The sequence below is a fragment of the Microtus oregoni genome, unplaced genomic scaffold, assembly GCF_018167655.1.
Source record: "Microtus oregoni isolate MIOR12 unplaced genomic scaffold, Mior012 000013F_ref0000133, whole genome shotgun sequence".
Classification (NCBI taxonomy): domain Eukaryota; kingdom Metazoa; phylum Chordata; class Mammalia; order Rodentia; family Cricetidae; genus Microtus; species Microtus oregoni.
In genome coordinates, this window is record NW_024543072.1 from 11,202,588 (window position 1) to 11,274,676 (window position 72,089).

The following is a 72,089-nucleotide window of genomic DNA, read 5'->3' on the forward strand; positions in this document are numbered from 1 at the left end:
ATCTGGATTAAAGATATTTCTTTTCCCAACTAGAGATCCAGATGGAAAGCGGATCTTCCTCCTTCAAATTAAGCGAGATTACCTCACAGGTGAGCCCTCCATTTTTGGGTTTCATTTAATTGTATAGGTAATCATGTTGACAATCAAGAATAGTTATCACATGTTCCTGTCATGTGAGAAAGTAAGGAAGAGCTCGAGGAAGAACACAAAGATGACAAAATGAGTCAGGACCCACCTTTCACAGGTGGTCTCACTGCTGTTTTCTCAGCAACTCAATTGCATCAGCTATTTTCTTACCTTTGTTATTGCTTTGAGGAAATGGTGTGGGAGGTCCTTCTGTCTATGTGTTGCTTTGATTGGTTAATGAATAAAGAATTGCCTTACCTATAGCATAGGAGGAGGAAGGTAGAGTTAGAGAGATGCCATGGAGCCGCCAGAGTCAGACATGCCAAAACTTTGCCAGTAAGCCACTGCCACATAGCGATACACAGATTAATAGAAATGGGTTAAATTAATGTAAGAGTTAGCCAATAAGAAGCTAGAGCTAGTGGGCCAAACAGTGATTTAATTAATATGGTTTCTGTGTGATTATTTCAGGTCTAAGCTAGCTGGACGGCCAGGAATCAATGAGCAGGCCCCCTTCCCCAACAATGAACACCCCAAGAAAGGCAACTTAAGAAAGCTTTCATTTCGGATCACAATTTGAGAGTGCTGTTCATCATGGTGAGGATTTCATGGTGACTGGAGCGTGAGGTAGCTAATGACATTATAGCCATGGTAAAAAGCAGGGAACTGTTTCTTGTAACTACTCCTGTGTTCCCCCGTATTCTCCTTTTTACTCTGCCCAGGACCCCAGTCCACAAAATGGTACCACCTAGACATAGGGTGGGTCTCCCATTCCAATTAGCATAATGTAGATGATTGCTATGGCTATGCGCAGAGGCTTATCTCTTTAGCGAGTCTGGAGTCTGTCAAGTCGACAATCAATATCAGCCATCACAATAACTACCAAGAAGTACAACACACTGGAAAATGAAATCTGTGACGTTATACTAGTATGAAAGGTGCTACTTCTACCTACAAAAATGGTCAGAATGTTAACTTTATGCACTTGTCCAAACTGGAAATAATCCTAACGCCATTAGCAATGTAAGAGGTGTTCATACAGTGTACATACATGACTCCACCCTCCTGCCACAGGTGCTCATATAGTACCTGCTTCATACTTTCAGTCCTTCACAGTAGTAGCTCGTGACTGTTTCCCTGATAGCCTCTCTCAGCCCCAGAGAGTCTCCAGGTACATGCCTGCCGTTTCATTCAGAACTCATCCAGCCTTATCTGATTCAACTTCCTGGACACCCTGGCCAGAGGATCTCTGTCCCTACTGGCAACAACAGACCACACAGAAGAATTGCATCCTTTGTTCATGTCAGCCAGGGAAGCAGGCCTTCAGTCTTGCCCTAAATTCAGATTATATTAATGCTTGGTTCTCATTCCCAAGATCATGATTCAACCTTTAAAAGTTACATCCAGCCAGAACGAATTAGAAAAATGAGACCAAGTCCGGCAAATGAGTCTGACTTGTCCAGTCGTGATAGACAGTGTAACCCTGAACATGGCACTGTTTAATTCTGGCTCAGCAGAGAGGAAATATCAACCATTCCAAAATACCCTTCATCAGCTTCTGCTAAACTTTGCATAATCGCTGCGATTTGTTAATGTCGCATATTTGGTGACAATATCAATCAACAACCAGTATTTATTGAGTGTTCGCAATGTGTGAGCCACTGTCTAAATACTTCACATGTATTTGCTCCTCATGTCAAATCCGGTTTCCAACGAAACCAGCTTCGGTAATAGCTAACATTTGTGTTAGGCTGAATAAAGTGAAATGATTGCCATTGGACCATTTTTTGGCCTACAAAACAGCAATTTCACATGGTTCAGCCCTGTATCACATTGCATGGCTGTTGCCAGCTCTGCCAGCGCCAGGCGGCCTGGACAGAGGCCTAGTGGTCAGAGGCAAGGGGAGAATTTGGACTCAACCTACGGCTCAAGAGCATTAGCTTCTGAGAGTGAACAAAGTGTTGGGGTCCTTAGCCCTTAAAATCAGGGCCCCAAAGTATACCAAAAAGAAGTGCATAGTTCCTAGGAATGAAAGGAGTCTCTTTGTTTCAGAGGAGACTATGGCGCAGGACATGCCAGACAACAAGGGATCTCCTGCCCTGGAATTTAGTCCCTAGCTAGGCAGGAAATGCTTCTGCCAGCAAGAGGCATTTGGCTATTGCTTTGCCAGGCAGCACTTCAGAGGCTCCTGAGAGTTTTAGCTGGGGCTGTGCTAGTCCTGAACTTGTGGAGGGTGGAGGGCAGGTCCCTGTCTTCAGGCTATAGATCTTCACTAAAAGAACTGTAGTGGTGCCGGAAGGAGGCTGGAGATCATAGGCATCAGTGGAGCTAGGATCAGGTGGGTTTGGGGTAGGGTCCATGTTCCTGCAGGAGGAGAGAGTGTTCTATGGCAGAGAAGAATGAGAGAGCTTGGCAGATGAGAGGAGGGTGGGAACAGAGGTTGCCTGAACTGTTCTCTCTCTTTCTCTCTCCCCCTCCCTCCCCCTCCTCTATCCCCCCCCCCATTATCATAGATTTGGTTTGGGCTCTAACTGTGTAGCCCACACTGGCCTTGGACCTGAGATCTTTCTGCCTGCCTCAGGCTTCTGAAATTACAAGCAAGCCCAGCTTCCCAGTCCAGTGGTCCTTCTTACCTACTAACAACATCCCTACTTCATTCGGCACATCACTGTGTCAGAAAGACCACACTGTCTTATTTGCTTGGCAAGCAGAGGCTGTAGATAGAGGCGCTGGTCATTGTGTGGGGTCCGAGAATACTTCTGCTAAAAGCCATAGCACAGTCCCTGTTTCTTCATTGCATACACGCATGAGGTGCCTGGGATGCTACGCTTAGGCCACCAGGTCGGGCTCTGATGCTATTTCTCAAGCCCACATGTGTTTTCCTCTCCCCCTGAGGTGTACCCTCTCAGGAGCTGACTTTCCTCCTGAAGTCCCTAGGCTCATGGGAGGACCAGCCTCAAGTCTGCCCCTGTGCCGCAGGTCACCTAAATACTGACTGGGTAGTTCATTGGGCTCCAGCTGGGAGCCTCCCAGATGAGGTGGAAAGCACACAGGAGCACTCTGGGCTGTGACAGAATGGCAAACTAGCTATGGAATTCAAGGTCCTCGCTACCAAAGCTCAGAATCAATTTCTCTCACTACACACCCAGTCTGGCCATGGCACTCAGGACTAAGTTCCCTGTCCCTGGGAACTTAGGACACCTCTAAGGACAGAAGCTGAACTCATGGGGTCAGCTCCATGTCCGAGAAGAAGCCAGAGTCAGTAGCTCATTGATGAGATGTTTGTCCAACTCTGGTATCAGGGCCCAGGAATGATCTTTCCTGGGCCATTTGGCGACTCAGAGCCCCTCAAAATCCCAATTTCCTGTAAAGCTACTTTATGGTTGACCCATTCCTTTACTTTAACAGCTCTTCCAGAATGTTCTTTGCTAAGCACTCCTAATCACACTTTAACCTTATTTTTCCAGCAGACTCTTTAGAGAAAGGTTTACTATTTCCCAGCCACCCAGTTGGTGACATTTCACCACAGCAGCCCCATGGAAGACACTGTTAAATTCCCTCGCCTGGCTGACAGCCTTCTGGATGATTCTGGTTGGTACAGACTGATGCTTGATTCTCATCCTTGGGCATCCTTAGGCTCCCTCAGAGACAAAGGAGTCACCCAGGGAGCAGACATTCTCAGTTCGAAATGGTCCTCTTTAATTTCACACTAAAATGTTGTTCTCAAGGTGCAGAAGGAAGTTGACAGAGAACATTGTGGTCCATTTCTTGCTGCCTAAAGCCTGATTCCTGGCACATCAAGGTCCATGGAGTCAGGGAATGATGGAGGAAGGTCATCGGTTAATTAATAAAGAAACTGCTTGCCCCAGATAGGTTAGAACATAGGTGGGTGGAGTAAACAGAACAGAATGCTGGGAGGAAAAGGAAGTGAGGTAAGACGCCATACTCTCCTCTCCAGAGTAGACGTGAGAAAGCTCCGACCCAGGATGGACATTGGCTAGAATCTTCCTGGTAAGCGCACCTAGGGGTGCTACGCTACACACAGTAATAGAAATGGGTAATCAAGATATGAGAAATAGCCAGTAAGAAGCTTGAGCTAATGGGCCAGGCAGTGTTTAAATGAATACAATTTGTGTGTTGTTATTTCAGGGCATAAGCTAGCCAGGCGGCCGGGAGCCGGGTGGCAGGAACGCAGCTCCTTCAACAAGGGGAGGCCAAAGGAAGGAACCACTGAAGACATGGACACTTGGACCCCTCTGTGTCTGAGTTCTCAAGGTCTTTTGGACAGTTCCTCCACATGGCTTACTTCCTGCTCTCTTTGTGGGAGGGAGTTGCCACGCCACAGATGAAAGAGTCCATTTCTGAGCAGGCAACTAGACCATGGGCCAGTTCTTTCTATGACACCTGGGACTCTCTATGACATATCTTTTTCATTAGTACAATCAAGACAGCAAGCACCTCCCCCTGTCATGGAGGTCTTGAGATTGCAATGAGATGGTATTTTGGTTCTTTTGGGCATGAGGCAGGGGCCAAACCACAACGACACATTCCTTTCTTAGGGTGAGAAACAGCCAAGCTCCTGGGACATTAATTTCTTCATTCAGCATTTACTTGTGGTTTTGTTCCTCCAAGAAATTGATGCAGATCTTTGGTCGGTTACCATTTTTCATCTGAGCATGGTAGCAGATACTTGTAATGCCCGCACTTGAGGGTTGAGGTAGGAGAATTGAGAGTTTGAGGCCAGCCTTGGTGCCAAAGCAAAACTTTGCCTCAAAAAACTATTCAAAACATTTACACAAATGAATTTGATTTTTTGGCTATGAGACAATTTTAATATTGTTCTGCGTGGTAATTTATATTCATATCTAGTCATGATTTTTCTGAAATAGATTTTAAAAAAAGAATTTGGGGAACTGGTTCAGTGGTTGAAATGCTTGTTGCTCAAATGGAAGAAACCCACATAAATACTGGATGTGGCGCCCCCTGTAATTCCAATGATATGTCTCCAAACACATGGAAATGTATGTATACCACATATGAGAAGAAAGACATTTAAAAACACCTTCCTGTCTAAAGAGTATGACATTAAGACAATGGTGACATTCATCATTTCTCAACTTCTCATGGGGCCAGAGCCAACAGACCAAAGTTCCAGGAGCCAATCACATGTGTACAGACACACAGGCCTGGGGGCTGCTCATCTCAAACCCAAACATTGCTTAATGTAGCCTGTCAGGTACTGTTACGGCTCCCATCTGCAGAAGAGCAGACCAAGACCAAGGGAGTTTAATGACATGTTCATGGTTATACAGAACATGCTGACTGCAAGTTTTTAATACAATGCCTAGAATATTTCCTAAGCAGTATACTCTGAATTTCCAGGTGGATGTAAATCATTACATTTATGTAGCATGGATCTCATACATTAAAACATAATGTATGACCAACCTAAAAAGAGAGGCCTGCTGATACACACAGAAACATGAATGAGTCTTAAAATAATGTTCCGAGGGGAGCCAGGCATTTCTAGGAAGCTGTAGGGAAGGTAAACTAATGTGCAGCTGCAGGAAGCAGGCGGGTAGTTGCCTGGCATGTGAGAGAGCATGTGGCTACTATCATAAAGGAGCAGAAATGGAGCCGGATGCCCTTGGCCTTGGGCTACTGTTCCCCTCGCTTGTAGAAGGAAGTGAAACTTTTGAAACTCTATTCTCAGGGTGTCACAGCTTGCGTAGCTGATTGCAAGTGAGAAGGCAGTTTGGGAAGGTTCTGGGAAAATATTTTAAAAGGATCTGCTCTTTGGAGTCTCAACAGGAATGCTTTTGGGGGGAAAGACTGCTCAGCCCCCTGGGGAGGACACGGGGGATTGAACCAAACTTCTTTCCCTTCCAGCAAAGTTACATCTGGATGCTCTGAAGATGAGACTCGCCCTTGAGCCAAGAGCATTAAAAAGCAGGCACTAGCCAATACAAGGGGATTTCAGGCCCAGTCCTTACTGGCAAATAGTTTCCTTCAATGTTGAGTAAGCCCCATGGATCATTCTGGCATTCGTGACAGAGTTAGAACCACCTGCCCACTGTTAGGCAAGTTAGAAAAATAACGATAAGAGAATGATGCCTGGTCAGGGCACCAACATTTGCACAAAGCCTTAACGTGTTCATGCTATAATACTGTTTTTATATATACATTCTAATTTTGGGGATTATAATATCATTATATCATTTCCGCATTCCACTTCCTCCCTACAAGCCCTGACATGTTGCCATGTACTCTCCTTATTCTCAATTTCAATGCTTTTTTAATTGTTGTTTTACACACACACACACACACACACACACGTACCACACACACAATCATAATTCTTCCTAGATGCACAAACACAACTTGTTCAGTCCATATAGTATTACATATATATATACATACACATGCATGCATAATATATTTATGATACATATATATATACATACACACACATGGTACATATATATGCACTGGGTAACCACCTGATGTGCTCTACCCTGGAGACGACCACCCTCACACTCTCTGCATTTCTTGGTTGGCTGTCGTCCTTCTTTCCCTAGGGCTGAGTTCTCACAAACTTCCCCATCCACAGTAGCAGATCAACAGCGTCCTCCTTGTTCAAGTCATGCTTAGGCAGCTATGCTGGTGAGACTTAAAGAGATGTTCTGACATTTCCAGAAGACTTTGCTAACATGACCAGGAGTCTGACACATTCCATTTAGGATTTAGTGCTCCAAAGTCTCTCAAGTTCTGCACATTGACCTGTTGTGTGTCTCTGTAATTCCCAAATACTGCAAGAGGAAGCATCTCTATAAGTTCTGAATGAGGCATTGATCTATAGGTATAACAGTATATCATTAGGAGCCAAATTATTGCTATGTTCCTTTAGAAGAATAATAGTAGTAGGTTAGGCCTGTGATCAGCCTGTCTAGTATCAGGTTCTGGGCCACTTTTGCAGTGTCAGGTATGGGGTCAATCTTAGGGAGTAGAACTTAAGTCCAATAAAAAAAAAGTAGTTGGTTACTTCTGTATTTTTCTGCTCCATGATTGCACCTACAGTATGTCTTGTAGGCAGGTCACTGTGGTAGATCATAGAGTTTGTAGCTGGGTGATATTTATGATTACCATTTTCTTCTGGTAGAGTGAAGATCACCTTCCAGTACCATGAACACTGTGCCTGGTGTATTTCAATCAGCATGTCAGCTTTCCTTTTTCCACCACAAGGAGATGTCAACTCCTTGATAGCTACATTTTTTTTTTTGAATGCAGCATCGTCCCTTCTTTTATCCTGAAAATTTCCAACAGTTTGGAATTCTGCAAATTCTGTCACATAGAATGTTGGTTTTTTTTTTTGTTTTGTTTTTTTTTTTTTTTTTTTTTTTTTTAGCTGATAATGAAGTGTGAGGCGTGGCCATGAGCAGTGACAGGGCTGTATAACCTTTATACTCAGCTCTGGAGAACCATGCCTTGGTGTAGCCTCACCATTCAATCCTTGTTATATTGGGAGACTCTCCTTCCCCATGGAATCCAGGTTTTCTTCATCCAGAGCATCATAGCTCCCCATCATGGTCTTGACCATAACAGTCAAGGCTGTGTCTTCATTGCCCTTGAGTTTTAGAAGCCTGCACACAGCAACTCCCTCTCTAACTGCTCTTCAATGGGCTGCTAAGAGAACGCATCGCACGCAAACCCAGGAAGTGCATGAGGCAGCATGCCACCTGGTTGGTTCATCTAAGTTCCCTCATGATCTTGGCAACTGGGGAAAAAAAAGAGTAAAGAATGTGAACAGAATCCTTAATTCGGAACAGAGATTATAAATTATCCTTAGAGATCCACAGCCTGGTGTGCTGTGAGTCTAACTATGTGGCATACACCAGCAAAACAGATGCTTAGCTAAGATTGATGCGCAGTTGGCTGCTCGTCCTGATTTAGTCCCTCAAGACCCCTATTGCATGGACACCATTGCCATCCCCTGAACAAGCCCAGAAACAACTGCACCAAAGTCAGACACATTTTCTGACCCTCATCGGGTCTCCTGGAGCTTAAATCCATGGCCACTCCTGCAAGAAGAGAAGTTCAGCCTGGGAGGCACAGATGGAAAAACTATCCCACGGGACCAAGTGGCATTCCACTTCCTTGTGCCACCTGAGTGGGTGTCTGTGTTGATGTTCATGGTTCCTGTTATCACTGGAAGCAGTGACAGGGCTGCACAGAGTTGGTCGCCCCTCCCCTCACCAGCTGTAGCACTAGAGACAACTGGCCCTGCCTCCCACCAACTGCAGTATTCTGGAGAGTGGGCCCTGCACCTCGCCTGGGCAGCACAATAGAGTTGGCCCCACCCTCTTTCATCAGCCATGTGGTGGTATGGGTGAGGTGAGGGTGCCCTCCCCTGTACCCCCTTGCCACCTATGGCAGGTCAGAGATCTGACCTTGTTGGCTGAGCTAGTTCTGTGGAGTGGTGGCGTGGGTGGGGAAAACAGGCCCTCCACTCTCTGGACCCCTTGCCAAGTGCAGCAGGTGGGAAAGTCAGCTTCAGGGGCAAGAGAACCCAAGATCTGGCCCTGTCCCTCACCAGCTGCCGCAATTGGGAGAGCAGGTCATGTCCCTGGCCTGGGCAAAACAGTAGAACTGGCCCTGGAGGTGTGAGAGTGTGAATCCAGAGAACTGGCCCTGCTCCTTGCTGCCTACTGCACTGGTGAGCTAGCTGGGGGCGGTGACAGAGCACTGGCCCTGGTGGTGACAAGGAGAGCTGGAGGGCTGACCAACCCAGCTACGTCCTAGGCTCAGAACCCCAACATCCACCTCATACGTGAACTGCGGGAGAGCATGAGGGGGATAGTCCTGCAGACCTAAAAGCTTCAGGATCTCCATGACACAGGATGACAACAGGCTATGCAGGAGGAGTCCCAGTGAGGGCCCAGCATCAGTAAAGTAGCAGAAGCCAGAGGACCTCCAGCCAGACCAACAATCCAAAGCTGTATAGACTAAGGGGTGTACTGTGTCATTCACTGGGACACACTACAGCTTCCACACTGAAACATTCTTCTTTCCTTCCTCCCTCCCTCCCTTTCTCCCTCCCTTCCTCTCTCCCTTCCTTCCTCTGTCCCCTTCTCCCCTCCTTTCTTCCCTCCCCTCCCTCCCTGTCTCTGTCTTTCTCTCCTTCCTCTCTTCTTTTCTTTCATTTTTTTTAGGCTCTACTTTTAAATTTTGTCTTGTTTTGGGGGAGTCAAAAGGGCAGAGGAGGGGAGGTGAGGGGAGAGCGAGATGAGTGGAATTGGGATACATGATGTAAAATCCACAAAGAATCAATAAAAAGTTTTAAAAAAACAGCATAGTAGTTAGATCTTAAACATAAGGAAGCATACTTTGCTGATAATCAAGTAATTTTCTGTGAAAAAGAAAGAGTGAAAGGTCTCTGCCTAGACTTGAATGTGTCTCCCCAAAAGTCCAAGTGTTGAAAACTCAGTTCCCAGATTCATATGTCAATGGTGTTTGAAGTATGGTCTTTGCGTAGAAGGTATAGGATTAGATGCGGTCTGGAATGCAGGTCACTATAATGGCATTGATGGCTTTATAAACAGAGGACGAGAGATACAAGCTTGCACTGTCTCATGGTGTGATGTCCTGTAATGTGTTCAGAGGCAGCAGGAAATATTTTTAAAATAAATTATTTTGTCTCATGCACCTGGTTATCGCAACACAAAACCGTCCACTGGTGATGCAGCTTGCTGTTTGACTTATGAGCTGAGAGACACAGACTGAACCCACAGCTCCCCTCACTTAGCATGAAATGTGGTGTGACTTCCCACTCATAAGCATGGTGGAGCCAGAAGCCAGAGTTCCCCTCCATTCTTTATGGATTCCTCTAGCTCTTGAAATTGGTATTTTAAAGAGGATTTTTCCCACCTAAATGTGTCCTTCTGCAGCCATGATTCCCTGGTACCTCAACAGCACATCTGTACAGCCTAGGATCATATGTTATGTTCACCGACACTTCCTGCAGGATCTTTGCCTCCCTTGTGAGTGTCCCAGGCCTAGCATTTCAGCTCCCTCCTTCTGTGAGCCTTCTCTCCTAGACTCCTGTCTGCCAATGACTCTTTGTCCTAATGGAGCACCTAAGACTCTGCCTCCTTGGGAGAATGGTCCCCAGTCCCCAGTGGCCTCAAACTTTCACCTGCTCAGCCCATCCCCATTTTCCGAGCAGAGCTGAGTCTTCGGCTTTGTTTTTTATGAAGTGTGGTTATTCTTAGCAAGCTTTCCAATCATGCCTCTGTCATTCAAAAGCATTTTTCTCAGAATCTATGAGGTGGTTTACAGGGCCTATTTGTGGTCAAAATTGTGTGGTTTTATATATACTTAATCAGAGGCTAATACCACAAGGAAACTATAAACTCACCAGGGATTTCATTTCTCTTCTACATTAAAATAAATAAATAAATAAACTCACAACAATGTAACTGTTGCTTGTACCAGGTAGGAAAACCCGAGTGTACAGCGCCCTCAGAGGGCATGCAGCTGAGCAGGTGCCCATAGTAGGGCTGATGACCACTTCTAGGGTACACCTGCTTTTTGTCTTTTGTGACTTTTAATCTTCATATAGACTACATGTTTCTTCTTCTTCCCACTGAAAAGGAAGAGGATCAAAGATTCTAATTTAGTGATCAAGACCAAGGGGTTTGAACTGCTTGGGGGTGGGGTCTGCCTGTGATCTGAGTGACTCTTCTCCCTGCACTCCCAGGGGCAGCTGAAGCTCTGGTGTAGACGCATGCTCCTTGCTTCTGGTCTAGTGTCAGAGCTTCCCTCTGGACATGGCACATGTAAGTGTGGCTTCAAGACTAGAGGTGTCTCAGGGGAGAAGCCCTCACTCCCCAGGACCTCGGTTTCCTTGCTGTGTAATGGCATGGTCCTCCTTCCTGCAAGGAGCTTGTGGTGGTTTGCATGTGCTCCCCAGAGACCATGTGTCAAAAACTGATTTTCCAGTGTGCCAGTGTTGAGAGACGGGACCTTTAAAGAGGTGATTAGGTCATGATGGTTCTGCCCTCAAGGATGGGATGGATTGATGTGGTTCCCCTGGGAGTGGACTGCTTATCACAAGAATGACTTTGTTCCAAAAGTCGGGTCAGCCTCTGCTGGCTTTTCACGTGCCCTTCCTCCAGCCCGTGTCATAGGATGATGCAACCAGAAAGCCCTTCCCAGATGCCAGGACCTTGTTTTTAGACGTCCCGGATTTTGGAAAGGAGTGAGGTAGCTGATCTTGGTAAATTATTATGCAGACTGTTCTGTAGTAGCGATGCTGTAGGACTGAGTTCTAGAAGCTTCCAAGGAGATGGTACAGATACAGCTCTGGAAGTCTGCCAGGCTCCATCTAGCAGCTTCAGTCCAGAAAGAGTCAGAGCTAGTTGGCCATGGATTCTGTAGCATACCTAGGCCCAATTCTACCCACCACCCTCCAGTCCCTTTCTGACCCTGAGCTGATTCTAGAAGCCAAATGACTCCAAAGTAACTCACATAAAGGGCAGGTGCAAAGTGAACCTTTGCCTCTTTCCTTCCTGTAGATTCTAAGGGATTTTTGGCTCAGCAATAGCCTTGATCTACTAAAATTGAAATTAAAAAGGTCGAGGTCTGATGGCCGTGGGCCATGGCTTCTCCAAGACTGTTTTGAAATAAAAAAGCATTAGATTCAGCAAAAACCTTGTCTGTGGACTTACTTCTAAGGTTTCAGCCCTATTGCGCATCAAGCGAAATACAAGGCTTGCACATCCAATCCCATTCATCCTTCAGCTGTTGAAGTTCTGCAAGGATGGCTGAAAGTTTCAAAGCTCCTTTCTTAAGACAGAAAATTGCACTGAACTTCCATTGCGCAAACTCAGATCCCCTAAGATTGAGAAAGGCCTAAAGCCCCAATTTAGAGGGATTTCAACTACAGGCTTGGCCTTCGGCTGTACCTATACTAGGCTATTTTAGATTCCAGATTCCTTTGATGAAACACTTCAGGAGGAGCCATAACTTCTTGAAAAAGCCATCTTCCGAGACTAGTTACAGACACAGTTCCATATAGACAGACTGCCTTTTATTCCCCCAGTGAATCTAGAATCCAGGCACATCTCTCTGGTTATGTGTTTTTAGATGGGCTCAGAACTGGATTAGAGTCAGGGCTGGGCTGAGAAGTGCCTTTGACTTTGTAGCTCCAAAAACTGCAGTTGTCTTGGTGCTGCTTAGGAGACTTTCAGACATGGTGGAAGTTCGCAGATGAACAAGATACACTTTCCCATGAAGGAGATTAGAGAGTGGAGCTGGAGAAGGTTGCAGTGGGCACAGGAGGGAATTTGCCCAGGGTTGGTGCCTTGGGTTTTCTGAATGACTACCTTGGGCTTGGTTCTGGTGTCATTCCTCCATCTGAGCTGTCTCTTCCTTCTAGTCTTCATGTGAGACAAAGGTGTCTAGTTTCTAAGGCCTGGGACTCTGAGGGCTTGTCTGTGTTGTTCCCTGTTGATCCATCATAGATTCTCCAGGAGAGTTTGAACTCAGTTAAACGTTTGTTAAAAGACAGATGGAATGAGCTCCACTCCCTTTCTTTCATTTACTTTTGGACACAGTTCTTATCACAAATGGGTTAATGTGTTACCTTGGGAGGGAGGGTGTAGTAATAAGGGCAGCAGGGCTGCGTCCCCAGCACCCCGGCTGCCTGCTCGGCTAGCTTATGCCCCGAAATAATTACACAGACACTGTATTCTTTTAAACACTGCTTGGCCCTTTAGCCCTAGCCCTTACTGGCTAATTCTGTTATCCCGATCAACCCATCTCTAATAATCGGTGAGCACCGGTCTTACCGGGAAAGGTTCAGCATGTCTAACCTGGCGGCTTCATGGCGTGTGTCTGCCCGGGAGCGGGGCATGGCGTCTCTCTCAGGCGTCTGCTCCCGAGAGGAGAGCTGTGGAGTCTGACCTCACTTCCTCTTCCTCCCAGCGTCCTGTTCTGCCTACTCCTCCCACCTATCTTTCAACCAATAAAATGGGCCAGGGCAGTTCCTTTATTAGCCAATGACCTTCCTCCATCAGGAGGGAGTCAAAAGTGAGATGAGTGGAGGCTTGCTGCTAAGCCTGCCAACCTGAGTTCAAGACCCAGGACCCACATGGTGAAAGCAAAGAACCAAGTCCCACAAGCTGTCCTCTGAGTTCTGTGCACAGGCTACAGCACAAGTGTGCATGCAGTTTTACATACACATGCACACACACACGCGTGGGGGGGGGAGAAGAGAAAATAGATAGATAGATAGATAGATAGATAGATAGATAGATAGATATGGAAAGTAAGAATAGAATTCTGATGTAGAGTGCATCCAGCCTGTCCTTGTCACTTTCCCTTTCTACTGTGGTCCAGAAGCTCCCTAGTGTAAGTCTTCAGACTTAAATAGTTTCTCCATTTGTAAATCACCTGAGGAAATTTCAGTAAAAGACTTCATTTGTATTTGGAATTCTTAAGGTCTCCTCTGATGGCCTTGAAATAAGAGAAGAAATTCCTTTATTAGCTGGTCCTGGGAGAGGGGAGAAGCAGCTAAGAAAGAATCATTCTGGATTGATGTTTATAGAACATCAATGGGAAGACATGGAGCAGACAGGAGGAGTCTTGTCAAATATGCAAATTAATTAAGCAAAATAAGCATCACTAGACAGACAATAGGGAATTCCCATCATGCAAACATTAGGAAAGTTGAACTTACAAATGACAGCTAAGCGCAGAGTAGCAGCTGTGGGCAATATTGGGCTTTTTGGAAGTTTAACAGGTATTTAATTTGTCCATAGACCCTTGGGCAGATTCATAGTTTGGCCTCTATAGTTGTACAAGACAGGGCTCCTCTCTTAAATGAACATTGGTATATCTTAAGAGGTGCCGGAATTCAGTTAGTAGAAGTGGAACACAGGAGTGGTCTCTGATATGACCCAAACTAACTTTTCTAGATGCCCCTACTTTGACCCAGGTTAGGGTGCTGAGTGGAGATGAGCAGAGGAAAGCTGAACAGGAAAGCCCCATCCCCAGCTCCACCCATTCTCTCTGGAAGTGGTCCTTTCTCACCAGGCATAATAGCTGAACAGAAAGCCAACCTTCTTCTTTAAACGTTAAGTTGTTTCAGGCAAGGGAACACATTCATGTAGTTGCATGGATTTGCTTGTCAGTATTTCTGCTGACTCTAGTATCTGTCATACATGGTCAGTTTTTTGTTTGTTTGTTTTTGTTTTGTTTTGTTTGAGACAGGGTTTCTCTGTAGCTTTGGAGCCTGTCCTGGAACTAACTCTTGTAGACCAGGCTGGCCACGAACTCACAGAAATCCACCTGCCTCTGCCTCCCAAGTGCTGGGATTAAAGGCATGCACCATCTTGGCGAGTCTTAGTGATTAACAATTTCTCTCACTGTCTTGTGGATCCCTCACAGTCTTCCATTCTTTGGCTGTCTCCATCTGGGGCTTATTAGGATCCTGAGAGGCCGAATTCTTTACTTGCTGCTGAGTGTAACCTTAAGAAGGTAGGAGATTTATACAGGGTAAGAGAGCAAATAAAGGCACACTTTATTTGTATCTTCTTCCCAGCATGCCACCAAAGTCTTTCTAAACTTGAGTGTTGGAAACAGAAATGGAGCAATATTTCCTCATTAGAGGAGTTTATAACTCCAGAAAGACCGAGAACCCCGTGCTCTACTCCCTACTGGGTCCAGAGCAGTGTTTAAACACATGGCAGAAAGGCACAGAAGGCTGGTAGCCCTATATACAACTAGGTGGATATTCAGACACATAAATAGGAAAGGAAATGTGAGCTGTTATTAAGCTGGCTAGTTTTATGTCAACTTGACACAAGCTACAGACATTTCAGAAGCAAGAACCTTAGTTGAGGAAATGTTCCTGCCAGATTGGTCTGTAAGCAAACAGTGGTACATTTTCTTAATTAATGACTCTTATGGAAGGGCCCAGACCATTGTGCGTGGTGCTACCCCTGGGCAGGTGGTCCTGCCGTGTAGAAAAAAAAGAAGGCTGAAGTGGCACCCCTCCATGGCCTCTGCATCAATCCCTACCTCCAGGTTCCTGCCTTGAATTCCTGCCCCGACTTCCCTTAGCATAGAGTGTGACCTGAGAGTTCTAACCTGAAACAAACCCTTCTCTTCCCAAGACGTTTAGGTCATGGTGTTTTAGCAGCATAATAGAAGCCCCTAAGCAAAGCACATGTGTCAAACCCTAGATGCTGTGGCCCTGTCTATCTCCAATGAGTCAATCCTATGCAAGCTGTGTCCTTTACAGTTTGAACTTAGCTATTGTCTCAGCATTCATTGTGTGGTTAGAGTGGGCTTCCCAAAGACCTTGTGCTAGGAGTGTAATCTCCAATGTAGCAGCACTGGGAGGTGGAGCCTAACCATCAAACATTAAGATATAAGGGTGTTTTCCTCATGAATGAATTAATGTCCTTACCTCTAGAATAAGTTAGTTGCCTCTGAAATGGATTTGGTATTAAAAAAAAAATAAGAGTGCAGACTTGCCACCCCATTTTGCCCATTTACTTTCCATCAGGCACTGCTAGAGCAGGAAACCCTCACCAAATGCCTCCAGAACCACAAACGAAATCAGCTTCTATTTTTAAATATTTATTTTGTGTATATGTATGTGTCTGTGTATATACATGTGGTGTGTCTCTATGTGTGTGTACATGTGTGTGTGTCTGTGTATATATGTGTGGTCTCTCTGTGTGTGTGCATGTGTGCGTGTATGTGTGTTGTCTCTGTGTGTGTGTGTCTGTGTATATATGTGTGGTGTTTGTATGTGTGTGTGTGCATATGTGTGTGTATGTGTGTTGTCTGTGTGTGTGTCTGTGTATATATGTGTGGTGTTTGTATGTGTGTGTGTGTGCATGTGTGTGGTCATTGCTTACTGTGGAAGACAGAGGACAGCTTGTGGGAGTCAGTTCTTTTCCTCCACTATGTGGGTCCTGGGCTCTCTTTAACTTGGGAGGTTAGGCTTGGTGGCCCGTTTACTTGCTGAGCTCCCTCATTGACCCAAACTTCTATTCCTTATACATTCCCCAGTCTGAGGTAGTCTGTTACAGTGGAAGAAAACAGTGCTGACTTCAGTACTGACCCAGGGATCCAGGCTATGGGGCTGAGCCCCTCCACATCGCCATCTTCAGCAACAGGAGTCTTGGCTCCTCTGTGTCCAGCGTTGCACCCTTCGCTGCTGTCGCTTCTTTGTTATCTGAGGTTGCCCCGTCTCCTTCATCAAGAAGTTTGATTCAGCAGGACAAACCCACAGAGAGTACATTCTTTGCCAGTCACACAGAGTAAAGGCTGTGGATATCGAAGCCAGCGAAGCTACAGGGATTAAGTGTGCTCAGTGGAACCTTCTAAAGCATGCCAAAGGAAAAAAGCAAGCAAGAAAACAAACAAAACCCCCCTTTATACACCATGATCCATACTCCAAACAATCAAATTGGAAATAACCAGAAAAAGTGGGACCTAGAATGATCTAACCACAAGATATCTAAAAATAGCCATCCAAGTATCAGCCAGCCAGGGAGACTTTTCAAAGAAGCTTTACCAAGCAATTGAAGTGTAGATACTCTTAAGAGTTTATGGACTTGGATCAAACCATTCTCAGAGGGAAAGTAATTTCTTTAAATGGCAATTCTAACAAAATAGAAGAGAGCTCATGTGACCTCCAAAGTTTACTAAGGCCTAGCAATGTGGGTCCTTAGAGGAAGAGTGGAAGAAAGAAATAATCACAGCCTGGAAAAACCAGCTGGGGAGAGGGTTACAAGAGCAGTGCTATGGGCTTATGGGTTTTCCTCTTGCATCTCAAATCAATGCTGGCAGAGATAGAAACTTAAAAGGCAGACAAAACATGGACGACAATGTAAGGGTTCGAGATCATGGCACATTTTGCGGATGTTTGCCAATGCTACCTGACCTTGGGAGCCAGACTCCTGGATTTGCCAAGCTACTCCATTTTCTTTCTTCTCTGTTTTTCCTTTCCCTCCCCTCCCCTCCTCTCCTCTTCCCTCACCATTCATCCCCTCTCTTCCCTCCCCTCCCCTCCCCTCTCCTCCCCTTCCCTTCCCTTCTCATCCCTACAGGAGACAAAGTAACAGGGGCGAGAAAACTTAGTAGAGATCTCTGATGACCCAAGATCATGGACCAGATGACCCCTACTTGTATCTTGACAACTGCATGGATAAAGGGCTCTAGGTTGGCTGCGGCCTCAAGCTGAGCCCCATCTAGAATGTAATCACACCTCTGGGTGGGGAGAGAGGAGGGGATACCAATGATCTAAATCTAATTTTTGCCTAACTTTAATAATATGGGACACGTACATACAAATTCCATAGAACTGGGTTCATAGACCAAAAGTCTGCCTTTCTGAAGAGGAACTTTGATGTCTGTTAGCTAGAGAAATCAGATGAAGCTGTTCTAGCAGGACTGGGTATGTTTTTAATGGGGACTCTTGAAGAAACACACACGGTGACCACAGATTGGGTCTTTTGGAAATGCTCTTTGCACGAGATCAGACAGGCAGCCAGATGGAAGTTTGCAAAGTGCCTCAGAGGAAACCAAATATCCTTTTACTACCTAGACTTCATGGCCATTGATTACCTCCAAAAGGTGTGGAACACATTTTTTTCTTAGAAAGAGATAGTGGATTTAGGGGTAAAGAGAAGATGGTGACATAGAAGGAGGACCCATGCATATGTGTAGGATAGAGTGACTCTCAGGGGACAATCCCACAGTTAGTGTGATTAAGTGGAGCTTCACATCACCTGTCGATGTCTGCTCCCATCACTGCTGATGATCTCTGGTACTGAACTCACAATTTTCTTCCTGTCTCAGGAACTGATGTGTATATGACTTGGGTGGGAAGATAGCTAGCTCAGTTGGTGAATGAAATGTTTGCCTTGCAAGCATACGGACCTGAATTTGGCCCCTGCTTTTAAGAGCTTTGCAATGCTGAGTTTGTAGAAAGGGTGGCTGCTTAGTACTTACTGGTATCCAGCCTAGCCTACTTGGCAAATTCCAAGCCAGAGAGAGATCTTAGCTCAAACACGAAAAGTAGTGGCTGTGCCTGCGGGACAATGCTTGAGTTAGTGCTCTGGCCTCTACAATCAAGTGTGCACACATGTGCACCCCATTCATACACACACTCACAAAATAAATAAGATAAACTGACCTATTTTAAGCCAGACATGGTAGCGTATGCCTTTAACTACAGCACTGAGGAAACAGAGACGGGCATCTCTCTGTGAGTTCAAGGACATTCAACTGGTGCATACAGTGAGTTCCAGGACAGCCAGTGCTCTCTATGAGGCCCTGTGGAGACCTGAAAGTCTATTTACAGCCTACGTTATTATTTCCATTTTCTTTGGAGGTGAAGCCCTGTTTGCGGGATTTGTGGATCATCTCTCATCGTGTTTCACTTGTGTTTGTCTCATACTTTTGGCATTTTAGCTTCTTGCTTTGAGTTCCATCCTTGTGATTACTATTTTAAACATTTTCTTTGTAAGCTGTCTGGTTATTGTAAAGTGATTTCCAGAATCCAGCAGGCTCTCTGTGGCTTGAATGTCAGAAGAAAAAACTTATGCAAGGGCCCAGAATCCTGCTGTCTTGGACCTTTCAGTCCCTGAACTCGTGAGTGACAGCTAAAGGCACCATGTCGTGTAATTCCAAAGCCACCACCAATCACCTGGAACTTGATGTTGAAGAACTGTTTGCTAAGCGGCTGTGCTGGTGGCCCACTTGCAATCTTAAGCCTCTCTTTCAGTTGCCTTCCACTCCTTGCATGCCCAGTAATCTGAGCAGCAGAGAAACTACTTGCCTAAGGAAATCCACTGGAGAAAGGTTGAAGCCAGCACATTTTCCTGCACCACTGTGTCGCAACTCAGAACTAGTCAAGGGTATGATAGAAATCAAATGAGCCCTTAAAAGTTTGGCATCAAAGGCATGTATGTCTAGGATCAACTGAAAATGGATTCCTCAGATTTTTTCCATGTCCGTGAGAATGTTTGTGGGGAGAGGGGGTGATAAGAATAGAGGTATTGGGACTTTATTGCCTCCAGATTGCACTATGCCTTCTACAACTGCCCGATCAGATGAGTCCTGAGAGGGCAGCGGGTGCCAGGCTGAGCCTAGATGGGAACCATAGCTGATTCTTGCAGTTCCTTCCACCACTACAAAGTCTGAAAGGGGCCACTCTCCTCCCCCGAGAACTCCCGCTGGCTTTCAAACAGCCATGGGTCATGTTACAGGGTTATTGGATGTGATTTTTCAAAACCACACTTCACTTTGAGTTTGCGTCACTGTCAGCTTTCCCCACGGCTGTAGAAGGAGAGGATGGAGCCTGGCTGAAGACTCAGCAAACACGCACACAGGCTTTGCGTATTACCTCCCTTAGAAATGACCTTACAGGGTGGAGAGGGGGTTCAGTCACCCTGAAGTGTTTATTCTCGGCAGCTGAGATTTCCCAGGGCCACTGGTCTACTAGAGGTCAGTGTTATGAATTATCTCCTGCCCACATTCAAAGAAAACATATCAAGGCTGCCAGGAGACCCATCTCCAGTAGAGTCCATCAATTTTGGGAAGAATTCATTTCTATTCCTTTGGTTATACCTGTCCTGATAGTACCTACCTCCCATGCTTAATATGCTGCGTTGCATATGGATGGCTCTCAATAACCAAAACAAAACCCCTCAGCAATGAACCAATCTATTCAATCTGTTCAAGAACAACAGAGAGATGAAAAGCAAAGTCATTTGTTTCCAGCTGATCCATTTCTAAGAGATGGCAGCTACCTTGGGCTTCGAAAACAGGCGGAAACTCTGCTGAAGTTTTAGACCTGGAAAACCTCAAAAGAGCATGGCCAAATCTTTCTTAACTCTGAAACTTTAGCATATTTTATGAGAAACACAAGCTGCCCGCTTCAGAGTCACAGTACCCGATTTGTCAGACACCTTTTATGAGTGGGTACTTGCTGTGTGAAACTCTGTGAGACCTGTTAGAAGTGTAGCATCCTGAGGCAGGGGGTTGGTGCTAGTGGACAATCCCTGACCCCCCCCCCCCAACCTGATTCTGGACCGTTTTCATTTTCCCGAGGGCCTCTGAGGTCCAGGGCTGCATCTCTTTCTCACTTTGGGGGACCTTGATGGGAATTTGAAGTGAAGGGGTTGTGGTTAGTTGTTCTTAGATCTGCGACCAAGTCTTAGAGGTTTGGCCAGACATACTGAACATCCGTCCCAGAGGAGAATAAATACAACCTTATGAAAATACACTGTTTGTGTTGCTTTGACTTGGTGAAGTCTGTGTACCTGGAGGGCAGCATGATAAATGAACGGGTTTTCCTGTGGTTATCTCTATTGAGTCTGCTGCAGAAGCGTCAGCATTCATGGTCATGGTGTCTGAAAAGACTGGTTCTTCTTTAAAAATCTGTTTCAAAATTGAGAGAGAACAGTTGCAGCAAAGTGTATGATTCTTGCACATATAAAGCAAAGAATCCTGATAAATATATACCCACACAGAAGCAACAACTAAAAGTTTAGGATTGTTACCCTGATTTTACAACTGTAGGTCAGTTTCTAAGTACACCCTATCGATCTTTCCCACGGTGTTTAAGACTTCATGTGACACCCTCTGCTGGACCCTGGGCTGTGCCAAGAAACTTCCTGTCTCTTTTGAAAATGGTTACCAAGGCGTTGGGAATTCTGTCTTCTGGGTCATCTTTTGCACCAATTCCTCCAGTTCTAGTCGTAGAGAGGCCAGGATGAAGAGGCTAGTGTAGAGAAGAACTAATGTCTCCAGCCCGACAGCCATCAAACCTTGAGACTTGCCACAGCCACATGAATGAACATGGAAACAGATGCCCCCGCCCCGACTATGTTTTGAGATGATTGACCTGGTCAAAACCATGAAGAAGCCTTGTGGGAAATGCCGAACCAAAGGCATCCAGTCAGGCTGCTGTCTCTGGACTTCTGACTCACAGAAACTATGATCTAATATTCAATTGTTAGTTGATGCTCATAGCTTTGGAGTTACTTGGTTACACAGCAAGGAAATAAAAACTGAACTCAATCACCATGGATCAGTTTTGTCCTTGACTGTCAGGCAAATGAAATCATAGAGTATATGTTTTCTTCATCCCTGACATCATTTTTTTTTCACAGAATCTTTTCACAGTTCATTCCTATTGTTCATGCTGGTATTATTTCCTGACTGAATGTAGGACACTTTATCCATTCTGTCACAAATCCTTTGGGTTGTTTCCCCATTTTGCAATTTTTAAAATAAAATTTAAAAGGTCTCTTTTAAAAATGTATCATTTTGTTTTGTGTGTCTTTAAGTTCCTGAATGCATGCATGTGCACCACGTGTGTGCCTGTTGCCCCACATAGGTCCAAAGAGGACATCAGAACCTTGGAGCTCAAGTGACAAATGGCTTTGAGCCACCCTGTGCGTGTTAGGAACCCAATCCAGATCCTCAGTCTTAGCTGCTGGCCCATCTCTCCAGTCCACTGTCAGCATTTTTAAAGTCTCTATTCAGTGAGGACTTTCGCTTAATTTTGCTTTGGTGAGACAGGGTCTCAGATATCACAGACTGGCCTCAGACTCACTATGTAGCCAAGAATCATGAGCTTCTGATTCTCCTTAGTGCCGCTGTCGCAGCGTACACCATGACGGCTTCTGTGGTGCTGGGGGATGATCCCAGGACTTCAGACACGGCAGACAGGCACTGTGTGAACTGAGCTATGCCAAAGTTTCCCTTAATGCTTTCTTTTCAGGAATTTTTAATATAAAAATTTATATCATGAATATATGAATCATTCTTTAGAAATGTTTAAACCAATTTTTACATATGTGGGTTATTTGTTTCCATATACTTCTGTGCACACATGCAAGCCTGCTGTCTGTGGTAGTCAGATGAGGGCTTTGGATCCATCTTCCAGGACTGGGATTACAGGTGGTGTGAGCCACCACGTGGTACTAGGAATCGAATGCAGGTCCTCTGGAAGAGCAGCCAGTGCTCTTTACCACTGAGCCATCTCTAAGGCCCTCATTTTTCATTTTTAAATATACACACAAAATGATAAAGTATTGTTAAGGCACCCTCTCCACCCATCTCTGATAATCAGGATGGTGACTACCCTAATTGTCAACAGAGAGCATTCATCTAGTAACTGATGGAAGTAGATGTAGAGACCCACAGCCAAGCACCAGGCAAGCTGTGGGAGTCCTGTTGAAGAGAGGGAGGAGGGATTGCAGGAGTCAGGGAGGGTCAAGGTCATGATGGGGGAATCCACAGAGTCAGCTGACCTGAGCTCGTGGGATCTCAGGGACCCTGGACTGACAGCTAGGGAGCCTGCATGGGACCAACCTAGGCCCACTGCATGTGTGTAACAGTTGTGTAGCTGGGTCTGTTTGTGAGGCTCCTAGCTGTGGGACCAGAACTTGTCCCTTGTACTTGATCTGGCTTTTGGGAAACTATTCCCCATGCTGGGTTGCCTTGCTCAGCCTCAATGCAGGGGGAGGATCTTGGTCCTGCCTCAACTTGATGTGCCATGCGTTGTTGACTCCCTTGGGATGCCTGCCTCTTCCTGGGAGGAGACAGAGGAGGAGTGGATGGGGAGGGGTAGATGAAACGTGTGGGGGGAACATGAGGAGAGAAAGGAGGGAAAACTGTGGTTGGTATGTAAAATAAACGAAAAAATTTAATTTAATAAAAGACAAAAATTATAAAGTGTATAAAAATTATACTACCTAATTTTTCAATTTTTGTGATATTTAATTTATCATTATTAATTACTAAGGTCATTATAGTCAGGAAGTATTTTTACTGCACTGAATTTTTTAAAAAAGTTATTATTGAAGGGGTACCTGAGATGACTCAGTGGGTGAAGATACTTGTGACCAAGCCTGACAACCCGAGTTCAGTTCTCAGACCCACAGGATAGAACAAAAGAACCAACTCCCTCAAGTTGTTCTCTGTTCTCCACATGTGAGTCATGATGCACAGACACACACACCACACAAACACACACACACAACACAAATACCATACACATACAAGACACACAACACACACAACACAAACACAGACAACACAAATACCACACACACGCAAACACACACAAGACACAACATAAATACCACCCCCCACAACACACACATACCACACACCACACACACACCACACACACACATACACACACATACCATATCACGCACACATGCACAACATTTACACACACACACACACACACACCACACACATATACACAGAGAGGGGTTGTTTTAAAACGAAGAAAAGTAGTTTTGAAATGTATTGAAGCATTTATGGCTCAACATACTGTCTAACTTATGAATGTTCAATCTGACTTCAGCAGTGCACATTCTGTTTTTATTTGGCGTGGTGTTCTATAAACATCAGTTAAACCAAGACAAAGCCTTGCTTATGTTCCTCTGTGTATGTGTTTATACTCTGTTGGTTACTGAAGGGGGAAGTTAAACCCACCTTTATAATGGCATACCTTTATTTTTGTTTTTTATTTATATATTGTGGATTGTTATGAGACTTAAAATTTTTTAATTTTTAAGAAACTTTAATTTTTTTTTTTTTTTGATTTTTCGAGACAGGGTTTCTCCATAGCTTTTGGTTCCTGTCCTGGAACTAGCTCTTGTAGACCAGGCTGGCCTCGAACTCACAGAGATCCGCCTGCCTCTGCCTCCCGAGTGCTGGGATTAAAGGCGTGCGCCACCACCGCCCGGCTAAGAAACTTTAATTTTTAACTGTACTCAATAAGTTGATTCTCTTATTAGTTTAACATTACATCTCTACTTCAGGAAATATTTCTTGTTTGTAGTCCACATTCATTTCTGATTTCAATATATACATACCTGCATTCTTCCATTTCCTGTTTCCATGAACCTTTTTTACTGTTTTGCTTTCAAATTTCCATGCATTTGTAATTCAAGTGTGCCTCTCACAAACAATCTACAGCGAAATCTGCTTTATTTTCCATTCTGACAAGATCTGCTTACATATTAAAGAAAATGTTTTTAATTATCCACCCTTAATTTCCCAGATAGGTGTCTTTTTGGTGGTATGTCCGGTCAGCCTAAAGAATTTCCTTCAGTAATTCTTATAGTATAACTCTGTTGGTCACACACCGTTTTAGCTTAAAACTTTCATTTATGTGAAAAGAATGTGTTTTATCCATGCACTAAAAAGATATCCTGAGACACTCTGAATTGTGAACTGTTCTTGTCTTGAAATCCAGATTTTGAAAGAGGTTTCACTATTTCAGGTTTTCATAAACTACTCTAAGTTGGCTGTTGTCTTATTTTTGCTTTGCTATAGTGAAACATTTTTGACAGAAGAAACTCAAGGGAGAAAAAGTTTCTTCTGGTTCACAGTTCAAGGGTACTTTCCATCACGATGGAGGAGTCAGGGTGGAAGAGCTTAACGTGGGTGGTCACACCACGGACATAATCAGAAAGCAGAGGATGTGTACATGCGATGTCTCACTTCCCTTTCTCTATACAGTCCAGAATCCATCCCATCTATGTAACTGTGGTACCCAAACTGGGCGAATCTTCCAGCCTCAATTAATGCAATCCCAATAATCTTCTGAGAAACACATCTGCCAGATAATCCTAGATCATTTCTGTTGTTTGTTTGTTTGTTTTACTCCTTAGCTCCTTACTCCATCACCCAGCTCCCAAACAAATACACTCAGAGACTTATTCTTACTTATGAATGCCTGATCTTAGCTTGGCTTGTTTCTAGTCGGCTTTTCTTAACTTAAATTATCCAATCTATCTTTTGTCTCTTGATTTTTTTTTCTTTCTCTATTTCTGTATATCTTTACTTCTTACTTCCTTGGCTGACTGTGTAGCTGGGTGGCTGATTCCTGGAGTCTTCCTCCTTATCCTGATCCTTCATCTTTTCTTCTCTTTTTCTCCTATTTATTCTCTCTGCCTGCCAGCCCCACCTATCCTTTCTCCTACCTTGCTAATTGGCTATTCAGCTCTTTATTAGGCCATCAGGTGTTTTAGACAGGCAAAGAATCACAACTTCAGAGTTAAACAAATGCAACATAAAAGAAAGCAACACATCTTTGCATCATTAAAACAAATGTTCCCCAGAATAGACAAATAAACACATCTTTAACTAATATTCTACATTTCTCCCTTTTGTCTAAATAAAAATGAAAGGTTTTAACTGCAACATAGTAAAACTATACACAACAAAACAGTTACAAGTAAGAATTTCACTTACAATATTCAATCCATTTTATTTAGTTCCAGTTTTCTCCGCTGAAAATAGAGGCAGCATCACCAACCAACACTGTTGCTGAGATGGTCACTATGTAATGCTCACCTTAGGCCAAGAGTGCTCATCAACATTCTCAACCACAGGGTCCTGTGAGAATGTGAACAGCACTGTGGATGACCAGTGGTTCTGGAGATTGGGAGGGATAGAGAAAGGTGTGTGGCCTGACAGGCCCAATGGTCAATCATTGTATTTTCACCCAGGCTAATTCTTCTTTCTAATGGTTACATTTTGTCCCTGTCAGCAAAGTCATATAACTCCTCCAGATCCTAGATGGGGAAGGAGAAGTGATGGCTGAAATTACCTGGAGCGAGTGAGAAGGAAGAATGAAGCATGCAACAAAGCAGCTTAGGAGTTTATTAGAGGAGACATGCGCAGGCCTGGTGAAGTCGGTGTGCGGAAAGAGAAGGCTGAAGATGGTGCGTCCAGCTTTTAGAGGCTGCCTAGTGCATGTGTACAGGGGGTTAATATAGCTATAGCATACGCAGATGATGGAGCTCACACATGTGCACAAGGGCTTACATAGCTGCGTTATACATAGGTGATGCAACCACACCGCATGTAGGTCATGCAGGGCCTTTTAAGGTCCCTGGGGCGGCTAAGTATTTTGCCTGAGAGCTTGTCCACACATGCAGGGCCCTGGAACCCGGACGTGCCAGCCATGCTGTGTGGCTGCAATCATAACAATCGCTATAGAGTTACTTGCCAGCTTTCTATAGGAATATAATCATTAGATCATTGCATGTTCTCAGCTGTATCTGTAGACTAAGTGCGTTAATGATATTAAAAAATGGAAAAGGCAAATGATTTGAGGTAGGATTTAGTAAATGAATGATTTCTTGGGACATTTAAATTTCTTGGTGCTTAGGAAAAGTAATACCTTTCTTCATCAGGGCTGTTGAATAATCCTTAAACCTGTTCATCTCCTAATGTCCTGTAGACAGCAAATGCATGAGCAAAACTGTGTGTTTGGTTGAGAATTTTTCTGTGTTGAAGAAATCACTTTATTTGTCTTGAATGCAGGTTGCAAAATGCCCAGAAAGAGACTTGATTTCAAGGCAGGCTGCAAGGGATACTGATACCTAGTGGCTCTAGGGAACTGCTCTCGATCCTCAAGGGTAAAGGGAATTAATTGTCCATAGCAGGTTTTGTGCAGGAGCCTGATCAGTCCTTTCTTCTTATTAGCAGGAGAATATCCATCCCATGCTTCTCTCCTATTTCATTTTGGAAGCGCGTATTTGGCTATAGGTTGTGAGCATAAGAAAATTTTGTCCAAGAATGGAAAATTTACACTGAATCTTACCTAGATTGGATTTAAATGATATTTAGGTGAGATGTTGGACTTTAAGCCTTTGAGTTGATGGAACAAGTCAAGATTTTAGAGACAGACTATTGGAATGAAGTAAATGTAACTCATACAGAGAGAATGGATTTCGTATACTAGGTAAAGAATGCTTGTGTCCTCTCCAAATACATATGTTTAAATTCTTTTTTAAAGATTTGTTTTTAATTATATGTGTGCATGTATGTCTATTTCTGGGCACGTACACATAAGTGCAGATTCCTGCAGATGCCAGAAGGTGCTAGCAGATCTTCAGAAGCTGGGGTGACGGGAGGCTGTGAACTGTCCTATGTGGGTACTGGGATTGGAACTTGGGTCCTCTGCTATGATTGCTGAGGTGTCTCTCCAAGCCAATCCTATGCTGAAATTCTAGTCCCTGATCTGATGGTGTTAGAAGGTAGGGTCTTTAGAAAGTGATGGATCAAGACCACAGCCCTTATAAAAGAAGCCCCAGACAATTGTCTTATCATTTTCTACCATGTGAAGTTCTAGTAAAAGGACTGCCCATGAGCTGAGATATGCTCCCTCCCCAGGTACCAAATCCATCAGTTCTCTCCTCTTAGACTTCCTGCCTCTCACACTCCAGAATGATGAGCCCCAAGTGTCTGCTACCCATTTTCCACCAAGCCCACAGCAACCTGTTCTGGCAGCCTGGATGCACAAAGATGAAACCACAGTTTGCTTCTCATTCCTTCGGCTCTGTTTCATCAGATCCAGGGACTGGAGGATCGAGGTAGAGAGCCCTGCTCCTTGCAATTTGTTGGGATTTAAGGCTATCAAAGCTGCTTTCCTCCATCACCACAATCCCTGAGACAGTGGGAAGGAACAGAGGTCTGTCTGTGGGCTCTCTCGGGAGCTATGCATGTGTCATAGGCCAGTAGAGTCACTGAGCTACACATAACTTTCAAGGGCTAGCAAAGGATATTCTCAGGTAAAGAACGCGAAGCTGGACAATTCACGAACAGCTCCAACACTGTCTTTTATGAGTGTCACCAATCCAGTCACATTTTCTCTTGGCGACACTCACAGGTGCTTTTGCCAAAAGCCAGCGTGATTTTAAGCTGATCGTTTGTCTCTTAGACACATGTTCCTTCCTGTCTCTTTAAAACTCTCTTGATGGGTAAGAGTACATCAAAGTCAAGGTGTGGACTGGAGGCCATCTTTTCTAAAAAAAAGATTTTATTTTTAAGGCCATGAAGTTACATTTTAGCTAACATTAGAAAGATGCACCAAAGAGAAAATATTTAAACGTTTGTTAGAAAATAGATTCTCTGAGTTTTCATTGGCTTCTCCTTCTCTTAAAGCTTTCTTAACTGACTGAGAATTCCATGTTAATTTGGTTGTGTGTTACTTCAAGGAACTTTTTGTACCACAAGTAATTATCTTCAATTTCCTTGCATTGCTTATAGAGCGAAGGCTTACAGAAGGGATAGCCCTCTGAAATGTGAGCTGTACCGTATGCTCACACTCCACTGAGAAATTTTTTCCATCAAAAAAGAGCCAGAGGACATTACAAAGAGCCCAGCGAGAAATGAGCGGATATGAGTGTGTTTGGAAAAATGAGCTTTAATTATTTTAGTAGTGCATATTATTTTAGTAGTACCTGATTATGAAGATTCTACATTCTAGTTCTGACAGCATGGATTACGTGAACATGTCTTTCTCTGGCGCTCCTGGACTATGTAACTGTTAATAACAGGTCATGGAAAGCGATTCATTTATTCAGAAAAGCAATTCGGTCTTAGACAAAAGGAAGACAAGGCTGTGAAATCTGTAAATAACATATCAACGCTGAATCCTACTCCAGTCCTGGTCAGAAGAGGTCAGCGCATAGTTTAACAGACTTCGGGCAGCATAATGGAGAAGGTCCCAAAACCAAGGCTGCTCTGCCTCCGGTTGTCCACACCTGTTAGGCAATGTAATTTCAAACCCCGCAACATTAACTGTGTTTCTCCCTCACTGTAGAGGTTTCTTCAGCAGAAGTCCTATTCCGACCCAGGACACATGCCTGCTTTCCTGTCCTCAGGACAGCTGTTTCCTTCCTGCCTTCCTCCTCTGCCTCCACTAGTCTGCATGTGATGGAAATGCTTCTATCAGCAAGGGAGGCTGCTCGTGGACTTGATACCATCATCTTGACTCTATTCAAGTTCTCTTAATTCAAGGAAATGAAGTTAAACCTTAGTAAGGGGAAGAAAACAAGAGGCTCTGGCTCAGGTACCCGCTCTCCTGGATTCCTCTCTTGTGATGATGTAGTATTCATATTGTCTCCAGCTGTTTTCTTTATTCTGAAAGTAACTGACCCATTATTGATATAGGCTAACCTGTTTCCTTATTAATATTTCCAGAACAAATTGTCCTCTCCTTTTCTTTTTCTTTCAGCCTAAGTCATTGCATGTGAAGCCCGTTTCTGAAAAACAGCCCAGGGTTACAGTATGTTTTTAAATCCATTCCATCAATCTCTGTTTTCTAGTTGGCAAATTTTGTTTTCTCGGTTTCTCTTTTCTCATGTCCTGATAGGATAATAGAACATTATGACTGTAGTCTGACTTATCCCTGTCGAGCCCATCCTGTCTGGGGTTTTTCTGTGTTTTTTCAGGACGTTGGAGTCATGTATGGCATGTGTAGACCAGGTTCTCGTGTTCTTCCCCACCAGGAGGAGTGACAGAAGTGAAATGGAGCGAGCCGAGTTCCAGAAACCTGCAGGACAATGTCTAGAGATCAATGTTCCTGTCCTAGATGTCCCGGGAGAGAAGAACAAGACGCTGATTGAAAGAGTGTTTGAAGAAACAATGGCTGCAAGCTTCCAAACTTTGCACAAATTTCAGAGGTTTAGCCAATGCAAGATATGACTAATTCAAAGAAATCCCAGCCAAGGCATGTCATGAAGAGTTCAGAAAGCAAAAGAGAGAAATTCTTGGAAACAGCCAGAGAGAATCATGGCCTCTAGGGAGCTGTTCTTTTGCATAACAGAGAGGTTCTCTGGAACCTGGTACCCACGGGGAAACAGCACCATGCATCTGTCAACCGTGATTCTGTCTCCAGAGAAAGCATCAAGAATGGAGGGGCGATAAAGATATTCACAGGCAGAGAAGGGTTGAAAAGTTTGTCACAGGCAGTCCTGAGATTAATGGATGGTTGAAGTCTTTAAAATAGAAACCACACAGAAAAGAATTTGAAGCAGCGGGAAGATAAAGCAACATTATAGATCATATCTAATTATTGAAATAAAAGCAATAACATCACCTGACGGTCAAGACAATATAGCCAGAAGTTTAGAAAATAAGCCATCTCAGAAATGAATTCAGTGCTTCACTCAAAGTGGCAAAAGAGTGAAGACGGCCAGTGGCACAAATGTATGTTCCTTGAGAGAAATCAATGGGGTTGAGAAATCCATGGAATTGAGACCAAATCAGGAAGGAAACGGGCTGTCACTACAGATTTTGCAGTCATTTAAAGAATAACAAGGATGTATTACGAGCAACCTTACTGTAAAAAATTTCACAACTCAGAATAAACTAGTTGCTCAAAACCCACAAATCGGAAAGGGTATGTTGTAACCCAATGGGTAAAGTGGTTACTGGAATTGCAAACATGGGAGCAAGGGCTTCCCCAGCACGATGTAAGAAGCTGGGCATGGTGGACACATGCCCATAACCCCAGGGCTGGCCCAGTACACAGGTGGATTGCTGAGGCATGCTGGCCATCCAACCTAACCTAATCAGAAAGCCTTCAGGAACAGGAAAACCCTCAAAAACCAAGGGAGATGGCTTCTAAGGAACAGCAGCAAAAATACAGTAATTTCCTGATACCGTCTTACAATAAGTAAACCGCAATGTATTAAAGCATGATTTGTAGTGCCATTTTCCATGTAATAAGATTTTCCTTTAAATATTAAGAGATTTATCAATAAAGATGAACCATATCAAGCTTCTGGTCACTACCACTTCAACACCAGTAAACATTTCTTTCCAGCGTTTAGTGACAACATGTTCAAATCCCTCCTCTGAGTGGGTGGTCAGTCCCAAAGATCCTAGCAAGGCTGTGCAGCATGGAATTCACCTCCCTGTGTGCGTGTTAGCATCACCTGGGGCCTTTAACAGAATACATCAGTTTGACTGAGTGTGTCTAGGGTCGGACCCAGGCATCTGTATTTATAAAACATTCCTGAAGGGTTTCTAAACAGTATGGGGGATGTTAAAATGGAAACCGAGACACATAAAGTTTTAAAGGGTTTATTTGTGCTAGCAGGGATTCATGAGCTATGAAACATCTCACTGAAGCTGGTTTAGGGAATTCACCGAGGGACAAGAAGAGATGGCTTTATTAGGGTGAACCCAGAAGGAAAGAAGCAAAACCACATGATTGGCTTCAGTTATACAGTAGCTCTGCTTGATCTGTCTGCTGAAAAGGTCCCCCGCTATAAGATAATTGGCAGCTTCTGATTACTTAACCTCTGTTCCATTAGGTTTTGCAGGGTGTTGTGAGCTGGCAAGATGGATGAGCAGGTAAACCTGACAAACCAAGTTTGAGCCCCGGAACTCAAAGAGGAGGAAGAGAAGTGAGTCTTGCCAGATGTCTTCTGACCTCCAGACACTTTCTGTGATGCACACACGCTTTTGTCAGCTCTACCAGTGGACCTCTGACTCACTGGTAAAAATGTTAAATGAAACAGAAGAGAGGTAAACTTGCGAGTAGCTCATAGGCATTACCTACTGTGCAGATAAAGCAAGGTGATGGTCACTTGCATGTTTTGTCTTCTTTTTCGGTTTGGTTCCGAATTTAACACAATAGAGCAGTTCAGAGAGGCAGAAAGAATGGGACTGGAGGAAGTTCGAGTTAAGAAGAGGCTATTGGAGGAGGAGCTTTGAAAATGGCCATGAATGGAAGTTCGATTTCACAGACCAAAGAGGCGGTGTGGGAGGGCCACATCTGGGCCACACCTGTAGGAAGCCCCTTAGAGAAAGTGCATGCCCAAGGCTTAGAGAGAGCATCTTCCCTGGTGCAGTCGCTCATTGGGATGAATATCGCCCAATCTCCCTGTACTTCTCAGGCTCTGGAAGCAAGCCGTCTTCCTTCTGTTAAAGCAAACATGCACCGGTGTCCTTGCAGGGAGCTCCAACTGGTTAGCAGGTGGAAGAAGAAAGATATCTGAGGATAGGACTCATCTAAACTGAATCAGTACTCAATAGACATCTTGCGATATTACTGTTGTTGTTAAGTTGTAAGACAGACTAGGAGCACTTCCTAAAGGAGCTGCTTCCTAAAGGAGACATCAGTTTCTGAGCACCATAAGGAAGAGGGTGAACATTCCAGGCAAAGAGAACAGCACATGCACGGGCCCAGAGACAGGAGGCTGTGGGCAGCCTTCAAGGACATACATATGGTTTGGAATTGCTGGTTCATGCATGATGGAAAGAAGAGAGAGACGCAAAAGTGTGGTCAGGTCTTGAAGATCTTCACAAATGGGAGTTTGGAAAGAGAAGAGCAAGATACCTACTCCAGTTCCCTTTCTTTCCCAATCACCTCCTCTATCCCATCCCCAACCTCCTCAACCTGGCCCAACTGCAAAGACAAATGGCCCAGACTGTTTCATTTATCTGGGGGAGGGATTCTTTACTTGTTCTCCTAACTTTCTTCCCAAGGGCACAGCTTGAGAAGCAAATCCAAGGCTGCGTTTGAACTCTCCAGTCTGCTAACTGGGTGCCTTTGGCAAGGGAATAGTGCCTCTGGGCCTCTGTTTAAGGGAGAGCTTCAGCCGTGAGACTGTTTTGTGATGGCAGATGCTGACACACAGTAGGCAGTTTGAACACAAAAGGTCTCCTTCTGCCTGTCTCTGCTCTGCTAATTCAGCTATGGCCACTAGAACTGCCCCTTAGGTTCCTGCCCGAGGACATTGTTCTCCTTCAGGAAGGGGGTGGAAGCTAAGATTCAGCTACCAAGATGCCTGCTCATGGACTCATGGACATTTTGCGGTGTCTTAGTCCCAGTAATGTTTCTTCCTCAGAGGGCATTTAAAGAGAGAACACAGGAGGCTGGAGAGACAGCTCAGTGGTTAAGAGCACTAGCTGCCCTTCCAGAGGACACGGGTTTGATTCCCAGCTCCTACATGGACGCTCACAATCATCTGTTACTCCAGTCCCATGGGATCTGATGCCCTCTCTGGCTTCTGTGAACCCCAGGAATGCACATGATACACAAAAAATGCAGGCAAAACAACCATACATATAAAATAAAGCAATTTTTAAAAAGCTTAAAAAGGAGCCGGGCGGTGGTAGTGCACGCCTTTAATCCCAGCACTCGGGAGGCAGAGGCAGGCAGATCACTGTGAGTTCGAGGCCAGCCTGGTCTACAAGAGCTAGTTCCAGGACAAGAACCAAAAAAAAAAAAAAAAAAAAAAAAAGCTTAAAAAGAAGAGAAAGAACCGAGTTCTGCAGCAATTCTTCTGTGAGTTGCTGTCGCTCCTAAAATAACCTGTGTTCCACAGAAGGGTTGACTTTTCCACTAAAGTTTGAGTATTATGATAACTTAGCCCACATTGCTGTGGCCTGTGATAGTAACTTATATTTCTGTTTCTAGGAGAGAAAGAAGGAGGTAGACATTGAGGGAAAATTCTATCTATGTAACTATAACTATATATCTACTCATAGATGTATCTCTATGTCTAGACAGACAGACAGATCAATCTTTTACCAAGCACACGAGCCCATGTTATTTCTCTCTTTGCCTGGGGGATTGGTGGGACATGGGCAGACGCAGACAAGGCCTCAGCTAGCCATTTGCCCATTTCTACAGCTGGCACACGTAGCCTGGGCACGTAATAGACCTCGAGACCTTCTGTTTTCCCCACTGTAAAAGGGTCCCTGCAATCCCAGCACAATCTGAGAGCTAGACTGTGTGTCCTCTCCTTCCTCTGCCCTTTGGAAACCATTGACCCCAGAAATGGGAGACCAGGAATCCACACACTGACGGCTGTTCTGCCTCTTTTCCTGAGCTCGAACTCCAGTGAGGCCCACGGGTGTTCACACAGGACAGGCAGAAGATGTGAACTACACCAGGCTCCCGCTTGACACCTGAAAGGTGCTTGAGGCATATTTCATGTTTTTGACAATAGCAGCTCATGCATAAATCGACAGGATTAGCACCTGTCAATATTAGTGTCCTGCAGGTGGCAACCCCTCTGTCTTCACTACATTTATGTAGTGCCAAGGCAGGTGCCATAGGTACCTCCACCCCCATCTGAGAGATGAGCAACTGAGACCCACAAAGATTAGAAGCATGAATCCAAATGTCTGCCCCCAGGGTCCATCGTCAGCAATCTTATCCTTTGTGGAACTGAGCATCAGAGCAGACTGAGGAGAGGGGGAAAGCAGCTTGGGGCAGGGTGCCACTGCTTGCAGGAGGGACTGGGTCAGGGGAGGCAGCGGCTTCTCAACTTGATGGATTTCATGTCTGAAATTCCCCCCTGATGCTCTCCAGATGCAGGAAGTACTTGAAGTAAACATTATTCAAAAGTTCTCCCAGGTGAATAATGCCATAATAAAACAGAAGGGAGTGAAGGTGGAGTGTCAGGGGATGTTTAAGGCAGTGCTGGGCTGGCCCACGCTGGGAATGCAGGCATGTCCTTCTGCAGCAGGCTGCTGGCTGTATGTCCAGCCACACGATCTTATCTTCATGGTTTCAAGATGTGTCGGACAGGGCAGGCCAAGGGCGGACTGCTGCAGGGCAGTATATAAACGGACTTCTGATGATGCCTGCTTCTGCGCATGCATCCCATAAATTCTAACTTTGTGTTCAGGGTTCTCAACCAACGAGAATTCCAAATTGGCCTTGTAATCTGGCTTGAGGTTCTCCAGCCTGCCGCTCAGCCTGCTTCCCCAAAGTCAGAGCATACTAAGAGGTCAAAGTGTCACATCTAGCTGTTAGAATCAGGTTGATAAGGGACCAGACCCACACAGTAGGCTCTAGGGTCTGCATTTGGTTTACAAAATCGAAAGATTCTTAACATGGTCCTCCCGCTTTCTGAGAGGGGCAGGTACTTAGAAGTTATACCCCTTAACTTTGACTGACGTCACAAACCTTATAAACTTTAGATATCTTGTATGCTGTTCAAAGGTAGCGACATCACTCTGAGAGAAGGGACTGGTTGTTGTGGTGATGGTGGTGAGAATTAGACAGAGAGAGAGAGAGAGAGAGAGAGAGAAATATGCTGATGTTCACCAGGCTTTCTCCTTTCCCCTTTCTATTCAGTTAGGGCCCTCACTGCACGACATGGCATCTGCATATTTAAGGTGAGTCTTCTTCAGTTAAACTTCTCTGGAAACACCTTCATAGGCACACCCGTAAGTGTGTCCACTACATGATTCTAAATGCATTTAAGGTGATAATGAGGGTACCATCACAGGGGTCCACTACTGACGGGAGATTGACCCAAGTCTAGGAAGCAGCTTGTCAAAGTCAGCAGAGGCACTACAACCCAGGGGTGTCACTCACAAAGTGAGTACATTCTTCCTTGGCACCTGGCTGAGTCATGCCCAGTGCTCAGTTTAGCCCAGCACTCATGGTATTGGCTTAACAACCATCACAACCCGCTGATCTCTGCCCATGACCACCACCTCCACTCTAGCACTGATCCCTCCTCTTGATTTTGTCATTCATGGTTATAAGGAGTCACTTGTTTATTCCTGGCTGCTCAGCACCAAAATAACCACACAGAAACTGTATTAATTAAAGCACTGGTTGGCCTATTAGCTTCTTATTGACTAGCCCTTACATCTTAATTTAACCCGTTTTTATTAATCTGTGTGTCACCATGAGGCTGTGGCTTACTGGCAAGATTTTGGCTCATCTGTTCCTGGTGGTGGCTACATGGCATCTCCTGACTCCACCTTCTTTCTCCCAGCATTCAGTTTAATCTTCCCTGCCTTGCTCTACTCTACCTCATCATAAGCCAAGGCAGATTCTTTATTCATTAACCAATAAAAGCAACACATATACAGAAGGACTTCTCACATCAATTTACCCCCTTTCCACACAGTTGTCTACTTCCATTTAAGTGAACAGTTTCATTGTAAACACACCTAGGTTTATTAATGCTCCAGGGATAGAGATAAGATCCTCTCCCAACCCAAGTCCCTATGTTGCCTGCTCTGTCTTTGTCTATGGTAGGAACTCCTTCAACCAATAGCCTTTAAGATATCAGCCCACTTTGGGTGTGGTCTCATGTATTATAAATGCACACAAAAAGCATGCATGGGTCTCTTGGCTGCTGAATTTGGGTCCAGTTCACAGTGCCTGCAGAGAACTGTGGATCACTACCCTTTCTGTGAATTTACACCCAAATAAATAAACTTTTGTAATACTGTATTCTGGGCTATTGTGGGACTCTTTCATGTGCCAACAACTTGGCACCCACTGTCTGGGGCATGGATCCATATAAAGACCTAAAAAAAAAAAACTGGAAAATAAAAGAGCTTCTAGACCCACAAAAATGAGAGCCAGGAACAGCTTCTTGGTAGCCACATTTTTTTTTCATATAGGTTCTATTTGCTGGCTGCAATCAGAGATGTGGCTTCTTTAAGAGACAGCTTCCTGGTTCATACTGGCATGAATAGCTCTAGTTCTTTTGGGAAGTCTGGCTATGAAGCACGTAAATGGGGGTTGTGAGCAGAGTGCTACTAGTTTCTTAATGGTAACATATACCTGCTGCATCCCTGGAGCTGGGGCAATGAGTGTGCCTCACAGAGGTGGTGAACACACCTCTGCCATGTTTGATGGGGCAGAGCTAACAGGCAGGATCCTAGAGTTGGTCCTAGACATGCCCACTTAGCATTTAGAAAAAAAAAGATGTTCCTGATCACAAAATGATTGTAGATACACAATAAAACAGAATCAGATTTTTTTTTAAAAAAAAAGACCCCTGAATGGGTTACAGTATTGGACAAATGTACATAGGCTTATGGGGGAAAAAAGGTAGAAAAAGCCATAAATTAAATGAGTAAAGGCAATAAAATAAATATTTAAAAGAAATAGAATTAAAAAATAAGCCATGTAAGGATGAAAAATATACAGAGAGTCTGGATTATGATACTATTGTGTTTTCTTTGAATTTTTTGACTGTAGAGAGACTTTGCTTCTCGGGATTGCTAAAATAAACCTGTGGATTTGTTCCAGGCTAAAGTGGTTTGATGGAATAAGACCCCCTGAAAGGTCTCCATAAACCCTACAAATACTTTGCCCAATAAAACAGCAAAAAACAGCTTGTAGAAAACTATGATGAAATTTCCAAAATGATTGTTTGTAAGTGTTTGTTTTCATTTAAAGGGGAGATATAGAGATAAATACTTTGTATTGGTATGGATCTTGGTCTATTGATACAAATTTGAGGTCAATTTTGTTACACTCTGCATATGTATTTCTGCTCTTGTTTAAGGTATTATGTTTGTGCAGCTCATTTAAAAGTGTAATACATAATTAAAATATAGATTATTAGGCAGTCATCTATAATAGTCAACTATAGTTATGCTACTTAGGTTTTCTAGATATACAAAGAAATATTTCAGTTAGATAATCTTCAACACTTCAAAGACCTATGAAATATGGCATTTAAAATGTTTTAAGAACTTAGACTTTTCTCAACAGTGAGACGTGTCTGCTTCTGGCAGCACTAATTACTTCAGAGAGGTTGATGGGCATTGAGGAAACTTCTTATGGAATTTGCTTTCAGTGTGACAAGGCCAGCTGTTTGGGAAAAAAACTGTTCTTGCCTGGACTGCTTGATGGTATGCTGTGTGAACTAGACATGCAGGACCCATAGAAAAATGTTAAACTTTGCAAAAGACAAAATGGTCCTTCAGAGTTCCTACTCCATGACAGTCTGCCAGATATTCTGCAGGACATAAAAGAAAGTGACCAAGAAACTGCCAATGTAGGCAGAAAAGATCTTCAAATTTCCTGCTTCACTGAAAAGTCTGCCAGATATTATGGGCCTATAGGCTGAAGTTGGTTGCCCCAATGTGGCAGATGAGACTTTCAGTGGTTGCCCAGGTAGCCAGTTGTCTCTTCATTTCTTATAACTTTTGGAAGTTTCTTGATTGCACTTCCTGTTTACTCAAGTAATATTATTTACCTTCTCAGGTCTTTGATGGGGTTGAAGACTAGATAGTCATAACTGCTTTCCTGTCATCACTTAGTCAAGCCATTTTAAATATAAGACTTAGACTCCTTAGATAGAACAATTATTGAAACATTTAGAATGTTTCTTGCTTGTTCTTATTCTTGCTGATTGCAATTCTAATTTTTACATTTTTTTGCCTCTCCTTTTCCCTGGATAGTATCTGATACTTGTTCTTATTGTATATAGTTTTGTATTAGGCCTAGAACTATTATTTAGACAAAAGGGGGAGGTGCTGTGGGAATACCTTCAGTCAATAGCCTTTAAGATACCAGCCCATTTTGGACATGGTCTCACGTACTATCAATGCAGACAAAAATAATGTGTAGGCATCTTTGCTGCTAGATTCGGTTCCAGTTTCCAGTATATACAGAGGATTGTGGACTGCTACTATTTTTGTGAGTTTATCCCCAAATAAATAAACCTATGTTAATTCCATTCCAGGATATTGTGGAACTCTTTTTTTCTTTTTTTTTTTTTTTTTTTTGGTTTTTAGAGTTTTTTTTTCTAGCTTTTTTTTAAAATTTATTTATTTATTAAGGATTTCTGCCTCTTCCCTGCCACCGCCTCCCATTTCCCTCCCCCTCCCCAGATAAAGTCCCCCTCCCTCATCTGCTCGAAGAGCAATCAGGGTTCCCTGACCTGTGGGAAGCCCAAAGACCGCCTACCTCTATCCAGGTCTAGTAAGGTGAGCATCCAAACTGCCTAGGCTCCCCCAAAGCCAGTACGTGCAGTAGGATCAAAAACCCACTGCGATTGTTCTTGAGTTCCCAGTATTCCTCATTGTCTGCTATGTTCAGCTAGTCTGGATTTATCCCATGCTTTTTCAGACCCAGGCCAACAGGCCTTGGTGAGTTCCCGATAGAACATCCCCATTGTCTCGGTGTGTGGGTGCACCCCTCACGGTCCTGAGTTCCTTGCTCGTGCTCTCTGTCCTTCTGCTCCTGATTTGGACCTTGAGATTTCTATCCGGTGCTCCAATGTGGGTCTCTGTCTTTGTCTCCTTTCATTGCCTGATGAAGGTTAATAATCAGGAGGATGCCTATGTGTTTGTCTTTGGATTCACCTTCTTATTTAGCTTCTCTAGGAACATGAATTATAAGCTCAATGTCTTTTATTTATGGCTAGAAACCAAATATGAGTGAGTACATCCCATGTTCCTCTTTTTGGGTCTGGCTTACCTCACTCAGGATAGTGTTTTCTATTTTCATCCATTTGTATGCAAAATTCAAGAAGTCCTTGTTTTTTATTGCTGAGCAATACTCTAATATGTATATATTCCATACTTTCTTCATCCATTCTTCCATTGAAGGGCATCTAGGTTGTTTCCAGGTTCTGGCTATTACAAACAATGGTGCTATGAACATAGTTGAGCATATACATTTGTTGTATGATAGGGCCTCTCTTGGGTATATTCCCAAGAGTGGTATTGCTGGATCCAGGTGTAGGTTGATCCCGAATTTCCTGAGAAACCGCCACACTGCTTTTCAGAGTGGTTGCACAAGTTTACATTCCCACCAGCAATGGGTGAGTGTACCCCTTTCTCCACAACCTCTCCAGCAAAGGCTATCATTGGTGTTTTTTATTTTAGCCATTCTGACAGGTGTAAGATGGTATCTTAAAGTTGTCTTGATTTGCATTTCCCTGATCGCTAAGGAAGTTGAGCATGACCTTAAGTGTCTTTTGGCCATTTGAACTTCTTCTGTTGAGAATTCTCTGTTCAGCTCAGTGCCCCATTTAATAATTGGGTTGATTAGCCTTTTACAGTCTATTTTCTTGAGTTCTTTATATATTTTGGAGGTCAGACCTTTGTCAGTTGCGGGGTTGGTGAAGATCTTCTCCCAGTCAGTGGGTTGCCTTTTTGTCTTAGTGACAGTGTCCTTTGCTTTACAGAAGCTTCTCAGTCTCAGGAGGTCCCATTTATTCAATGATGCCCTTAGTGTCTGTGCTGCTGGGGTTATATGTAGGAAGTGGTTTCCTGTGCCCATGTGCTGTAGAGTACTTCCCACTTTCTCTTCTATCAGGTTCAGTGTGTTTGGACTGATATTGAGGTCTTTAATCCATTTGGACTTGAGTTTTGTGCATGGTGATAGATATGGATCTATTTTCATTCTTCTACAGATTGACATCCAGTTATGCCAGCACAATTTGTTGAAGATGCTCTCTTTTTTTCCATTGTATACTTTTAGCTCCTTTATCGAAAATCAGGTGTTCATATCTTTGTGGGTTAATGTCAGGGTCTTCTATATGATTCCGTTGGTCGACTTCTCTGTTTTTATGCCAATACCAAGCTGTTTTTAATACTGTAGCTCTGTAATAGAGTTTGAAGTCAGGGATGGTAATGCCTCCAGATGATCCTTTATTGTATAAGATTGTTTTGGCTATCCTGGGTTTTTTGTTTTTCCATATAAAGTTGATTATTGTCTTCTCCAGATCTGTGAAGAATTTTGATGGGATTTTGATGGGGATTGCATTGAATCTATAGATTGCTTTTGGTAGAATTGCCATTTTTACTATGTTGATCCTCCCAATCCAAGAGCAAGGGAGGTCCTTCCATTTTCTGGTGTCCTCTTCAATTTCTTTCTTCAAAGACTTATAGTTCTTGTCAAATAGATCTTTCACTTCCTTGGCCAGAGTTACCCCAAGATATTTTATGCTATTTGTGGCTATCGTGAAAGGTGATGCTTCTCTGATTTCCCTCTCTGTTTCCTTATCCTTAGTGTATAGGAAGGCCACTGATTTTTTGGAGTTGATCTTGTATCCTGCCATATTACTAAAGGTGTTTATCAGCTGTAGGAGTTCTTTGGTAGAATTTTTGGGGTCACTTATGTATACTATCTTATCATCTGCAAATAACAAAAGCTTAATTTCTTCCTTTCCTATACGAATCCCCTTGATCTCCTTATGTTGTCTTATTGCTATTGCTAGAACTTCAAGCACTATATTGAAGAGGTATGGAGAGAGTGGACATCCTTGTCGTGTTCCTGATTTTAGTGGGATGGCTTTGAGTTTTTCTCCAATTAATTTAATGTTTGCTGTTGGCTTGCTGTAAATAGCTTTTATTATATTTAGGTAGGACCCTTGTTTCCCTATTCTCTCCAAGACCTTTATCATAAAGGAGTGTTGAATTTTGTCAAATGCTTTTTCAGCATCTAATGGAATGATCATATGTTTTTTTTTCTTTCAGTTTATTTATATGGTGGATTACATTGATAGATTTGCATATGTTGAACCAGCCCTGCATCTCTGGGATGAAGCCAACTTGATCATATTGGATAATTTTTCTAATGTGTTCTTGGATTCGGTGTGCCGGTATTTTATTGAGAATTTTTGCATGGATATTCATGAGTGAGATAGGCCTGTAATTCTCTTTCTTGGTTGGGTCTTTGTGTGGTTTTGGTATCAGGGTAACTGTAGCTTCATAAAAGGAATTTGGCAATGACTCTTCTGTTTCTATATTCTGAAATACATTAAGGAGTATAGGTATTAGTTCTTCTTGGAAGTTCTGGTAGAATTCTGCATTGAAACCATCTGGTCCTGGGCTTTTTTTTGAAGGGGGATTTTTGATAACCATTTCTAATTCTTCGTGATTAACAGGTCTATTTAGTTCATTCACCTGGTCTTGGTTTAGCTTTGGTATATGGTACTTCTTTAAAAAAATGTCCATTTCTTTTGTATTTTCCAGTTTTGTGGCATACAGGCTTTTGTAGTAAGATCTAATGATTCTCTGAATTTCCTCTGTGTCTGTGGTTATGTCCCCCTTTTCATTTCTGATCTTATTTATTTGCATGTTCTCTCTCTGTCGTTTAATTAGTTTGGATAGGGGATTGTCGATCTTGTTGATTTTCTCCAAGAACCAGCTTTTTGTTTCATTGATTCTTTGGACTGTTTTCTGTGTTTCTATTTTGTTGATTTCCGCCCTCAGTTTTATTATTTCCAGTCTTCTACTTCTCCTGGGCACATCTGCTTCTTTTTTTTTCTAGAGCGTTCAGGTGTGTGTTAAGTCCCCTATGTATGCATTCTCCGTTTTCTTTAAGTGGGCACTTAGTGCTGTGAACTTTCCTCTTAGCACTGCTTTCATTGTGTCCCATAGGTTTGAGTATGTTGTCTTCATTAAATTCAAGGAAGACTTTAATTTCTTTATTAATTTCTTCCTTGACCCAGGTGTGATTCAGTAGTTGACTGTTCAGTTTCCATGAGTTTGTCGGCTTTCTGTGGGTAGCATTGTTGTTGCCTTCTACTTTTAATCCGTGGTGATAAGATAGGACACAGGTGGACACTGATATTTTTTTGTATCTGTGGAGGTTTCCTTTGTTTCCAAGTATGTGGTCAATTTTTGAGAAGGTTCCATGAGCTGCATAGAGGAAGGTATATTCTTTCCTATTTGGGTGGAATGTTCTATAGATGTCTGTTAAGTCCATTTGCTTCATTACCTCCAATAATTCTCTTAATTCTCTATTAGGTTTCTGTCTGATTGACCTGTCCCTTGGAGAGAGAGGTGTGTTGAAGTCTCCTACTACTAGTGTGTGTGGTTTGATGTCTGCCTTGAGTTCTATTAATATTTCTTTTACATAAGTAGGTGCTTTTATATTGGGGGCATAGATATTCAGGATTGAGACGTCATCCTGATGAATTGTTCCTGTTATGAGTATAAAGTGTCCATCTCGGTCTCTTCTGCTTGATTTTAGTTTGAAGTCAGTTTTGTTAGAAATTAGTATGGCCACACCTGCTTTTTTCTTAGGACCATTTGCTTGAAACACCTTTTCCCAACCCTTTATTCTGAGTAGGTGCCTGTCTTTGTGGTTGAGATGTGTTTCTTGCAAACAGCAGAATGTTGAATCCTGTTTTTGTATCCAATCTTTTAGCCTGTGCCTTCTTATAGGTGAATTGAGCCCATTAATATTAAGTGATATTAATGACCAGTGGTTGTTTACTCTGGTTATTCTTATTGTTTTTGGTAGTAGAGATTGTGTGTCTCCCTTCCTTGAGATGTGCTGGTGAAGGGTCGCTAGATGCCTGAGTTATTGTAGGCAGTGTTGGCAGTGTTTGATTCCTTGGGTTGCGATTTTCCTTCTGTTACTTTCTGTAGGGCTGGATTTGTGGCTACGTGTTGTTTAAATTTGTTCTTATCCTGGAATGTCTTGTTTTCTCCATTGATAGTGAATGATTGCTTGGCTGGGTATAGTAGTTTGGGTTTGCATCCATGGTCTCTTTGCTTCTGCAGTACATCTATCCAGGACCTTCTGGCTTTCATGGTTTCCATCTAGAAGTCAGGTTAAGTCTGATTGGTTTACCTTTATAAGTTACTTGCCCTTTTTCCTTTGCAGCTCTTAATATTCTTTCTTTAACCTGTATATTTTGTATTTTGATTATTATATGGCGAGGAGATGTTTTTCTTTGATCCAGTCTGTTTGGTGTTCTGTACGCTTCTTGAATATTTAAATGAATATCTTTCTTTATGTTGGGAAAGTTTTCTTCCGTAATTTTGTTAAAAATATTTTCTGGGCCTTTGAGCTGTGACTCTTCTCCTTCTTCTATTCCTATTATTCTTAGGTTTGATCTTTTTATTGTATCCCATATTTCCTGAATGTTTTATGTTGAGAATTTGTTGGCTTTGCTGTTTTCTTTGATCTGTTCGTTTATTTTCTCTATGGTGTCCTCAGAATCTGAGATTCTTTCTTCTATCTCCTGTATTCTATTGATTATGCTTGTTTCTGTTGACTCTGCTCGTTGACCTAGATTTTCCATATCCAGCTGGTTCTCAGTTTGTATTTTCTTCCTTGCCTTCATTTCAGTTTTCAATTCTTGAACTGTTTCCATTACCTGTTTGATCATTTTTTCTTGGTTTCCCAAGGTATCATGTCCGTATTTACTCATTTCTTCAAACTTTTTGTTATACTTCTCATCCATTTCTATAAGGGCGTTTTTTACATGTTGTTTAAGGGACTCTATTGCTTTCATAAAGTCGATTTTTTCCACTTCGTCTATATTAGGTTTTCAAATACTTCTTTTGTAAGATCATTGGGTTCTGGTGTTTTCATGTTGTTTTTCAGATTATTGGGTGAATTCTTGCCTTGGCGCCTGCCCATCTCCTCCTATTGACCCTATCTAATGGGTCTTTTAAAAACCGGATCAGGTTTTCCTGCTGGCCAAGGGCTCCGCTTACAAAATGCTCTCGCTCTGTTACTTGGTTCCTGCCGCAGGCCAAGAACCCTCTCACCCCTCCAAAGGGTCTTCAGGAGAGGACCAGGCTCCCCATTTGCCAGTGACCTCGCCAACAAAAGGCCTACCTCTTTGATTTAATTGTGGTAGGGCCATCTGCTCTCGTTATTGCACGCCCGCCCCCCCATCCCCCCCTCGCTTGTGTATGCCTCTGCAACCGTCCCCCCTGCTTGTGTCTGCCTCCGCGCAGGTCCCCGCCACTTGTGTCTGCCACCGCGCCGTTCCCCCAAGCCTCTTCCTGATTGCGGTGCCTCTTTGCCGCATCTCCGCCACATCTGGACCTATGGAACTCTTTTGTATGCCAACTGTTGCCTATAGCCTCTGCCTCTCCTATCCTCTCCACCACCTTAGCATCTCCATCTGGCATAGTCAACACAATTCTCCTGCCTGCCCAGGGTCTTCACAATGATGCTGCTTTTCCTGGGTTCCTTTCTCCTCCTCTTCTAGTTTCCCATTTCCTACTTCAGATTCTCTGATCCCTAACAAGGAAACATCTTTCAGCACACAGGTGCACCCCTGTCTCTTCCCAGCTGTGCAACATAGGTGCACCCCTGTCTTATGCTGGCTCTCAGCACAGGTGCACCCCTGTGTTTCCCCAGGTCTCAGCACAGGCGCACCCCCGTCTCTTCCCAGCTCTCAACACAGGTGACCCCTGTCTCTTCCCAGCTCTCAGCACAAGTGCATCCCTGTCTCTTCCCAGCTCTCAGCACAGGTGCACCCCTTTCTCTTCCCAGCTGTACAGCATAAGTGTACCCCTGTCTTATCCCAGCTGTGCAGCACAGGCGCACCCCTGTGTCTTTCCAGATCTCAGCACAGGTGCACCCCTGTCTCTTCTCAGCTGTGCAGGATAGGTGCACCCCCGTCTCTTCCCAGCTGTGCAGCACAGGTGCACCCCTGTCTCTTTCCAGCTCTCAGCACAGGTGCACATCTATCTCTTCCCAGCTGTGCAGGATAGGTGCACCCCTGTCTCTTCCCTGCTGTGCTTTCCTCACTATTGGAGGGAGCCTCCTGCTGAGTCTAATATGCTTCTCAGTCTTCTAGACAGCAGGGTTCCCAGAGCGCTGGTGAGGTATTAACCATGGATTTATCAGGTCCCATGGAGCTCACTTAAACACTTGAATACCACAAGTTTTGCAATAAGAGAGGAGCTTTTTATGTCCTGTGGCTACTATGAACAGTGTGGAGAGTCAGCACCTCTCTGTTCTTGCTGGAAACATCCAGGAGGTGTATGTGTGTGTGTGTGTGTGTGTGTGTGTGTGTGTATATATATATATATATATATATATATATATATATATATATAGAGAGAGAGAGAGAGAGAGAGAGGTCTATTTAGGGTCCTTAATGTCTCCATATTCCACCATATACACATAAGGGCTACCTGGACCATCTTTTTTATCTGCTGTAACAGGAACTGTCAAGAGCACACTGGTACTGTGAACCTAAAGGAGGATGCGCTTTGCTCCTCATCCCAAAAAAGCCACAGGCCAGAGGAACAGGGAAATAGAGGATGAACCCAGTGGAAGAGACTTGCATTTACACACTGTGATAAACACAGGAAAAGAGAAGAAAGCACCTTGAGAGGAAGAGATGGGATGGAAGGTCTTTCCTAGTTGAGGAATTGGGGAATTATCTGAGGAGGCAAATGTTAAGACAGCCTGGAAAAGCCACTAGAATCTGGGCAGGTAAGTGATAAAATGTTTTTGGGGCCTGAAAAAAATCACAGGACAGGGTTTGGAGGAAGTAAAGTACAGGTGCTTGAGGTGTTGGGGAGCAGTGGAGAGAGGCAGAAACTGGTGTCGAGGGACAGGGAGGGGTGAAGACTAGAAAGCAGCTGAAAGGGATCCTGACAAGTCTCAGTGAACAGTGATGAGGTTTGGGTGGGCTCTGGTAAGGTGTTGGCCATCTTGCACCCTGCTGAGGTCCTGGAGACCCCAATGAGGCCCTGTTCAGTGGGGTAATTCTGAGTACCTAGAACAGGGACCATGTTGGAATCTGGGTCAAGCCAGGCAGCCAGTCCCAAGCAGGCACTCCTGACAAGCAGCCTCATAGGAGAACGGATGTACTGTCTCCTCCTCTGAGGTGGGAATGGTGCATTTGGGGAACTGTGAGCCTCACAGAAACTCCACTACCCATGCCCTTCTGTCCTGGACCCATCTGAAAGAGTTAGCCCTGGCAGCTAACACAGGCCCTTTGTTAATCACTGTCTGGCATTTTAATGTTCACATTTAATTACATTCTCCATCACTCAGTGCAAGAAACCAAAAACACATGAAGCCTTGGAGACCTATGAGCCAAATAAGAGGACTTTTGTAAAGCCCCTTTGAGTTCCCGCTGATCCCAAATGTGTTTTTCTTTTTGAATGTACCACTTGTGTGATGGGGCAAGTGAAATCAAGAATGCCCACAGGATCTGGGGACACATTTATAGTAACCCCAACATACATAACATGGAATAGAGACATGGAAAACCCAACATCCTGCTACTGCCCCCTCCTCTCTCCAGTCCACACATACTTCGTTTCTCTTCTGGAACAGATGCAAGGTAGCAGGAGAGTCTGCCCATGAGTCCTGGGGTCTCATCTAACCTAAGGAACAATGTCTTCACTCCCTCAGCACAGGGCAGTGGTGATGAATGATCCCCTCAAGTGTGAGACACCCTCTCTTCCATACTTGGACTGTCCTTTTAATCAAGGGGCTTGTTACATGAACACCAAATTGTGAGCTAATTTTGTATATTTTCAGTCATTTTCCACGGGAATGAATTCACCTTCCAGAGAAGAATCCTCCCTGGGATTCTGTCTTAGTATATTAGTGCCGCTTTAACAGGATAACCCAGGCTGGTAATTTATTTTGAACAGAAATGTATTACCTTATGGTTCTGGAGGGTGTGATGTTCAAGATCAAGAGATTAAATTCCAATGAGGGATCTTTTTGTTTATTTGCTTGTTTTTGTTTTTTTGAGACAAGTTTCCCTGTGTATCCATGGCTGTCTTGAAACTCACTGTGTTTCATGGCTGCCCTTGAACCCAGAGATCCACTTCTGCCTGCCTCTACCTCCTGAGGGCTGGGACTTTCTTGTTGCAGCATTTTGTAATGGAAGGTCAAAGAGATGACAAATGAAAGCAAGACCTCTTAAGCCCTTTCCAGGGAGCTTTAATTAATTCATGAACATGGATACCTTTTGACCTAAACACCTCTCAAAAAGTCTTGCCTCCCAGTACTGCTGGGTTACATGTATAAGGGATTATGCTTCCAAAACATGTTTTTGGGGAGACATTTAAACATAGCAACCACGGTGTACTTGGATTCTCCGGTGCTACAGAGCAGTTTTGGAGAAGTTGGGATTGACAGATGCTCTGAGCTCTTCGTATACTGCTCTTATGAGCTTGTTCGGTGTTCTTCATACTAATGGTGAGTCCTTCCAAAGCTCACACCTAGCCTTCCTGGCTCTACTTTTATTTCCCTTTCCAGTTTCTCTAGAAGCAGAAACGAGTGGACCATTCTGCCCAAGAGCATTTTACAAATTTGTATCAACAGCCTCTCCCTGCCCAGAACTCTTCTGCAAAGAGATGTTGCCAAGCACCCATCAGGCCAAGGTCTCCTCCACGTTGAGCTTGGGTAGTCTGTAATGACTTCCACGTATGTAACCAACAGTGGAAGGAACCCTGCACAGTTCCAGAGTGGGATCAGAAGAGACTCGCCCTCTTGGTCACAGCACCTCCTGTAGGACGCTGCCTCTTGCACCCCAATTGCTATGCCATGAAAGACCCAAGACCAGCTGAGAGTTAGTCATCAAATGGGAAGCCAGCTTGTCCTGGGCACCAGACTGATGAGTAAAGGTTTCTCCTGATGGTGCCTGCCTACAGCTAATCCCAGATGCCAGGAAGCCGAGATAAGTAAGCTCTATATGTCCTGACCCTCAGCATCTACCAGTGACAAAAATTATTGCATATACCACTCAGTTCAACCATAGCTCATTAAACAACAATAACTTTAACAGCCATGTGGTATCCAGACAGTATATTACTAGAGGTCGAAGAGGGAAATGGCCTGGGGAGATGAGAGAGACTGAGAGAAACACTAAAATCTCCTTGTCAGTGTCAATATTAATAGATCAGAGCTAAAGATCCAAAAAGCAGTTCTGGTTACTGTAGGGATGATCCTACTTGGTTTCTGTAGTGATGGTCCTACTTGGTTACTATAGTGATGATCCTACTTGGTTGCTGTAGTGATGATCCTACTTGGTTGTTGTAGTGATGGTCCTACTTGGTTCCTGTAGTGATGGTCCTACTTGGTTACTGTAGTGATGGTCCTACTTGGTTACTGTAGTGATGGTCCTACTTGGTTACTGTAGTGATGGTCCTACTTGGTTAATGTAGTGATGGTCCTACTTGGTTACTGTAGTGATGGTCCTATTTGGTTCCTGTAGTGATGATCCTACTTGGTTACTGTAGTGATGGTCCTACTTGGTTACTGTAGTGATCGTCCTACTTGGTTATGCAGTCCTACTTCACCATTTCTTTCCTTTCCAACACTGCAGGGGGGACTTCTGGGTTTGGCTTCCAGACACCACAGTTTATTTTCTATTGAATCTTTTTACCAGATGCTTGACACTGATACTATATCAGATAATCTTCCTGAGTCTGAAGAATGAAAGTAATAACTAAAAATTGTAAGTATGTGTACATGTGTGTATGTGTACATATGAGTGAAAGTGTCCTCAGAGGCCAGAAGAAGAGGTCAAAGTCCTTGAAGTTGGAATCATCAGTGGTTGTGAGTCACTGAACATGGTGCTGGGAAGTGAACTTGAGTCCTCTGCAGGAGGAGCCATCTCTTCAGCCCCTCTTCTTTGCCCTTAAGCTATAGTAATGAAGTTCTTTATTCCAGGATGTTTGAGAAATTATGCTAAAGCCCTACTCAGTGACTGGTGTGTACTGATTCTTGAAGATCAGACTGTCTGTGGAATCCAGTCTGCTTGCTGCCCTGTTCCTGCTATGCTCTCCTTGCAAGCTTCCATCTGAAGCCACTCAACTTTCTTGGCTAAGGCTTCTCTGTGTCTTGTACTGTTTTCTTGTCTACCACAGCTTAATTCTTAGCCAAGTGGATAATGTATAAATGTGTCCACACTGCCAATTAGAAGGCAGGTGGGAACAGAATGAATTAAAAAGTTACTCAACCAAACACTTGCTATTACTGCAATACTGTCTGAAGTCCATAGGCTGCAAAGGCCATCAAAAGATGGCATGGGTAGGTTATTAGGATCACTTAAGCTTCAGATATAAGAAAATTGCTGAGAGCCGGGCAGTGGTGGCGCACGCCCTTAATCCCAATACTCGGGAGGCAGAGGCAGGCGGATGTCTGTGAGTTCGAGGCCAGCCTGGTCTAGAAGAGCTAGTTCCAGGACAGGAACCAAAAAAGCTACGGAGAAACCCTGTCTCAAAAATCAAAAAAAAAAAAAACAAAAAGAAAGAAAGAAAATTGCTGAGAACAGGGGGTAATACTGTGCAATAGTAAATTCCTGAGGAGATAAAACAGCCCTACATATTTGTGGAGGGGAGAACAATAATAACAACAAATAAAGATAGAGCTAAATATGAGAGTCCCCAACACCCGACCTGTACTCTTCAAGTCTGAGCTCTGAAAAATTGTTACTAATGAGAGGGGTAGAAAGAGATGAGAAAAATAAATGTAACATGTCCGGGACCTAATCCTGGAGAAGAAGGCTGCATTGAATGAAACATAAGGAAAATTGAATAAACAGTGAACTTGAGTAAAAATTGTATATCAATGTTGGCTCATTAGTTTTAATAAACAAGGAAACTGGGTGTGGCGACGATTCTGTATTTGAATATTTTGTCTTAGCATATGCTAATTACATACAACAATGGTTACAATTTGGCATTTCTGTACATTTTTGGTGTTTTGTACACAGACTCAGAATGTGGTTTTAGCGTTTTGTACACAGACTTAGAATGTGTGTGTTTTTGGCATTTCAAACAGACTCAGAATGTGTTTTTATCATTGTTGGGGTCCAATGAAATATCTTGTATGAAATATGGGCCTACATATCATAGCCCCAGTTCCCCTCCCACTCTCCATGGCATCCTTCCTCTTTATATCTGGTCCCTCTTCTACTTTCATGTCTTCATAGATTTATTTGATGCCCCAGTGGGCAACAAATGCCCCAAAATGGCTATATGTATCGGCGTGGGCTTCTTACCAGTGACTACACCATGGAAGAAAATGTCTTTCCTTTCCCGAGGAACCATGAACTGCTTACAGACCCTTGTGAGCCCCTACATACTAGCTACCATTATCTGCCTACAGGGCGTCAGGTCAAGTGAGGCCTCAAGGGCCTGTCTTCCCCCATGGCAAGAGACCTACAGGCCCATCACACAGATCCTGTGCTGGTAATAACAGCGGCAGTGTCACTAAGACTGAAATAGTGATGCCATGTTGTGAAGACAGGGTTTCTTCTCTCCACACCCCTTCCTATGTCTCATCATCTTTCTGCCCTGTCTTCTGCCATGTTTCCTGAACATGGAGGGGATCCTACAGCAGTCCCATTTCTGGCTGAGGAATCAACTCGCCCTCATTCTCAGGGCTCTGATTGGTTCTGAGTCTCTATAGTTATTACTGCTCCTTCAGATAGGAGCTTCTCTCTGACCAAAGTTGATACTAACACTAATCTGTTTGTATAACCACAGCGAACCAGTGGTGTAGGGAATGTGTACGTACATTTGTGGCCGTGTAGGAAGACAGAGAAATCTTTGGGGATATGGAAACAGGAAAAGAGCCCCAGCCCCAGGAATCTAGTCAAAGTCTCTGGCCAGTGAAGAAAATCTCAGAATAATCAAGTACTATTTAAGGAAGGTCTCCCTTCCTGGATATAAATCTGCAATTCTCTTAAAGTCTCGTTTACAGGAAAAGGATATGCATTAAAGCCTTGTCAAGGCATCTTCAAATCCACCATATTATAATCTGATTTATCAAAGGAGAAAGAAAAGGGGAAAGGGTTCTTAGAAACCTTTTAGGCTGAAACTTGAATGCAGCCACAATGGTATCTGCAGCTACCCTTAAGGTGAGTGGCTGCGAATCTCCCTCGAAGACACTTTTATCTTCACTTGGGCATGGATTCCTCTCTGACATTCTTCTTTGAGACACATCTGCACTCATGATTGTATCTTATTTTCTTCAGAGTGCCTCTCTGTCTCTTAACCCTTGTGCTGAAGCTTATATTGAAATAGCTTCGATAAAACCTCCAGCTTTGCATCCAACTGGATGTGCCCCAAATGCTTTCTGGGTTAAAGCCACAAATCCCAGTTTGGCTTGAGTGGAAATCCCTGGGTGATTAAGCAGACTCCTGGGGCTGCTGAGCATGACCATGCTGAGCTGTCTCTGGTCCCTCCTAGCTGAAAAATTTAGCAAAACAATAGCAGTAGCTTCCCCACTAAGGTCCTATGACCTCTCCAGTCCTAAACTATTGACAAGGTTTGCAGCACCAGACAGGGGTTTTTCTTTGTAGAGTGGACCTTAAATTCAATCCAAAAAGCAGTTTGTTAGCTCATTGCTGGCTTGCCAGTATTTCCCCAGTAGTTGCTTCTTGACTAGCCGGCTGGTAGTGTAGCAGGCAGGGTTCACAGTTGAGTGGACATTTGATGACAATTCTACCCCAGCTTCCTTCACAGCTCCCTCTGATAGCACCATGTGAGTTTGAGGGAGTTACTACAATTCAAATATTTGCTTTTCAAAACTGACAAAATAAAATCACTATCCTTTTATATGTTCACTTCAGAAATAAAGCAAACGGAGCACTAAGATGCTTCCACTGCTTGCTCATTCACTTTATCCCCGGATCAAGGGTCAGAAGTGTTATGGATTCCACCTCTGTCTGGACTGTCTTCTCCAAGACTCCACCCCTCAGTTCCCATTGGTCTGGCTTGGATTGAAGCAGCAGACTCCTCATGGACCATCCTGCTATCAACCTCATCCGTCTCTTTCCTCCATCACCCAGACTCAGGAGTTACATTGTCTTCACGTCATAAATAACATTCTTAAAATGTAAATCGGATCCGCTTCCTTCCCTTAAAAATTCCCCATGTTGAGTGTCCCCTGACTTCAAGGCAAAGATAAGGCTCCTTTACACCTTCCTTATTCATACTAGTCTGGCCACCTCTCCAGCTTTAACCCACTGGCCACAACACTCACTTTGTCTCTGATGATCCAGGCATCTGGAGCTACTCAACTATAACTCCCTGACTTGCAAAACTGTCCAGACATCCACACATTGTCTAGTTCTCCGTCCGCCAGCGAAGTTCGTCTTCTGTTCATTCCATGCCCACTTCTGTTCAAATAGGCTCATCTCTGTTCATTTAGCCCCAAGGGAAGGTGCTGAACTCAAGTATCACCATCTCTGCATCCAAACCAGAACCCAGTGGCCCCCGGCAGAGTTCTTAGGCAAATCATCCATTCCCATAAACTATTTGAAAAAAAAATGCACAGCACAGATGGTATGCCACTTACTTTTGTGTCTCCAGCACCTATGACAATGAATGGCAATAGAATTTAGGACGGCCAAAGAAATGTCAGGCGGAGAGCAGGAAAGAAAATCGGCTCTGAGAGCTGCTGCCAGCGTCAAGGGGAGGTGCATAGGTGCTGGGCTGCACGGGGCTGCAGTGGGCTGCACTGTTGGTTCCCTGTAAGGGCTCAGGAGAAGGCGATTTGAACAGCTCTAGTCACCCAAAGCATTTGACAAAGCATCTGTGTATGACATCTGCCTTGCCCTTTTAGAACGCTTGTCTCTAATCATTAGGACCTAAGGAGTCTTAGCTGAGCTGCCAATTATTCGTGCAGTCCATTTAATGGTGGATATTTCCTAAGTCTTGACTGAGTGTGAGGAGGCAGGGCTAGGCAAGGGGATCGGAGCTAGCTGTGGTTCTGGCTCCCCCTGCTCCCTCAGCCTAGACAACCCTTCTCATGCAAGGACATAGCAGCCAGAGACTCAGATGTGAATTCTTTACGTGTGTTGTACATGGTCCAAGCAGCTGACTCCCATTCTTTGCTCGCAGCTGGGAGCAAGTGTAAAGAATCCGAGGAGAGCAGGAGGTTTGTTAACACGGGGTTTACTTTGGCACTCGGATGCAATTAAATCCAGTGGGTTACAAGCTCCTGGATACCGTACCCTCGTTTAAACAGGCACTTTAAGACCGTGTTTCTACAATGAACGATATTCAGCACCACTGTTATATATGGCTTTCCCTATCCCTCAAACAATGCCTTCTTTCCTTGGAAGACAAAGCTGCTTTTCCTTCACCATAATTGAATCCAAACATCTGTCACCCACAGAGGCATGGTTTAGAGATTGGCTAATGGATATCTGGCTCACAGAGCAGACAAAACCACACTAATTCACCACAAACTCTCACACCCGGGTACATGCCCCAAATGCCTCTCAACAGGAAACAATACTTCTTGGTTATCATTTATTTGAATAAAAATGAGACAGTCATGAAGAGATCTAAGGAGAGTAGCAAACTGAGCTAAGGCTTGGTAGGGGGTGGATACCTGGGGTCTAATCATGACCTCTTAATTAGTTACAGAACCTTTGATCAGCGGCATTGCCTCGCGAGCTGTTTCCATGCCTGGGAAAAAAATGGGAGTGAAGCAAGTTTCACCATTTAATTATTGTAATCCATCGACCACACCACAATGTCCGTGCGTGTGTGCCTTTGTGTACCAGACCCTCCACCAGCTGTGGTCTCCATCAACTGGAGCCAGCTATCCATTGGCTAGCCTCTAAGCTGTGTCCTTGTGGTGACAGATGCTTGGCTCCCAACTCGAATCTTAAAGACTTAGCAAATCGGCTTCCTCGCCAGGGAGGCTCACCCTGGCTGCCACATGCAGTTACCACCTCCTTCTTAATCATCCCAGAAACATCACAGCTAGGCACCAGCATACTTGCATGCCAATGGCCTCATTACAGTCACAACCCGAGCAGAACAGCCAAGATCTGATTTCTCTCTTTCTTAAGAGATCGAGACCAAAGATTAGCTCAAGACAGTGACTGAAAGGTTAGAAGGAAAAACCAAACTGAGTAAGTAATGACTTGAATGACAATATCCACTATGTGTGACAGTTTTGAAATATTTATTCATCTAGCCACGGAGAAAAGCATCCTTAAAGCCCACAGTGTGGCCTTTAAGTTTCCAATGTATTTGTAACTCATTGCAATGTGAGCATACACATACATATGCATGTTTTCCTAAATATACTTTCAATAATAATATTGTGAGGTTTGCACAAGTTTGTGTCTTAACCTGCAATGAGATCAGAATTTGCTTGAGTTTTATTTTTATCCCTCTTACCCTTGCACACACACTTTTACTGGTTTTAGATTTTAAATATAGGTAAGTCTTTTTGTAGATGAATTGTGCTTTAATCTTAATGATCCCATTTGATTTTTATTTCTACTAGAGTTTCCAATATTCACATTAGTTACTATGCCTTCTTTAAAAACTTATCTCATCATTTAATGGCTCCTCCTCTTCCTCTATTCTCTTTGCACTTTCCCCCCTCATTTCTTACATCCTCCTGGATTAATAATCTTGACTCTTCCTTTCCCCCATTTAACTGCCTTGGAAGTTAGTGCTTCCAAGGGAGAGCATGCTTTTTGGCATTTCTGCTTAATACTTCTCCTTTGAGCATGGTCTAATCATATTCAGCATCCCTGACCTCCTTCCAAGCAAGAAACTGATTTTAGCAGGCTCCAAAACTCTCCAAACACCTTTTCTCGTCATCTGTGTTCCTGCCTTCCATAACTTTAGTACATGCTTCTCCTACCATGAGTTGATGGTGTCTATCAGCCAAGCTTTTCTTTTACTCCTCTTTCTGCTCCCCACATTCATTGCTAACAGTCACGTTATTGCCTTTACCAGAACCCTGATGTTTGTGGTCCATAGCTCCTGGCCACAGGTATACCACTGTGTCTCAGGTCAGGTCCCAGTTTGCCTTCCATGCTAGGTGACTTACCACTTCTATTATTCCCTCCACCCCAGGGACAGGTTTGTCTCTATCTACGGCCACAGATAATGTCTCCAATTGGACTTCAGGTCATGTGCCCAAGAGCCCATCCTCCTCATGGCCTTCCTATAGGGAGCCTGATTGGTGACCACTCCTGATGGTGGACGGAATCTGGTCCTATTTTCTGGGGCAATTGGCTTGGTGGGGCCAGCACTCATTTCTACGGCAGCTGTTTGTGTTGTGTGAGTTCATAGTCTCTGGCCCACAGCGATATTCATTTTGTTTAACTGTATTCCTAAAATATCTATTTATAACCACCATATTGTCATAACTATGAGCTTCACAAATCTATTTGACATTCAGGAGTCAGACATCAACACTTTCCTTGCTTTCCAAAATTTAGCTTCATTGCCCCCCTTTTACGCATTCCCTGGGTGTGTGCCTGGCTTAACCTGATCCAATTGCTTGGATAGAATACTTCAGACTGGGAGACTTCAACAACAGAAATGTATTTTTTATTTCTTTTGACAGTCTGGGAAAATTCAAGTCTGAGGTTAAGGTGCCGGCAGAGTGTCTTCTCCTGAGGTCACCATCTTTGGCATCTAGATAGCTGCCTTCTCACATGTACTAATGCTGCCTTTCCTCTGCGCACTTCCTTCCATTGGCTCTTCATTTTCTTATCAAGATGCCACACTTCAATTGGATTGTGGTCTGCTTTGACTTCTGTTAGGGATGGAGCTGGAACTGAACAGAAATAGCATGGCAGATGGAGGTTCGTGCACTTGATATTTCCCAGGGAAAGCTCTCAAGAAGAGAGTGTTGTCTCCTGCAATCTAAGCTTAACTGCTGCTGGAGCACACACCTGCAACCTCCAAACTCCTGACTTGCATTCTGAGTGTAAGAGGTGTGTGACTGAGCTGAAAATCATTTGAGTAAGATGAACCAGAGAAGACATCACATTACCTCAAGGACAACTCAGTTGTAGAAAACAATAACAGCAGCAGCAGCAACAACAACAACAAACAACAACCAAGAAAACAAACAAACTACCTAAAAATCTTCCTGGTAATTAGAGGTTAGTAAACATAGTAGTCTTACAGTATCAATGGAAGGCTTCCAGGATCCCCACTGACACATAGATGCTGCAGTCACTGGTGTGAAATTATGAATGTTCACACACAGACTAAGTCCCTCCTCCCATTATATTTTTAGGTTACTTAGAACTCTCAATACGTGTGTGTATCATGAAAACAGTTGTTGTACAGTGTGGTTTGGGGTGCAGTAAAGAAAAGTAGCCCATGAATGTTCACTCAATACAGATGTGATAATCCTAGACCTAGGTACATTTTCAGTTCCATGGTCTGAGGATGTTTAAATGAATGGCCGTGCACCCTGTGAACATGAGGCTGACTATTGTCTTAGTTACTTTTTTAGTGCTGTGATTAAAACACGGTGTTCAAGACAACAAAAGTTTAGTGGGGATTTTCAGTGTCAGAGAGTAAGTCCATGACCACCATGGGAAGGGGCAGAGCAGCAGGCAGGCGGACATGGTGCAAGAGCAGTAATGGAGATCTATAATCAGGAGGCAAGGAGAAAGAGAGAGAAAGAGAGAGAGAGAGAGAGAGAGAGAGAGAGAGAAGCAAGCTAAGCTAACCAGGAATGGTGTGGGCTTTTTGAAACTTCAAAATCCATCTCAAGTTACACACTTCCTAATCCTTCTCAAACAGTTCCACCAACTGGAGACCAAACACTCAAACATTTACCCCTAAGGGCAAATATTAAAATCTCATCCAAACCATAGCAGTTTGCATTCACTGTTTGCATTAGGGCTGTTCTTTTCATCAGTATTCCTGGAGGAATGAAGATCTCAAGCCCTGACTTGTAGAGGTTTACTGCTAGGGACTGGATTGAGGGTGGCTCTTCCATTAGTCAGCTTCCTGTCGCTTTTACAGATGGCCCGAAATAATTGATGTATGAAGATCAAATGTTTATTTAGCTTCATGGTTTCAGAACTTCTAGTTCTTATCAGCTGTTGTTGCTGCTTTGTACCTGTGGTATGACATAGCCAAGGGAATTGTGGGGCAAAACTGGTTACCTACAGGTAAGGGAACAACAAAGGAAGAGGTTAGAATTTAAGTTTTCTCTAGGTGACCTAAGGACTTCCCACTGGGCTCTGTCTCCCACTATCACTACCTTAAGGACCAAACCTGTAAGACATCCAACAATGACATTATATAGCACCTGTATTGGACAGAGATGGCAAGAAAGGACACCAATGCTCTTGGAATGAATCCATAGTAAAAGAGATGGGAAAGCTAACCTGCTTTTCCAAAACTGTAGTAATAAGAGTGGCGGGGCTGCGTCCCCAGCACCCCGGCTGCCTGGCTAGCTTATGCCCAAAATAACAACACACAAACTGTATTCATTTAATCACTGCTTGGCCCATTTCTATCTAGCCTCTTCTAGGCTAATTCTCACATATTAATTTAGCCCATTTCTAATCATCTGTGTTGCGCCTGTAGGTGCGCTTACCGGGAAGATTCTAGCCTATGTCCATCCTGGGTCAGAGCTTCATCGCGTGCGTCTGCCCAGGAGCCAGGAGCATGGCGTCTCTCTGAGTCGTCTGCTCCTGAGAGGAGAGCTGTGGAGTCTGAGCTCACTTCCTCTTCCTCCCAGTGTTCTGTTCTGTTTACTCCTCCCACCTATCTTCTAACCAATGAGGGCCAAGCAGTTTCTTTTTATTTAACCAATGACCTTCCTCCATCACAAAACAGACTCAAGAAGGCCATGACATGATATGCTGAAACTAAATGTCACTTCACTCAGTCTCTAGGGCCGTGTTTTGGGATCATGCATGTAAATGAGGGCGAACCTCTGTGTGCATATGTGTAGACAGACTGAATTGGCTGTTCACCTGAACCACTTAACCCACTGAATCCAAGTCTATTTTACAGACTCCATCAGCACTGAACATCAGTTGGAGGGTCAAAGAACTGCCTCCCACTGTTGTAATAAGGAGCGGCGGGGCTCCACTCTGTTGAAGGAGCTGCGGTGGGCTGCGTTCCCGCCCAGCTCCGCATGGCTAGCTTTACCCGAAATAATTACACAGAAACTGTATTCATTTAAATACTGCTTGGCCCATTAGCTCTAGCCTCTTATTGGCTAGCTCTCACATCAAGATTAACCCATTTCTAATATTCTGTGTAGCCCATGAGGTGGCTTATCAGGGAAGATCTTAACCTGCATCTGTCTGGAGTGGGAGAATCATGGCGACTCCTGACTCAGCTTCTTTCTCCCAGCATTCTATTCAGTCTACTCCACCTACCTAACTTTCTGTCCTCTTAAAGGGCCAAGGCAGTCTCTTTATTTAACCAATGAAATCAACACAAAACATCAGACTCCCACATCATCCTACCTCAATCCATGATCCAGTGTGGGATCATGTGGGAGGTGATGTGTGCTGTGAATATGTTTTATTGCCATTGGTTAATAAAGAAACTGCTTTCAGCCAATGGTTTAACAGAGTAAAGTCAAGCTGAAAGAGATAGAGAGAGAGTGTGTAGGCAGAGTCAGAGAGAAGCCAAGTTCCTCTGCAGGAGACAGCCATCCCTGCTGGAGCTTGCTGGAACTTTGCTGGTAGGCTATAACCTTGTGGTGATGCACAGATTAGTGGAGATGGATTAGTTTAGGAAATAAGAGCTAGCTAAAAATATGCTTAAGCTATTGGTCAAACAGTATTGCAAATAATATAGTTTCTGTGTGTTTATTTCAGTCCTGGGCTGCCAGGAACGAAGGAATAGCCTCAAACAACACAGTGTAGCCACTAGACTCAAACTTCCTGGTTTGTAAAAAGATTGCAGAAAATGGGTTATATAGCACAGGAGACATCTGAAGAGAGTGGCAACATGGCAGGTGAGGGCTAAAGATAATCTTGCCCTGATGGGTTGAAGCAGTGTCCATGGATTTGGGGGTTGGTGATCAGTCCCAGGAGAAATAATGTTCCGTGGAAAGTATGCTGTAGTAGGGTTCTATTGTAAGACTTAAATATCAGAGGAATATTTAATAAGGCTTTAGCTTATATACCAATTGTGAACTTCCACTGCTAAGTGGTAGACAATACAGTCAAGATGAGATTTCTTTGTGGATCTGTCATGTTAATTTAGTAGTGACTTTATACTAGAAATTGAATTAGTCAGGGGGGCCACTAAGGATCGGCATAACCTCTCTGCAATGAATGCCTAGTTGGGTAGAGAGTACTGTAGCCATCTCCGCCTAGTACACAATGCAAAGAAACCTGGGTTGCTGGAACATTGGACTTCCTGGGAGAAGTGACTCTGGGCAGTGCTTCAAGGTGCCAAATGCATCAGGAGACACTGCTGAGCTCAGATTTCGGACATATGGCTTCCTTTTACTCTTCTGAAGGCATATTGCCTACCTAGGGTTGAGGCTAAGGACAGCTGTTCCAGTAAGAGGCTAATGGTCACGCACTGGCCAGTTTGCTATGTCTACAGTGGGGTGTCTGGGTGTTTGGATGGCCACTTCAGCATCAGAACTCGCTGTCCTGCACTCTGTGTGCTCCTCCACAGGCAAAAACATTTCCCATGAACTCAGCCAATCTGGAGCTCATGGTGTAGAGAGACACAGGGACCACTCCCCCATCCCTAGCCTGGCTGCCTCTCTGCCCAGACTGGAATGCTCCCCAGGAGAAACTCAATCACCAACTCCTGCCTATGTCTGCTTTCCATCACCCAGTCTTCTCAGCACCCCTGACACTGACAAAACCATTTGCAATAGTCAAGTATCAGCTGCCTGTGCCGAACCCCACTGTCCCAAGGGAGGCCTGAGGGGGTCCCTGGGGAAGGTGCTTCAGTTCATTACGATTGGCTTAGGTCTGGGGTGCTGTCTTGGTGCTGGCGAGCCCTGTTCTTTGCTTTCAGGGCAATTTGGTCAAGAACAGTTGAGCACTTCTTGAGGCCTCTGCTGGCCGCAAGATGCTTTCTGGCAGCGGTCTGAGTTATAATGAGATTCTGTTTGTTTCGAGATCTCAGTCTGGTACCCTTGGGGAAAGAACACTAACGGAACCAGAGAGCACTCTCGATTCTTCCTCCCAGTTTCTTAAGTTTGTCAGCACCAGATCTTCATCTCCTTCTAATATGTTGTAGAAACAACAGCTCTCCGCCATCACATGTCAGTAATCAAGAGAACTCCAGGACACCTCACACCCCCGCCGGCACAGTATCACTGGGCGCTGGTCTTGTTTGACGCCAGAAACTAAAACGCATCCACCTTTTCATGGTGGTGTTTGGGCACACTAGGGTCCTTAAGGATGTGCTCCAGCAAAGGATAGTAGGGTTACTGATATCTTGAGTGCTTCAAATGGTGTTGAAATTTCTTACACTGACCCTCTTTGTCCAGGCATTCCTTGTGGTCTGGGCTGGGATTTTCAATAACCAAGGGGTCAGGTAGAAATTGAATCAGTTCATAGAATGTAAGGTATGTGCCTTAACATGGAGCATGGCTACCATGGGTCAGCTGAAGACACCGTCCACAGGCTCAGGGCCAGGACCAACAAGTCCTAACCAAGGAGAAGCAGTGGCTGGAGGCGGCAGTTGTATTACACTTGGGAGTCATACTGTCAGTTTTTTTCTGCAAGCACATCTATTTGAGGTAGGAGCACGGGGGTGGAGCTGTGTGAAAGGGTTGGCCATGTTCTTGAGTCTATATTACATCCATTTCTGTGGTCATCAAAAGGTTTACTGAGGACCAGGGACAGAGTTCCTCGGTGACCAAATAGATATATGAGTGGAGAGCTTTTCTGAGGGCAAACAATTTCACAGAACTTATATTGTATCTGCCAGAGTGGTATTCCAGAGCATCAGACTTCTTCAAAACACCACGACACGCAGAGAGAGAAGAGAAAGCAGATGCAGGAAGTGGCACAGCCCAGAAACATATCCTCATCCTGGACAGAGCACAGAGAGGACGGAAATCTACCCAGAGGGAGGGAGGCTCATATCTACCCAGGCCAGGTATATGACAAGCTGAGAGGCAACTTGGGTTAAGCACAAAATGACAACTACTGAGTCACAGGAAGTACTTGTTAAGAACGAGGGCTATGGGAGTCCAGAACCCCAAGAGGGGTGAAGGTATTCCAACTCACTGCTCATGCAATCTAGCCAATGATTTCCACCATGTTCCTGCATCATCTACTGAAAGGCTTGTTATAGCTTGTGGATCCCTGCAGGCAGTCAAAACTCAAAGGGGCACATTTGCTTGGATCTGTTTCTTGGGTCATCTCTCTAGTGTCTAGTCTATCTCCTGTCCCCAACTGATACCGCATAAACTCGATTGCTGTTGTAGTCATAGCTTTTGAAATCAGAGAGCCCAGTTGTTTCTACACATTATTTTGACATTTTCATTGCCTTTTCGTACGTGTGTATGTGTGTGAGAGTGCAAAAATAATAGTCAGTATTATGAAGAAGAAGAGAAAAAAGAAAAGGGAAGAGAACTCTTGCTGGAGTTTTGATAGAATTACATTAAATTTTCATGTCAACTTGGATTCATTTTCAATGAATCTTCCATCTATGATTTTCTCTCCATTTTTTTTGTAAACTTCTCTTGCCACCTGTTTGCAGTTTACAGTGAGTGCTGTACAGGTGTCACATCCACACCTAACAATCTTAGTTGCTATAGCAACCACACATATTATTACATGTGGTATAATTACTTCAAAATAAAACTGTATGTTACTCCTTAAGCCAAAAGTATGTATCTGCTTGTATTAATTAGCAGTATGCATCAAATTAAACTGAAAAATGCACATGATTTAAAAACTTGTTCCATGTACTTTGGAGACTCAACTGAACATCCCTGGATCATGCTTTGGGACACAATCCTGTCCTCAGCTGTAGGGATTAGCCCAGCCCTTTAGAGGGCATGTTCGCCTTGGGCTAATGTTTACATATAAATCTGGAGGGCGTGAGCCCCGCCGCTCTCTTTTTTTGTATCTCCTGCTCATCACTGTATCCCTGGTGTTGTAAGCCATTCCTTCATTAAAATTTGCTATTTCATATTAAGCTAGCCTGGTTATTACGCCGCCTATGAATGCCCCAATGGTACAGAGGAACTTTGGGTGACTGTCTAGGCAGCGAGATGTCTCTGTCATTTCTAGAGTTTGAAGTTTCTTATTTCTTGTTTACTTAAGTAATACTGTATCCTTCTGGAGTCTTTGATGGAGTTGAAGAGTGGATAGATAATTATAGTTTTCCTTAGTTATGATAAAAGATAAAATAGATATAAATATTGTAACTGTAATTCTTACTTGATAACTGTTTTGTTATATGTAATTTTACTATGTTAAAATTAAAGCCTTTCTTTTTTGTTTAAACAGAAAAGGGGGAAATGATATGGGAGTGATTTCTTTCTAATCTGTTGCTTTCATTGGTTAATTAATAAAGAAACTGCTTAGGCCCATTTGATAGGCCAACCCTTAGGTGGGTGGAGTAAACAGAACAGAATCCTATGAGAAAGAAGCTGAATCAGGAGTCGCCGTGATTCTCCCACTCCAGACAGACACAGGTTAAGATCTTTCCTGGTAAGCCAGCTCGTGGTGCTACACAGAATATTAGAAATGGGTTAGATCAATATGTAAGAATTAGCCAATTAGAGGCTGGAACTAATGGGCCAGGCAGTGTTTAAAAGAATACAGTTCCCATGTAATTATTCCAGGGTATAAAGCTAGCCATGCGGGCGGCAAGGTGCCAGGGACGCAGCCCCGCCACACTTATTACAACACTCAGCGATTTCTGACTCACTGTATGATAAGATATGCCTGGGTTGTGCACCTCAGAGGGCTTCCCACAAACCATCTGTGCTGGGAAATCCATGACCTCTGAGGTGGTCATACTGCAGCCACTTCCAACAGCAGCGGACCCTTCTCTTCAGCCAAGCCCAAAACAACAGCTCAGTGTCTCCCACTCGATGTCCAACTCTGGAACCCAGGATCAGGTGCCATTACTAACTGCACAGTGCCCCCAAGGATGACTGTGCAGTGTGATCTCTATCTAGTAAACACCACAGCCTGGAACTAGGGGAGCCTGAGCAGTCTTTGGAGCCTCATGTGTCACTAGCTGGCTCCCAGCCTCATGTCTACTCTCAGCGTCCCACAGAGCCTTTCGGCTGAGCAGCCTCCATCCTTTATCTGCCCCTCCGTCCCTCCATGCTGGTGAAATACAGCTGACACTGAGCATACCTGTCTTTTGCATCCTATGTGTCCCTCAAGGAGACAGGGGACAGTGTTAGCACCTGGGATCAGATATGGGGATGAAATATAGCCCTCGTCTATGTGAGCTCAGAAACGCCAGCAGCCCACACACTCTGCTCCTGTGCTGCCATGTCTAAGAGGTCCATTGTACAAAAGACAGCAGAGTCTAGGTGAGGTAGCAGTCACACTGCCCTGGACTCCATCTTCATGAGGGGGTCTAAGGGAGACACAGTTGGGCTGGTTCCATAGTTCATAACATTGAGACTGCAAGTCTTTCCCCAGGATCTGGACCCCTGCAAAGTTGGGCATACGAATGGTTTTCCTGGTCTTTTCTGTGTTTCCATTTGCTCCCCACACAACCCTCAACTTCCATGTGCATCTGGGTGCAGTCTCTTGAGTGAGGAGAGAAAGAGAGAGACAGAGACAGAGAGAGACAGAGACAGAGTGTCTATAGAGGCTTGTTGTCCTTGGTGGGGCAGGGGAGTATGAAGCTTCTATTTATCCAAGATGATCACCTGCCAAGGCTAGCCTTGCCTGCCCTGGGAGTCCTGGATGGAAGCCCCTTCAGGCTTCCTCCCCTGCAGAGGCCTCAGCACAGCAACAGCTCAGAGCGGCTCCCAGTGAACCCCAAGTGACCCCTCGGGGGCTTTATTTTCATTTCTTCTTGGCAGGACGTAACTTCCTGCTTCTAAGAAAAACATCTTTAAACAGAGCCATGAACCGGTTCCAGGGTGTCCCTCACGTCCCCCAGCTCCAACGGAACACCATGATGAGCTGAACGGAGCTCATCGGAAGCACATGGTGCCTGTTTCCTTTCAAAGTCCCCAAGAGTCTCAGGCCTGGGGGAGGTGGGGGTAGTGATAAATCATGTTACAAGCGTTATCTAGTCTTGTGTTTGAGAGGAGAGGCCAGGAGGAGGAGGAGGAGGAGGAGGAGCTGAGCGGCTTGAATGCACACAGGGAAGAGTGGGGAGCAACATCGCCCAGGCTAATGGGTGTTTATTAGGCAGCCACCACCATGAACCCCGGGAGAGCAATAAGCCTAGTACCAGTGGTGACCTGTGTAGAAATAGCTGCGGAGCCTGTCATGGAGGGAGTGCACAGTCAAGCTTGGTGTGGGAATGCTACCCATGAGGCAGAGGAAAGCACTTCAGGGAGTAAGTTTGAGGTATCCTGGAGCTTTCTCCACGCTCCCTCTGTGGATAAAGAAGATCTCATTTTGTGTGATCCTCCAGTCTTCTCTGGCTACCCAGGCAGACTCATGTTTCCCTCCCCATTTTCCAGAGACTGGGGCACTTCACAGGTATTCAGTTAACCTACCAAGTTGAAGCACTGGGCACAACAGCTTTATAACAAAGCACCAAGAGCACTGCCCAAAGCGGGGCATCCACGGAGGGAGGTCCATTAACCCTGGCTGTGGAACCCTTCTAGCTACCCAAGCAAGTAGCCATGCTCACTGTCCTGGCCTCAACACAGGTCAGGTGTGGGGGTGGTCACCACAAGAGTGTGACACTTCTTTGTACCTACTGAAGCAGCATGCTGCCTTGGAATTTTCCCCAGGAACTCAGAATAGTGATAAGGGCGCTGACACTTCTGACACGTTTTTACTTATCTGTGCAAGGGGAGCAAGGACACTCATGTGGTAGGGCTTGTTTGTGTTGGCGTCTTCTGCCTTGTTTTAGTTTCATGTTCATCTTCTGTCTCAAGAAGGTTACAGTGGCTTCTGAGTACATAGGACAGAATAAAATATGATATAAAGATGGAGGAAGGGAGAGAAGCAATTTCCCTGTTCAAAAAGGGGCGAGAACTGAGCCTGACTGCATTTTTTTAATATTTGAATTTTTAATTGTAAGTCACAAATATAGTAAAATACATTTATGAGATATAAAATGGAGTTGCGATCTATGAGTTTAGTGTGAAATTATTAAATCAAGTTGTTAATACAATCGCCACCTCAAATCTTGCCTTTTTGAGGCAAATGGTGAAGAGAGTGAAGAAAAATAATGCATATTTCAAAATAATGAAGATGAAATTTCCAATGTTCTCCCCTGGCATCTTCGGGTTATCACATTGCTTTCATTACCATACTCAACAGTGGGTTTCACTGAGAGGATTTCTGATATCTGTGTCTATGTAGACAGACACATCGTTGCACCCTACTGCTATTTCTGCCACTCACCGCCTTCCTCCCCACTTCCACCCCCTCAGAAGACTTCCTTCTGCCTTCTTGTTACAGTGCGCTCTGGAGAGAAACTGAGGTGTCTTTCTTTCCCAATTATCCTTACTATTCCCCTGCCCCATCTTCTCTTGCTGTTCCTTCTCATAGACCCCCTTTCCCAGGCACTAAAGAAAGCCAGGAGGAAGGGCTGACTATGGTGCCAATTAGCATATCAAAGCAAGAGACAGCCTCCAGGCTCTCTCAGCCAGCAAGTACCTGGTACCTGGTGGAGTCCACACTGGCATCCGGGCTCCTCTCAGCTCTTCTCACCTTGTCCCTACCCTAAACTTCTCCTGCTTGTGGTTTTCCCTTCTTCTAGCTTCCGATTCCTATGCAATCCTGCCATGTCAGCTGTTGCAGGAGGTCCTCCCACTCCTCCAGCCTAGCTGAGATACCAGCCCATTGGGGCGTGGTCTCTCTTCCTTTAAAAAAGCGGCCACTTCCCTCTCCTCTCTCTCTTCACTTCCTGCTCCACCTGCGACTAGACTCCCTTCCTGGTTGCGTAGAGGGCTGTTGTCTGGGACTGTGATCTGTAAGTTTTTTCCCCTTTAAATAAATACCACCCTATTAATCATAATTCCAAACTGGTGTGGCATTGTTTGTGACTTATGCCTTCAGTCAGCCGTTCCCTTTCTTGGTCCTCTTCTCTTGGCTCTTGCCTCTCTCGGTCCTCTTGAACCACTCTCTCTGGTCCTCCCTTTTGTTCTCCCCTCTTCTCCTCTCATGGCCCAGTTTGGTCTCCTGGCCATATTTAATCTGTGTTCTTCCTCCTATCTATACTAAAAGCCTTCTTCTCAACCACACCTTAGAGTAGCCAAGCCCTCATTCCATTCACTTTTTATGTCTCATGTGCACATATGTGTGTATATGCTTATGGATAAGTATATATTTTAATCAGAATCCACACATGAGCGAAAACATGAGATTTGTCTTTCTGAGTCTGGCTTACTTCACTTAACATTGTGACTTCTAGCTGCATCAATTTTCCAGCAAACAGCATTGCCCATTCTCTTTATGGCTGATTGAAGCTCCATTGTGTCTAGCCACCACTTGGTAAACTTTAAGAAAGGATAGCATATGAAGTGACGAATAAAAGCCTAGGGCATATCTATCGGTTTCATCCCTAAGGCACCTTCCCAGGCTGAATAAACACGATTATATAACAAGGTAAGATGGTGAGAATGGTTTCGGGTAAGTTCCAGGTATCCAACTCCTTAACTAGGCTGAACTGATATTACAGTGCTGCAAAGAATGGGATCAACGACAGCCTTTTAAGAAATTATGCCTGTCACATGTCAGTCAAGAGAAGACTGTCCTCTACCGTATGGGTCACAGCTTTTGGCTGCTGATTAAAAGCAAGATTTAAGAACTTTGACAAGAAACTGCATGGAGAAAGGATTGGCAACATTCTGAGAAAACTGAGATACCCAACCATGAGCCAGGTCTGGATTCTGGCTTCATGGAGAGAGAGAGAGAGAGAGAGAGAGAAAGCAAGAGAGAGAGAGAGAGATCTACACAGACTATCATAGGCAACCAATTTCCAAATACACAGATTGCTCACTAACTGGACACGTTAGTTTCTGTCCATTTGAAGCAAACAAATTCAGTTAATGACACAATAAAAATCAATCGCCATGAAGCTCTCCAAATTTCACTTGGAACAAGGTGCCTCTCAGGCCAATGTTTAGTGAAATGGTTTATTTGAAGAGCTATCTGGGGACTGGAGAAATTGCTGAGTGGTTAGGAATGCATACTGCTTTAGCAAAGGCTTGAGCTGTTCCAAGCACACAGGTCAGGCAGCTCATGACAGCTCATAACTCCAGCTCTAGGGGCTCCGACACCTTTGGCCTCCATAGGCACTTACAGCCATTTGCACTCACATGCACATACATAGACACACATGCACAAATACATAGACACGCATGCACACATACATAGACACACATGCACACATACATAGACACACACGCACACATACATAGACACACATGCGCACATACATAGACACGCACGCACACATACATAGACATGCATGCACACATACATAGACACGCATGCACACATACATAGACACGCATGCACACATACATAGATATGCATGTACACATACATAGACACGCACGCACACATACATAGACACGCACGCACACATACATAGACACACATGCACACATACATAGATATGCATGCACACATACATAGACACGCATGCACACATACATAGACACGCATGCACACATACATAGATACGCATGTACACATACATAGACACGCACGCACATATACATAGACACGCACGCACACATACATAGACACGCATGCACACATACATAGACACGCATGCACACATACATAGACACACACACATACATAGACACACACGCACACATACATAGACACGCACGCACACATACATAGACACGCGTGCGCACATACATAGACACGCGTGCGCACATACATAGACACGCGTGCGCACATACATAGACACACATGCACACATACATAGACACACATGCACACATACATAGACACGCATGCACACATACATAGACACACACGCACATATACATAGACACGCATGCACAAATACATAGACACGCATGCACAAATACATAGACACGCATGCACACATACATAGACACGCATGCGCACATACATAGACACGCATGCGCACATACATAGACATGCATGCACACATACATAGACATGCACGCACACATACATAGACACGCACGCACAAATACATAGACACACATGCACACATACATAGACACGCATGCGCACATACATAGATATGCATGCACACATATAGGTAACTTTTTTAAAGAGAAGGTTTTTTGGTAGCCCCTTTAGAATGAGTTTTATCTATAAAACTGCAACTTAAATTTGAGGTCAGCTGGGTTGCCGTACAGTCATGCCCAGCTACAGTCTTGGCTCTTTGGACCATGGCTATATTCTCACGATATACTCATGATTCACAGGCACAGAGCATAGCTCTTTGGGTCATGGTTATAACCCCATGATGTACTCATGATGCCCAGCTACAGTCTTGGCTCTTTGGACCATGGCTGCATTCTCATGATATACTCATGATTCACAGGCACAGAGCATAGCTCTGTGGGTCATGGTTATAACCCCATGATGTACTCATGATGCTCAGCTACAGTCTTGGCTCTTTGGACCATGGCTATATTCTCATGATATACTCATGATTCACAGGCACAGAGCATAGCTCTTTGGGTCATGGTTATAACCCCATGATGTACTCATGATGCCCAGCTACAAGGTATAGCTCTTTGGACCATGGCTATATTCTCATGATATACTCATGATTCACAGGCACAGAGCATAGCTCTTTGGGTCATGGTTATAACCCCATGATGTACTCATGATGCCCAGCTACAGTCTTGGCTCTTTGGACCATGGCTGCATTCTCACGATATACTCATGATTCACAGGCACAGAGCATAGCTCTTTGGGTCATGGTTATAACCCCATGATGTACTCATGATGCCCAGCTACAAGGTATAGCTCTTTGGACCATGGCTGCATTCTCATGATACACTCACCATCTGACCCGAAGAAAAGATACTTGCCTACATTCTCCATCCCAGAAGGTTATGTATAAGATAGTTAGTAAATCATCTTGAGGGTGTTCAGAGACAGGATACTTTTCTTTCTCAATCCCATAACATATTGCTAAAACCCAAACAATGCAGAAATTATGGGAAGGCTCCCCTTTCCTTTCCCCCATCCTCTCCAAACAAGACAGCTTTTCAAAATTTCTGCTTTTACCTTGCCTGGCCACAATACCTTCATAGCTACAGATAGAAGGCTCAGAACCAGACAACTTTCAACAGTATCTCTCAGCATCCCTCATTAAAAAATAAAAGCTCAAATCATGTACATCATATTGTACTTGGGCCAAACTTTATAATGATTTTAGGCTTTTGGTCTTAGTTTTATGTCTTTAATACATTCTTGGAGCGGTGTCTTTATCTTCATTTCTGAGACACTATTTTATCACCTACTGTTTGAGACAAAGAGTGCAAATGTCTGCTTCCACACTACCTCCCTCTTCTCTGCACTTCATCCCCTACCAATTTTATTCTTGTAGCAGACTATACACACATACACACATACACATACACACATCTTTCATATCACTTTCATTCTTTTCTGTCTTCTAATTAGTTCTATCCCTATTTTTTGTGATATTATAAAAATTCACTTCTGTATTTCTTTATCTACAGTTCCTTAGAAAGCTAAGGAACAAAGAGAGATTAATAGATACAGATGATATATGATGGGAGATAGATTATCACCAGATGGTAAACAGAGAGACAGACAGACAGAGAGGTGATAGCTAACTAGCAAGCTAGATGCATAGAATGGATATACAAGCAATGATTTTAAACTAAGTACCACTGCTGGGAAAATAGAAGGCTCTGTTGAGAGATTATTCTTGCTGATTAATGGTGTAGGTTCTGTACGTCTGGGCAATGATTCAAAACAAAACTTGTTGACCTTAAGCAGCCTTTTCCATAAACAAGTTATACTGATAACTTAAGGGTCACTGGGAGGTCCATGAAATCTACTAACCAGCCGCCATCATTAGAATGTTCTCCCAAGCGGTAAGCAAATGGATTTGAATCTGTACTGTCCAGTCCTCTGGCTGCACATGGGAAACACAGGCTTGAAAAATCTTGACCTACAGTGTCTCTGTCAAGAATCAGGGCAGTATTTGAATAAAGGTTTTGGACCTGAAGATGAAAGTGATTTTTCTAGTGATGTGTTTTTCTTGCTTCACACAGACCTGTGTGTGTAGAGGCAACAGAGGTGAATAGAGCTTGTAGAAGCAAAACTACCTCCCAAATTCTGAGGGCCTTTGATGGCCCAGATTTGTAATCAGTCCCTCCGACTGAGGCTCCCCACAAGGCCACAATGTGGTTGCTATGGTCTTCTTTGCCTACCACAGACTGGGAACCTGAATAGAAGCAATCTGTGTTCTCACAGCTCTGGAGGTTGGGAAGACTAAGACAAAGTTCAAGGGGGGCTTCTGATTCTTGCAATGGCTGTCTTCAGGGGTTGCAGATGGTCACATTCTCACCGCATGCTCTCTCAGAGGGCAGAGGCATGCTCTAGGAAGGGAAAGATACCTGCTATCTTTCTTTGGTAAGAATCCGCTTGTGTGCTCAGGGCTTCGTATTCATCCTCAGTGAGTTCCACTGAAGGTTTCACTCCTAATTCAGTTACATGGGTAGCAGCTTAGAACTTTCACATGTGAATTTTCAGGACACCATCAGGTGCACAGAGGTGCCTCAGGAGCTGTGTAGGGACCAGTGGCATTGTGTGCGAAGAAGAACATAATAAACTTCATGATGATCTGCATCCTTCTCACTCCTTGAGTGTCCTCTGATGAGTTCTGGCTGTAACTGCTTGTTTCAACAACCTTACCCGTAAGGCCTGTCTATGATAAAGGACTCTAGGTTTTTTCTTCTGTCTACCCTCCCCACAATAGTGTATGGTGTAAGACCATGGGTGTTTCTAATCCAGGTTCTATTGTCAGCTGATTTTGTGAGCTTGGACAAGTTATTGAGCTTCTCCCAGCCTTACTTTTCTCATCTGTAAAATGGAAACCCTAACACCCATCTCCGGACTTTTGGGACAGTCAGTAGATCCTCCAAGTCTGGCTTGTAGCACTGTGCATTGTGCTGCCATGGAGATTCACACCTGCACCCCACCCCCAACCCCCAACCTCGCTCTTTTCAATGACCAAGGACTTTTTACAGTTCTCTTTGGAGGCCCTGTGAAACATACCTGTTCTAAAATATTTTCAAGAGTCCCCTTTCTTAGGGCTATTTGGGTACAGCTAAGCTCAGACTGTGCTTCCAAGGATAAAAGCCATGCTCCTTCTGGTCCCCTGCGTGGCAGCAAGCCGGGTCCCCCCTTGGTTTTCTTTCCCACCTTCTATGAGGTTGTTCCACCCACAGTTCTGCCAGGCTTGTCAGTCCACCCTGTGACACTCTTTAGGAAGTTTCTAGGGCAGGATGTCTTATCATTCACCTCTGAGCAGCAACAGCCTGGATAACTCACACTCTGGGGCCTTTAACAAAGTCACTGGCTCAGGATCCTGGTGGCCTTCCACCCCTGCCCTCAATAGCTCCTCAGTGCTACCAGGGATTATTTCATGCTGTTTGGGGAGTAACAGAAAGGCAGATAGGGACCTGGAATCCCTGAAGATGTCAGGAAGTACTTGAAACCCTGTCTGGACCACCAGTGATACTCTGTAAATGGCACCAAGGTGCATTTTCCCTTAGGACAGCAGCTCTGATCCTGGTCCTCCCTGCAGTATTCCTGGTTTGG